Source organism: Carassius gibelio, chromosome B21 (assembly GCF_023724105.1).
Source record: "Carassius gibelio isolate Cgi1373 ecotype wild population from Czech Republic chromosome B21, carGib1.2-hapl.c, whole genome shotgun sequence".
NCBI classification, from domain to species: Eukaryota; Metazoa; Chordata; class Actinopteri; order Cypriniformes; family Cyprinidae; genus Carassius; species Carassius gibelio.
Window position 1 is genome coordinate 23,277,988 of NC_068416.1, and position 53,806 is coordinate 23,331,793.

General features: G+C 36.6%; 4 protein-coding genes and 1 long non-coding RNA gene across 5 annotated transcripts in view; 4 read left to right on the forward strand and 1 right to left on the reverse strand.

The window, feature by feature from the left end:
- Positions 1 to 827: 827 nt before the first annotated feature.
- Positions 828 to 1,655, forward strand: LOC127985616 (C-C chemokine receptor type 8-like). Its single transcript, XM_052587648.1, has one exon. It carries the CDS (start codon positions 828 to 830, stop codon positions 1,653 to 1,655), a length of 828 nt encoding a protein of 275 aa, XP_052443608.1.
- A 5,900-nt stretch (positions 1,656 to 7,555) lies between these two features.
- Positions 7,556 to 10,292, forward strand: LOC127985618 (C-C chemokine receptor type 5-like). The gene is made up of 2 exons (XM_052587649.1): positions 7,556 to 8,236; positions 10,251 to 10,292. Exons 1-2 carry the CDS (start codon positions 7,556 to 7,558, stop codon positions 10,290 to 10,292), a joined length of 723 nt encoding a protein of 240 aa, XP_052443609.1.
- A 7,050-nt stretch (positions 10,293 to 17,342) lies between these two features.
- Positions 17,343 to 22,326, reverse strand: LOC127986125 (uncharacterized). The gene is made up of 3 exons (XR_008160776.1): positions 22,225 to 22,326; positions 21,698 to 21,769; positions 17,343 to 17,544 (listed from the first exon to the last, which is right to left on the reverse strand). It is a non-coding gene; the product is annotated as an uncharacterized LOC127986125 (long non-coding RNA).
- Positions 22,327 to 49,497: 27,171 nt separating this feature from the next.
- LOC127985619 (somatostatin receptor type 3-like) lies at positions 49,498 to 50,337 on the forward strand. Its single transcript, XM_052587650.1, has one exon. The coding sequence runs from the start codon at positions 49,498 to 49,500 to the stop codon at positions 50,335 to 50,337; it is 840 nt and encodes a 279-aa protein (XP_052443610.1).
- A 2,677-nt stretch (positions 50,338 to 53,014) lies between these two features.
- LOC127985620 (G-protein coupled receptor 4-like) overlaps positions 53,015 to 53,806 on the forward strand; it is an 846-nt gene continuing 54 nt past the window's right edge. The window contains exon 1 of the mRNA XM_052587651.1: positions 53,015 to 53,806. This exon is cut by the window's right edge and continues 54 nt beyond it. Within this exon, the coding sequence (XP_052443611.1) occupies positions 53,015 to 53,806 (792 nt within the window).

Sequence of the window (53,806 nt, forward strand, 5' to 3'; positions counted from 1 at the left end):
TGTATTCACAATCTATTTAACGAGGTGTGTACTTAAAAACAAACATTATCCTTTTCAAACGCCTATCATGAAGTTTGAGTTGACAATAATTCTATATTCTATTAAGTTCATAATTTAAATATTTTGTTTTCATGTCTAATTCTAATATAATACTATAGTTAACAAATGTGTTGTTATACCATTGTTTGCCCTCTTACAGATAATATTTAGACTTGTCAGATATACGCTGTATATAGTATTAAGCCTTGTGATCTATACACTGCAGATCTTAGGGACAATTATTTCAATGTTTGGTATAAAATGTGCCTTGGTGTACAATTTTCTAACCCAGCAAGTGATATATTTCAACCTTTAATTGGTTTACCTTAAATATTTGCATATCTGATGTGACGTGTACCTGTAGCAAATGTCTTGCAGATATCTATATAAAAGATTTGAATTCAGTCTACTAAACAGCAGAGAGATAGTCACACCCAGAGAGAAGGGACATTCACTCCTCAGGTGATGAACTCCTCTTTTTGCTTCAATGTTTTGTTTTTACCATTCAAAAGAAGAAATATTAGAACGATGTTGATTTTTTTTCAAGTTTATTGAGTAAATAGAAAGTTGAGCTATTTTTATTTTATTTTAAATGAAGAATAGAAACTGAGAAATTGCTAACATTGCATTACATTTAAATATTACTGGATTTATTTCATTTAAAATTAAATATGCTTTGGTTATTTCAGTTTCATTTAAGTATTTATGAATTACCTTCATATTTCCTATGAATCACAGCTAGATAATGTTATGTGAGCTGCTAAACCAAGAAGATGAACACAGAGGAGATGAATAACTCTACAGGGAACTTCACCACATCTACAAACACCAGAACTCATTCCATTGGGCTTGTGGAATATGTGAACATATGTTCGCACAGCTTTAGTTTCCTTGTTGGTCTTCCTACACACTTATATGTTGCATGGCTGATCATGAGAGGAGCAGGAAGTGGAGTTGCATTAGAGTTCTTCATCCTCAATCTCTCTATTGAAGAGATTGGTTTCAGCATGTATTGTTTGACCTCTGTACTGTCAAAATGGTTTTCATTTATAGTGGATTTGAATCTATTTTTAGTAGGACTAATCATTAGTGGCCGCCCTCTGTTTCAGTGTCTGATCTGTGTTGAGCGTTACCTGGCAGTGGTTCATCCTGTAACCTTTCTGAAGTACAAACCTCTCAGATATAGAGTCATCTGCTGCATTGCAACCTGGATTATTATTCTTGGCTATTGTTTGAGCTGCCTGTTTATTATACCCTCGCACACCATTGTATATTTGTGGTTCTTGTCAGTTCAGTTCTCCCTCTTCTTCTCCGTCCAGTTGTTTTGTCTCGTGGCTGTTCTCAGAGCTCTGAAGCACTCAGGACCAGGAGAGAGAGCGAGAGAGAGAGGGGAGGAAAACCACATGAAGAGAAGAGCATTTTATCTCATTCTCATAACAACCGTGACAATGGTTATCACATATGTCCCATATTGTATTGCAGGATTCTTTACCATTGTCACAAACCAGCTTATTGATGCACAGTGGTTTTCTGGTTGGCTTTTGTACGTGCTTGGTGGTTTTGTTCAGCCTGTTCTTTATCTGCACCGGGCTGGAAAACTCTCCTGTCTCTTGTAAGACCTGTTATTGTTATATATTATGAATGAATGGGAAAACAAATCACTTGTGTGCCCTTGTAGCTGACAACCAAAATTAAGGTTTTGTTGTTTTATGGAATACCCTTTTTTTTTCACGTTAATCTTTGCAATACATTAAAATGCCAAATGCTTGTGCAAATGTACCTTTTAGTGGCATATATGCTATTTCCGCTTTTGTGTGCCTTTATATTGGGACTCATTCATTGTTTATTCAGAGAGATGAAACTGTATTTTTGATTGTTGAAGATATTTACACAGATTTATTTTGAGCATGTTTAACAAAAGAGGAATGCGTGTCTGCTTTTAGTTTGTGGTTTGTTTTTATAGTTTCTTCAATTTCTCCCAATGTCACGTTTTAATGATGGTTGCCTCAGAGATTATAACATCAAATTTGACATCCTCTAACAACACAGACTAATTGTTTTCTGTGTTCTATGTAGACTGATGTTTTTTTTTTTGTTGTTGTTTTTTTTATTTTTACTTTGATGCTGCATTCTTTTTTAGGGGTAAATCTTTTTCAAAAATCAATATTTGAGCGAGTACAGTACATATTCAGCCAGTGTTTAAAACTATTGCCTTTAGCCCAATTCACATCAGTAACCTTATAATAATGTTTTCTAATCTGAGTTGTACTGGTAGGTTTTCACTGGAAATTTAATATAGCCTGATCTGATTAGATAGCCTGGGAATTCACAAGATTTGTATTTTAAAGACAACCAGATTGAAGAGAGCATAATTTGCTTTTTGGGTTAAAATAATTTCTTAATATGAAATTAGGATGGTATGATGGTACAAAACTGGTACAAAAAAAAAAACACTGTATAAAAATGGTACAACCATTATGGAATGCTGCTTTAAATATTTGCGTATCAAAAATTGTGTTTTTATGTGATGATTAGCAGATAAGGCTGTGAGGGAAATACAATAGGAAAATCGATTTCACATAACAGAGTAAATGTACATTTTACTGAATTAATAGAACCATATCTTAAGTGATTTAATAGTGTACTTTTGGGTATTTAGATTGATCTGAGAACTTCATGGAATTTACTTGTGTTCTGTTGATTCAGTCTGAATTACCTGGTTTTTTAAACACTTCTCTCTTTCCATGATTAGTGGCTGTTTATCTGCATCAGGCTGGAAAACTCTCCTGCCTCTGTTTTAAATCAAATCTGCTTGTGATAGGTCATTGAATTCTGTACCTTCGAAACACTAATGCATTTATCAGTTGATTAATTACCTCTTTTAACCTTTTTATATATATAGTTGAAAGTTCTACTTTTTTATTTATTTATTTTTAGAATATTGCTTCTTTAAACTGTTCCTGTATGAGCAATTTATGTGTAACATAAATAAATCTGTGATTGTATCATTTTTGTGGTATTTTTGCAACTTGTAGCTTTTGCAGTGTAACGTGGCTCAGTGCAGGGGCACTGCACAAAATCCTGGGCCCTAGGCAGTGCTAATGGGCCCCCCTCCCCATTAGCACTGAAAGCACATGAAAATATAAGTTTTCTATTTCAATTTATTTTACATATTGTTAAATCTTGTTATAACATGAAAACATTTATGAAAATGTATGTGTATTATTATTATTATTATTATTATTATCATCATCATTGTTTTTTATTTGAAATTTTTTTATGAAGTGTGTTTAACAGATATTGTTCATCAGAATTTTCATAGATATTCATCAATGTGCCACCTCACATAAAATTTGACATCCCATCATAATAAAAGATGTGTAGAGTATTCTTCCCTTTCATTTTGACATGCTTGGTCACAAAATTTCCATATCATGTTTAATGAGTGGCACCTGTGTTGACCAGTTTCAGAATGAGGAATGTTTGGAGAGACTGAGCATTCTCTTTTCCAGTAATAGCTCCTGTTTCAAAGACAATTGACCACTGATTTTTTTTTTACTCTTTAAACTTTACATACAAATTTTTATATACTATAGTGTGTTATGTGACATATGAGAAATTAATTCATGCAAATACTGTATATTTTTGTTACACCTGTGAAGTCAGTCCAAAAACACAGCACAGAGTGTTTATATATACATACAGAGAGACTGGACATTCACTCAGGCAATTAACTACTATTTATTTAGATTTCTTGTTGTAAAGTTCCAAAAAAATGTTACGTTAAAAAGACTGGGCTATTTCTGTTTTATTGAACAGAATGAATCATTTAAATAATTTAGCTGATGGAAAAATATGATATGTAGATTATGCATATGGCAAAAGGAAATTTAACTGATTTATAAAGTCGTATTTTAAAATCATTTAATTATGATGTGCTCTGGCTGGTTGATTGCAAATAGGACATTTTTGTAGAATTACCGAATTGATTGTATAAACTGTATGCAATAAAATTTTATTAATTCGAAATTATTAATGTAAATAACTTAATTGACTTAGTCTGAATTACATGATGTACACTTTTGTAAATCACAGCCGTGGAATACTTGTGTGAGCTGTTGAGCAGAGAAGACAAACACATAGGAGATGAATAACTCTACAGTGAACTTCTTCACACCTGAAACATCAAAATCCACAGTTCAGTCCATTGACCTTGTGGACAGTATGAGACTTTGTGTGTACAGCATCAGTCTGTTATTTGGTCTTCCTGCACACTCCTATGTTATATGGCTCATCTTAACAGGAACAGGAAGTGGAGTTGCATCAGAGGTCTTTAACCTCAATCTTTCTTTGTGTGAGATTGGTATCTCTTTGAATTGTATGTTTTGTATTGTGTCAATTTGCTTACCAAGTATCAGCGTATTACCACTGTTTTTACTAGGACTAGTCTTTGGTCGTCCCCTGTTTCATTGTCTGATCTGTGCTGAACATTACCTGGCAGTGGTTCATCCTTTAAAATTTCTGAAGTGCAAACCTCTCAGATATAGAGTCATCTGCTGTTCTGTGGCCTGGATAATCACTCTTTAGTCCTGTTTATTTTGCTTAAGCATGAGTCAAATGCCATCAATCTTATCGGTGCAGTTCTTACTGGTCCTCTGCATCCAGTTGTTTTGTCTTGTGGCTGTTCTCAGAGCTCTGAAGCAGTCAGGACCAGGAGAGAGAGGGAGAGAGAGAAACGGGGAAAACCACATGAAGAGAAGAGCGTTTCTAATCATTCTAATAAATACTGTGACCGCGACTATTATACATGTCCCATTTGCTATCGCAGGATTAGTTACCATTCTAACACACCAAAAAAATAAATGCAATTTGGATCACTGGTCTGATTTGTTATATTCTTGCTGGTTTTGTTCATCCTGTTCTTTATCTTCAGCGAGCTGGAAAACTACCCTCCCTACCTTGAGCCTAACATCTTAATAAATGAAAATGTAATAAATTATATTACATATTTTGCATTGTTATCCCTGTGTAAATACACACAACAATCTGTATATGCCTTTTAGTACTTAAAGTGTAATGGTGTCTATGTTAGTTATTACTTTCTTTCTAGTTCAATTTATATTACAATTGTTTGTTTTTTGTTTTCGTTATAAGTTGTGTTGATCATGGTTATTGTGATCTCAGTAAAACACAGGCCTACATAAAATGTGTTTCTAGCACAGGCATATTCTCATGTACGAATTGTGTCATCATTTGTTTCATATAAATCATTTAACAAACTATTCCAGTGTTTATTCAATAAAACACTTCATCAATGGCCTGTTGTCACATTGCTTCAAATTTAGATTCTAAAATAACAAATTGGAGTATAGGATTTATTTTCTCATTAATTTTGACATTCTTAGTCATAAAATTTCCATATCTTGTGTTGAATGAGAGGCACCTGTGTGGACCAGTGTCACATTACAGGTATATGTTGTTTTATGTGACATGAAGCAAATTAAGTATTGCACATATTGTATATTCTTGTGGCAGCAGTGAAGTCAGTCTACAAAACAAAGCACAGAGATTTATACAGCAATATGCAACACTGTCACTTTATCTATCTGACCAAGGGTTTTGGGGCAAGTTCAAAACTAACATCAGTGAGCTCATTTTGTTATACTGAACAGAAGTAGCAATTGAAATCAATTTGCTCATGTAAAATGATTTACAATTTGGTTGTGCATATGAATATAGGCTATAAAAGGAATCATTACTGCTTTTTTGAAAACATTTTAATAATGATGTGCTCTGGCTATGTGATTGCATTCTCCTTTGTCCTATGGCTCATCATTAAAGGAACCAGAAGTGGAGTTGCATCAGAGTTCCTCAACCTCAATCTCTCTGTCTGTGAGATTGGTTACTTGCTGAATTGTATGCTTAATATTGTGTCAATTTGTTTGCCAAGTATCACATTATTACCACTATTTTTAGTAGGACTAGTCTTCACTGGTCGTCCTCTGTTTCAGTGTCTGATGTGTGTTGAGTGTTACCAGGCAGTGTTTCATCCTTGTTTGCATGACTATTCCCATAATTTAACATGCATTGTAGCCTTCTAGGCTACAAACATGTACAAATCATTTGAGCATGTTATAAGGAAATATTACACTGATTTACTTGTAAATGATCAGCTATATTAATTAATATATTAATTAAATATGCCACCACATTTTATTTAACTCTGATGATTTCTGTGCTGTATTCAAAGTCTTCGAAATATTGCATCTCTTTAAAATGGTAAATTGGCTGAAAATTGTGTAATCACTTCAGTATTAATAATTAAATGTTTATTTTGTTAGCTGTGTGGCAACTGTGGTTTAACATGGCAAATATTAGGCCTACGCATAAAAATTGCATCTCAAGTGCATGTATATGACTGTATTTATCTATTCATATCTATAATGACAGTTTAATGACTGTGTTGTTAGATGTCATTGGCTTTGGTGTGTTTTGTGACCAAATGCAACATTTTCATACAGTAATAGCTTAAGCAAAACAGCTCCGAATGACTATTAAACCCTTATTATTATCATTAATTTACAAGAAGAATATATATATATATATATATATATATATATATATATATATATATATATATATATATATATATATATATATATATATATATATATATATATATATATTTTTTTTTTTTTTTTTTTTTTTTTTTTTTTCGTTTTTGCATGCCAGGTGTTTAATGAGTGGCACCTGCTCTAGCCTGGAAAGGTTGTTTGATATTCACTGTTCAAGTGATATTCAAGTGATAGAAGAAAAGTGTTTTTGTGTGATTATGATGTTTTTAGCTGCTTTTCATTTCTACTTAAAATATTTGCATTTATGGTGTTTTATGTGACGTTATAGATGTCATGCACTTATATATTTTCTGTGACAGCTGTGAAGTCAGTCTACAAACCATGGCACAGATATGTATATACATCTAGAGAGACTGAACATTTACTCTTCAGGTGACAATTTTTGATAATTCATAATATTTTTCATTTTGTAGCGTTTTTCACTTAATAATTGTCCTAGTGTTTAAACTGAGCTAATTTTGTTTAACTAAAAGGAAGTAGCAGCAGTTTAAATTAAATTGGAACACATACATGCACACACACACACACACACAATTTATATTTGTGGATTATTTGGAAATGGATGTAAACAATCATGCAAAGTAATATATATATATATATATATATATATATATATATATATATATATATATATATATATATATATATATATAGTATGAACATTTAAAGTAATTTAATAATTGTGTGGTTTGGTTATTTGGATTTAATGTTGTAATTGATTTAATTGTACATATTGGACTTGATTTACTTAGTCTGAATGGGATAGTTTATTTTCACTTCTCTTCTTCCATAGATTTGACATTTCATTTTCCATTTCCATTTGACACTTTCCATTTGATATGTTTATGAGCTGCTGAACTGAGAAGACAAACGCAGAGGAGATGAATAACTCTACAGTGAACTTAACCTCACCTGGAACATCTACAAACTACACAAATCAATTAATTGGAATAATGGACCGTGTGGAACTCAGCGTGTACAGCATCGGTTTTCTGTTTGGTTTTCCTACACACTCCTATATTATATGGCTCATCGTAACAGAAGCAGGAGTTGCATCAGAGTTCTTCAACCTCAATCTTTCTGTTTGTGAGATCATTAATTGTCTCAATAGTATGGTCGCTATAATATCAATTTCCTTTTCAAATCCTACAATACTACCAATGGTTTTACAAGGACTTGTCTTCACTGGTTGTTCACTGTTTCAGTGTCTGATCTGTCTTGAGCGTTACCTGGCAGTGGTTCATCCTGTAACCTTTCTGAAGTACAAACCTCTCAGATATAGAGTGATCTGCTCCACTGTGGCCTGGATAATCACTCTTGGCTCCTGTTTGTGTTGCATATTCATTATAGTATCACTAAAAATAAAAGCTTATGTATGGTTCTTGTCCCAGCAATTCCTTCTCTTCTTCTGCATCCAGCTCTTTTGTCTTGTATCTGTTCTCAGAGCTCTGAAGCAGTCAGGACCAGGAGAGAGAGCAAGAGAGAGAGAAGAGGAAAATCACACGAAGAGAAGGGCTTTTTATATCATTCTAATAACTACTGTGAGCATGACTATTATGCATGTCCCATTTACTATCACAGGATTTCTGAGCATTCCAACACAACAGAACTTTCATGCGCTTTGGAACACAGGTTTAACTTTTTATGTACTGGGGGGTTTTGTTCAGCCTGTTCTTTATCTGCACCGGACTGGAAAGCTTTCCTTCCTCTGTTACTCATGAAACCTGCAATTGTGATAATATATTAATTATTTGTATTATTATATTTATGGTTATCTAAATTAAGTAAAATATGTTATTTTTATAAGTTATTTTAGCAAATCTATATCAAAGTATGAACTAACTTGTCAAATAAATATGCCTGCATGAGCCTAAATTCATGAAAATATGTACTGACCCAGTCACCAAAGGCTTTTAGCTCAGTTAACATAAAAGTTTATCATTTCATTATAATATAACATTGTTTCCTCATAGGATGGATCATCAGTTGTTGATGTTTTCAATGCTGATATTTTTAATTTATGGCAAGAAGATTTGCACAAGGAGGAAATTCAAAAACTCCCAATCACACTTAATTCACCTGTGCAAGTGTTAACAAATAACTGAATATGCATATTTTTGTTTGCCATTTTATGTTTATGTGCATCATTTCTCAGGCTTGAGACATGTTAATTTATAGGCCTATGTTTGCAGTGCGTAGTTATGTGTCATACTTCGGGACCCATTATGTTGTGTTTTCCCTCCATGTGTTCTGTGTTTAGTAATTATCTCTAGTATTTAAGTTCCTGTCTTTGCACCTTTCCTCTCTCATGTCTACTTGTTGGATGTTCTGTGTTTCCCATTGTAGATTATCCCTGTGATTTTCCACATTTCTCTCTTGTTCCTCCTGCAGTGGAGTGTGACAATATGTGTGTAGCTATAATAAAAAGTAAATACAAATGACACATTAATCTCTGCATCATTTATATATTTTTTTGGATATAAAAAGGATAGTATCTATCAAAAAAAAAAAAAAAAAAAAAAAAAAAAAACTATTGTTATGACATATTTAATTAATATAAGTTATTACATGTAATAAAATCAGTGTATTAATTCCAGATCAAATCAAATGATTGATAAGCATTTCTATGTAAAATGCATTAGATACATGTTTGTCAATAGCCAGTTCTATCATCCAGTGAAAACACGTGATAAAACTAGAATACGATTTTGATAAAATAAAATATGGCAGAATAATAGAAAACAGAAATGTTGTTTTTTGGATGAGGGGGATATTTAACTATAGTCCACTAGACGTGAAGCTTGCGAAGGACTCTTACTGCAGGTTAACAAGATTTATAGCCAATCTATCTATAGATCTACTGTAAAACAGTAGCCTATTTACAAAGACTATCAAAACATGAATTATATACTCATAAACCAAAATTAGAGTTCAGTCTCTTTTATCTCTATGTCTAAACAATTACACTTGACAGATAAACACATCATCAAGTAAAAACTGAGGTTAAGGAATTTTCTGATAGGAAATAGATCAAGTAAAATGACAGATATTAAAAACGTTTCTTAAAAAAGCTTTATTTTCAATATTAATAGTAATTTCAAAACATTTCTATATTGCATTCAATATTGCCAAATCAATATTGATCACCACTTTTAAAGACTGACATTTCTGAGGTGAAGAAAATGAAAGTGTATTATCTGATAAAATAAGTGGTTTGAGAGTTTGATTCCTAATCCTAAGGTTGTGGGTTCAAATCTCAGGTGGGCAATACCATACAAGACAATTCCATAACCCCCAATGGTGTGTGTGTGTGTGTGCACTTTGAATGGGTAAAATGTAGAGCATGGAGGTCGTATGCTTTGGATAATTTTCAGTTGTCCTTTTTCTCCACACTTTTACTTTCCAACTTAAATAAAGGTTAATCTTTGTCTCATCGGTCCATCAACTCAGTTTCAAAAGTCTACTGGCTCACATTTGTGAAGAATTTTGCCTTTCTATTTTTGGTCTTGATCAGAGGTTTGCATCTTGCTATGTAGTTTAATTCTGTGTCAAATTCTCCTGTGGACTGTACTGTAGATTGAGAGAGCATCACCCCAGCTTCCTGGAGGTTGTTGGTGAATTTACAGACATGTATATTAGGGTTCATTTTCACAGCTTTTAGGATTTGTATGTCATCAACTACTGTTGTTTCTCTCAGCCGATCAGGTCGTCATTGGTTGCTGATATCATCTCCATGCCTTTTGTTTTTCCTGTAGTTCTTATGCTGATCTTCTTAGCTGGCAAAAAAAAAAAAACATATTTGTGTTGAATCACTGTGTTGTTCTGAGTTAGCCTCTAGAGGGAGCTCTCGGTTTGAGTGCAGGTAGAGCGAGCGATAAGAAAAGAAGTGAGATGTAAGTGTGGAAAATAAAGGAGGTTACACACAGTTCGAGATGGAGTGCACTTGCTTTAAATTGAGACACTCAACAATCGCCCAATAATAAAATGTAACATTCTGTAATCTCATATTCGTCTTAATCATATTTACATATTTCTTGACTCCACAGCAAACAGAACAATTTTGTCTTTACTGTTCCAATACTTATGGAGGGCACTGTATATGTTCCACTTACTATCACTGGCTTCTTTAGCATTATGATGAAACAAAATATTTTGCCTCTTTGGATCAGTGGTGTGGGTTGTTATGTACTGGCTGGTTTTGTTCTTTGTCTGAACCAGTCTCGAAAACTAGCATGTCTCCATTGCTCACAAGATGAACAATTGTAGTATTTTACCAAATGCTCTTGTTTTAGCTTCTAGTATTTTTACCCATTTAGAAATAAGATTACATCATAACATTCATGCTGTTGTTACATTGAGGTTCAAAAATGTAAATGTGCCTTTGTAAACAGAGACTTACATTTGTTTGCTTTCAGTATTTGCATACTTGGTGATGTGACATGTAGCAGATGAATTTATGCACATATATTCTTGATGTAAAATCAGTCTACAAAACTCATAACAGACAGACTGGACATCCATCCTTCAGGTGACAAACTGTTATAAATATAATATCTAGATAACTATTATAATTTAGATTATTATTAATAGATTCATATAGCAGATTTGAAAGCATTTATAGTTACAATAGGTGTCCTGGTTATTTGAACAATTCTATTTGTTTCACAAAACACATTATTTTTATTTTTATTTTTTATGAAATATTCTTCTTCACAACAAAACATTGAAACTACATGCATGTTTGGTTGAATGAGTTCAATGAATGTTGAGATTTCTGTGTCCTTTTTCTTTTTTTTTTCTTTTGTATTTTATTATCTCAATAGGATGAGTAGCTCTACAGTGAATTTCACCACATCTGGAGCATCTTCAAACTCCACAACCTGTTACTTTGAGCCAATGGACATTGCGGACATTTTCAATCTGATTTTAGCTCTTCCTACACACTCCTATGTTATGTGGCTTATTGTCAAAGGAACAGGATATGGAGTTGCATCTGAGTTCTTCACTCTTAATCTCTCTGTTTGTGAGATTGTTTACAGTCTGAATGCTGTGATCACTATTCTTATTTGTTGTGGTTATGACATTGACGCATTAAGACAATTTTTACAAGGATTCGTCACCACTGGTCGTCCTCTGTTTCAGTGTCTGATCTGTGTTGAGCGTTATCTGGCAGTGGTTCATCCTGTAACCTTTCTGAAGTACAAACCTTTCAGATATAGAGTAATCTGCTGTACCGTGGCATGGATACTTATCCTTGGCTCCAGTTTAGGCTGCATGTTTACATTAGACTCTTTATATATATATATGTGGTTCTTCTCGGTGCAGTTTCTTCTCTTCCTCTTCATTCAGATGTTTTTCCTTGTGGCTGTTCTCAGAGCTCTGAAGCAGTCAGGACCAGGGGAGCGAAAGAGAGAGGAGGAAAACCACATGAAGAGAAGAGCATTTCATATCATTCTAATAACTACTGTGAGCATGATTATCATATATGTGCCACTTATAATCTCAGGATTGTTTTTCATTTTGTCCCAAAAATTTATTAGTGAACTGTTTGCTGTTGGATCCTTTTGTTTTATTTTTGCTGGTTTAATTCAGCCTGTTCTTTATCTGCACCGTACTGGAAAACTCTGCTGTCTTTGCTGCTTATAGGATGTGCAGTTGTAATATTTCACCAAATGATCTTATTTGATCTTTTAGTACTTTTTTTCTTCTTCTTATGATGTTGTTGTATTTCATGTCATTCTAATAATTTCTGTGAGCTTGACAATCATGTGTGGCATTTGTTATCTCAGGATTGTTTTTCATTCCGATGCAAGAGCAAGGATCTTCTATTTTTAGATTTTGTTTTATTTTGGCTGGTTTTGTTAAGCCTGTTATTAATTTGAAATAATCTAAACATCTCCTTACTTTCATTTCAATAAAGCATTAAGTTATTAAGATTTTAGAACTTAAATTGCTAAATCTTGTTTTCTTTTTGCCCATTTAAATTGAATTGGTTCTTTTTTTTCTGACATTTTTATGATGTCAGAACATGTAAATGTTGTTTTCATCACACATCTTGAATGCAGACAAGATAGGACCATTAATATGATTTATCTGTAAACACACAAATTAATATAACAAAATGAAGTGTGGAGAAGTCAGCAGTCTCAGTGAGTTTAATTATTACATGGCTAATTCTCACTGATTATGATGCAATGAACAGTTCATATTGAAACAGCTTTCATTTATTAATGTGTGTTAGTTTAGACAAATTTCCAGTTATGCACTAGCTGAGTGCAAACTAAACCATCGAAGGAGGTTTTTCAAAAAATGGTGGTTCATGATAATTAAATTGATCACTACAAATAGAACAATGGTTTTTCAATCAAATTTGACTGGATATGAAGCAAAAAGTGACATTTTTAAATGTCACTCCAACATTGTTTCCATAGATCGAGTTGATGACTCTCAATCATTCTGTTTTGAAATGCAATATTCAATCTATGAGCTGCTCTATCAGAGTGCCAGAGTGCCAGAGTGCCTCCTTAGAACAGTATATGAAAATCCATGCTATGGTCAGTGTGCACCTGAAGTCTTGGCACACTTTCTGAAATCCACACTGTGGTAAGTTCGCACGCTAGTATTTTGCATTCTTTCTAAAATCTTATATGGTGAGGGCTTCGCGGGGTTGCTTCGTGCCCTTTCTTGAGTTGGTAAAAGCCCCGTTCATCTTGGGGGCGTCACTCCACCTATGTATCCTCGGATACCTATCTAAACAGGGTTTTGCTACTAGAGAACTGTCGAGACAGCTCTTTCAGCAAGCTTATGCATAAGCTAGCGGTAGCCCCTGTGTGACAGGCAAGACTTAGTAGAAATGCTAGCTCTACCCTGGGCCGAGGCCCTAACAATTAAGTTGGGTATGTAGCTTAGGCCTTTTGGCCGTAAGGGGTACTGGCTCAGACAGCCGTCTAAACGTCCCAGGGGCAACTCCCGTGGAAATGGTAGAGTTGGTACTTAGTGCTCGCCATGATTCTGGCCTGCACTCCCCTCAGCATGGCGGAGTGGGTATACTGTTCCCCAAAGCGGCCCCTAGAGGACGGAGTTCGAAGTTCCCTCGAAAGGGAACTGTCTCAGGTTCTGTTTGTAACCATAGTTCCCTGAGTAGGGAATGAGACACTGCATCCCCTAGTTCCCTGCCATGCTTTGGACGCAAGCTTCAGACCAAGAAGATAATGACATGCTCTCCCGGTGCTTATGTATAGTCGCGCCGGTAGGGACGTCGGAGGCTGTCGCCGGCCAACAAGTTGGTGTTTTTTCAATGTATGCTTCAGACACGGGTCACGACGAGGTGTTCCCCAAAGCGGCCCCTAGAGGACGCAGTGTCTAGTGCCCTACTCAGGGAACTATAGTTACATACGTAACCTGAGACAGTTTTTTCTCACAACACAATGCCACAGATGTCGCACATTTTGAGGGAGCATGCAATTGGCATGCAGACTGCAGGAATGTCCACCAGAGGAGTTGCCCATTCATTTAATGTTCATTCCTCTACCATAAGCCGTCTCCAAAAGCGTTTCAGAGAATTTGGCAATACATCCATTCGGCCTCACAGCTGCAGATCAAGTGTAAACACACCAGCCCATGACCTCCAAATCCAGAATCTTCACCTCCAAGATCTTCTGAGACCAGCCACCCGGACAGCTGCTGCAACCATCAGTTTGCATAACCAAAGAACTTCTGCACAAACTGTCAGAAACTGTCTCAGGGAAGCTCATCTGCATGCTCGTTGTCCTCATCGGGGTCTTTAACTGACTGCAGTTCATAGTTGTAACCGACTTGAGTGGGCAAATTCTCACATTCTATGGCGTCTGGCACTTTGGAGAGTTGTTCTCTTCACGGTTTTCACTGTACAGAGCAGATGGCAGACAGCGTGTATGGCATCGTGTGGATGGCAGGTTAGCTGATGTCAACATTGTGGATTTAGTGGCCCATGGTGGCGGTGGGGTTATGGTATGGGCAGGTGTATGTTATGGAGTTCTTGCATGGACAGCATACTCACCGGACATGTCACCCATTGAGCATGTTTTGGATGCTCTGGATCAGCTTATACGACAGCGTGTTCCAGTTCCTGCCAATATCCAGCAACTTCACACAGTCATTGAAAAGGAGTGGACCAACATTCTACAGACCACAATCAACAACCTGATCAACTCTAGGCGAAGGAAATGGGTTGCAATGCGTGTGGCAAATGGTGGTTACACCAGATAATGACTGTTTTTTTTGTTTTGTTTTTTGCAAGGAGTAGGCATCACTTGTTGTCCTCTGTTTCAGTGTCTGATGTCTTTTGAGTGTTGATAGTGAATTGGTGGGTTTTTGTTAAATGTGAGCCAAAATCCTCACAATTAAAAGAACCAAATATTTAAACTACTTCAGTCAGTGTGCACTGACTTTGTTTAATATACAATTTCACAATTTGAGTTGAATTACTGAAATAAATGAACTTTACCATGACATTCTAATTTACTGAGATGCACCTGTATATGTTCCATTAAGATTACATCATAACATTCATGCTGTTGTCGACACTGAAGATAAGGGTAAAAAATGTAATTGTGCCTTTGTGAACAGAGACTTACATTTGTTTGCTTTCAGTATTTGCATACTTGGTGATGTATGTGACATGTAGCAGATGAATTCATGCACATACATTCTTGATGTAAAATCAGTCTACAAATCTCATCACAGGCAGACTGGACATCCATCCTTCAGGTGACAAACTGTTATAAATATGAGATCTAGATAACTTTTATTAAACGAGTTATATCATATTGTAAAGAATTTAATAGTTACAATAAGTGTCCTGGTTATTTGGTTACTATACTTACCTTGTTACTATATTCGATTTGTTTCACAAAACAATTTTCTTTTTTTTAATATTAAAACAAATAATTGGTTCTTTTTCTGAGAATATAATTTATGTGATGTTTATGTTTTTCTCTCATTAGACCACAGAAAATGTTTATAAAAACGCGATTTTATGTAAGGGATTTGGGTACACAAATTAGGCAATAAGTAAGGAAGCAATTAGTATGTAAATAAAAAGTCCTTCACAACAAAATATTGAAACTATACACATGTTTGGTTGAACGTGTTCAATGAATGGTGAGATTTTTATGAAGGTTTTTTTTTTTTCTATCTCCATAGGATGAGTAGCTCTACAGTGAATTTCACCACATCTGGAGCATCTTCAAACTCCACAACCTGTTACTTTGATCAAATGGACATTCTGGAAATGTTCAATCTGATATTCGCTCTTCCTACACACTCCTATGTTATGTGGCTTATTGTCAAAGGAACAGGATATGGAGTTGCATCTGAGTTCTTCACCCTCAATCTCTCTGTTTGTGAGATTGTTTACAGTCTGAACTCTGTGCTCACTATTCTTATTTGTTGTGGTTGGGATCCAAGACTCAAGACATTAAGAAAATTTTTACAAGGATTCATCATCACTGGCCGTCCTCTGTTTCAGTGTCTGATGTGTGTTGAGCGTTATCTGGCAGTGGTTCATCCTGTAACCTTTCTGAAGTACAAACCTTTCAGATATAGAGTCATCTGCTCTACCGTGGCATGGATACTTATCCTTGGCTCCAGTTTAGGCTGCATGTTTACATTAGACTCTTTATATATATATATGTGGTTCTTCTCGGTGCAGTTTCTTCTCTTCCTCTTCATTCAGATGTTTTTCCTTGTGGCTGTTCTCAGAGCTCTGAAGCAGTCAGGACCAGGGGAGCGAAAGAGAGAGGAGGAAAACCACATGAAGAGAAGAGCATTTCATATCATTCTAATAACTACTGTGAGCATGATTATTACATATGTGCCATTTATTATCGCAGGGTTGTTTTACATTCTGTCACAAAAGTATATTAGTGAATTTTTTAGTGTTGGATTATTTTGTTTTATTTTTGCTGGTTTGATTCAGCCTGTTCTTTATCTGCACCGTACTGGAAAACTCTGCTGTCTTTGTTCCTCATAGGATGTGTAATTGTAATATTTTACCAAATTCTCTTATTTTATCTTCCAGTAATTTTTTTTCTTTCAGAAATAGGTTTATATATAAATATACTGTATCTATATGTTGTTGTTGTATTTCATGTCATTCTAATAACTTCTGTAAACTTGACTATCATGTGTGCCATTTGTTATCTCAGGATTGTTTTTCATTCCGACACAAGAGCATAGTAAGGATCTTTTTATTTTTAGATTACTTTGTTTTATTTTGGCTGGTTTTGTTCATCCTGTTATTTATTTGAAATAATCTAAACCTCTCCTTACATTTCAATAAATCATTAAGTTGTTGAGCTTTTAGATCTTAAATGATTAAATCTTGTTTGCCTTTTTGCTCTTTTTTTCAATTATATTACCTTTTATGATGTCAGAACATGTGAATGTCATTGTCATCACACGTCTTGAATGCAGACAATATAAGACAATCAGTGGTCTGATTTCACTATTACATATGATTTTTCAGTAAACACACAAATGGATATGATAAAATTAAGCGTGTTGTAATATTAAAAACTCCATGATCACAAGAAGGAGGAGGAGGGAACCGGCGGACAATCAAAATAAAACTTTAATTACAAAATAATGACAAAACAGCGCGGCAGCCCCTCACTGATGACTGTCGCGCACTAAAAAAATCATAACACAAAATAAATTCAGGCCTGGTCCTCTCTTGTCCTTCACTGTCTTCACTCCTGTTTTATATCCTTCAATCTCTTCTGTTGGACTCGAGAACGGTGGGTCGAGCAGGTGTCGCTCATTTCCAATCACTCCACCGGCCTCGCTCCGTTCCCACGGCTCTCGACCCCGCCCCACTCGTCACACATGTCTATGCAGGAAAAAGCAAAATCTTTAAATGCACATTGTGATTTACCCATAAACAACAAATATGGCTGAAAATCTGAAGAATTTTTGTGTGATAGAAGATATTTTAAAGAATCTATAGGTGTCCAATTAATATTTAACCCTTTGACATTAATTGTATGTACAAACAAAACAGTCAAACCAAATATATTTTGTCAATCAATCAGTCAATCAAACTTTATTTATAAAGCACTTTAAAATGATCGAAGTAGACCAGAGTGCTGTACAAAATAATATATACAAAATCAAACACAGCAACACAACTTATACAACATAAAATACAATGTGAAATCAATTAAAAACAAAAACTTATGAAACACTGCCAAACCATAAAAACAATCAAATAAACAAAATGTCAACTCCTGGTGTTAAAGGCCAAATAATTTACACTTACACTTACATGTATGGAATGACATGAGAGTGAGTAAATGATGATAGAATTTAAATTATTGTGTAAACAAGGATTATGAAATAAACCATAGAAGTTTGATATTTTCTGTGAGCTTTTGAGCTGAGGGATAGTTAAGATGATGAATAACTCTACAGTGAACAACTTCACATCTGGAGCATCTTCAAACTCCACAGCTCTTTACTTTGGGCCTCTAGATATTCTGGACATTTTTAATCTGTTGTTTGGTCTTCCTATACACTCCTGTGTTCTATGGCTCATAATCACAGGACCAGGAAGTGAAATTGCATCAGAATACTTCATCATCAATATCTCGGTTTGTGAGATCGGTAACTGTCTGAACTCTCTGGTCTCTCTACTTTACAGTTAGGTTTGGAATCCAAGTCTCAAGGCATTAACACATTTTTTTTAATAGGACTTGGCATCACTGGTCATTCCTCCGTTTCAGTGTCTGATGTGTGTTGAGTGTTACCTGGCAGTGGTTCATCCTGTAACATTTCTGAAGTACAAACCTCTCAGATATAGAGTCATTTGTGGCACTGCAGCCTGGATAATCACGCTTGGGTTCTGCTTTTGCCTGTCTTTATTATAGACTTTCATATTACATACATACATACTTACATTCTCAATTTTAATTTTAATGTGTTAAAAATAATAATAATAATAATAATAATAATAATAATAATAATAATAATAATAATAATAATAATAATAGTTAAAACTGTAAAAGCCATTTAAACGTACAATATGGAATTTTTGGCCACCAGGGGTCACTCAATCAAAATAATAACATAAGATGTACTTTGATGACGTCGGGAAAGAGCGTAAGGCTCATGGGAGTTCTCTGTCGCTCCCTATCATTCCTCACTCATTCTAACGTAGTATTTTGACAATCACGTCTTTTCAAATGGAGAGACGGTTTCAACGGCAACAACATAAACAAACGTTACTGCGCATGAGCGCTTTTGTGGACCTAACTTAACTTCCAGTAGACTTCCAAATAGAATCAATAACAACAGCCAAGTCCCTCTAGAGTAGATATTTTTTGATAACAAACAAAATGTTTGCTGCGTGGATCAGGCGGACTTAATGAAAATGCACATTCATTATTTGCCAACAGGAGATGTTTTAAAGCATAGACATAAAGTGCAAGAAATAGAGGTTTCCCCAATAACAGCTGTAAACGAAGCAGAGTTGGTACGCTCATACGCTGCTATCAGGCATATAACATGCAAGTCTTCCTTCAGAAATACAGCGATATAAAAACACCTGTGCCTCGTTTTGATATTTAAACATATAAATGTAAGGAATTATTATTATTAAACGTGCAGTAAGTAACTTTCAGTAAGTATTCAATGACGCCTTTTTGAAAAAAGATCAGTTTTAAAATTGTGGCGAGTCTCCAAAAATAAATAAATGTATGGGAAACACACCCCGCAGCACAACCACCTGAGCCCAACTTCAGTCTACTCATCACCTTGCCTTTAACTGCGTTTGTAGAAGGCACTGCAGCCAGACCGATTTCGTTAATAATTCGAATTACGTTATACTATGATATCGAACAAGTTAGAGAACTGCATTTGAAGCTACTTTATTCAGCTAGATATAGAACAAATGTAGATTTACATGAGAGCTAGTCCGTCTGCGTTTTACACAAGACATCATCGTTTCACAAAATATACGGATAGATACAGTTAGCTGAATGGATGCATACCTGTTTATCAGAATGCAAGCGAGTTTGGCATCTCTCTGTAGTTTCAGCTTGTCACGAAGCTCTCTCTATCTTGGAAATGCAACTCCAATATTTACCCGTGTCTTGTTGCTTCTCTTGTCCCAAAACCATCTCGGGTCATTTATTTCACCCGTGCGGTTGCACTTCACAGAACGTGCAGGCAAAGCATAATCATGATCCATAACTAAGTTATTGATTGAGGTTTAAATACGAATATAAACAATATAAATATAAAATATAATAGTCTTGATCAAGGCTACTACTTTTTCTTCTTCGTCTCGTCTTTGTTACTGTTCACCTTTGTATTTGGCAGTTCCGCAGGAAGTTAGATAAACTAGAGGGGTCAAAGTTTATATGACTCCATAGACGGGCGACAAAACGGAAATAAAGAAAGTGCCGTGTCTTCTAATTAAACTATCATTTTCTCCGGATTTGAAAGTTTGTGGAAACTGTCGGGATGATGTAAGTACACAACTAAAAAATATATATAACATAGATATAGTGATTTCTGCTATTTTTAAAGCAGAAAAATTACATATTGCGCCTTTAAGGAAAATATAACAAAAATATATCAAAAATTTAACAAAACGTTACAAACTCCACAACTCAGTCCTTTGGACCACTGGACATTTGTCTGCTTATAGCATCAGTTTGCTGTTTGGTGTTCCTACACACTCCTATGTAGGATTCTCTGCCATTTTGACTAAAAGGATGAAGGAACTCTATTCATTTTAGGGTTGCCACCCGTCCTTTAAAATACGGAATCGTCCCGTATTTGAGAATAAAATAGCATGTCCCGTTTTGAATCTATACGATATCTATCTGTCCCATATTTTCAGAGTTGTTTTCAATGCAGCATCTTGCACAAATCATCCCACCAACATTTTGTCGAATACTCATCCTATTCTGCCCCTGATTGGGTAATACTCGCTGCCATCTTTGGATTGATTGTTTTTTTTTCAGTTTCATGGCCAATCAGTGTCAGAGGAGGGCGGGTCAATTTGTCGGTGAGTGTTTTCTATTGTGCATGGTGGCAGATGTGCGACAGCATGCCTCGGGAGAACTCAATCATCTCCTGAGGCAGACAGTGTAATGACAGTTTTTTTTATCACCTCAATCATTTTCTGATTGATTACATTAGATTTCATAGGTCATTTTAAATGGTTCGCGTCTCCAATACGCACACAGTTTTTTTTTTTTTTTTACCTAACCGTTGGGTTCCACATATGGGTCAATGAGTTGGGTTGTCGTAAAATTTGTTGGGTCATTTTTTTTTGTCGTTGGGTTATATATGTTTCCTGCTTCACTCCGTTCAAATTGTAACGGTCCAGTCAGATACTCGACTGATGAGGCTGCATGCAATTTGTTGGATGGTTTGTATTTATTTGTGAAATATCTTTTAGGCTAATTTATTTTCTAGTTTTATATTACTCAACATCGTTTTCACTCAAATTGACCTTTGTAGAGGGCTTGGGCGTTGTGACGTCACTACTTGGCGTGGCCGCCATGTTGATGGCCTTCTTTACTGCTACTCAGACTACTGCGCAGTGTTTCGACTAGGGGGGCAGGGTTTCATATTTTTTTTGAAGCAGCCCTGGGCGCCACCATTGGCTAGCGGACCCCCACCTGCTGTTAGCATTCCATTGACTCCCATTCATTTTGGCATCACTTTGACAGCAAGAACTTTACATCTGAGGAGTTGAAAGACTCCGGTAGTCCATTAATTATTTCTAAAGAAACACAAAAAAGGTATAAATGGCTCCATTACCTTGTATCTTACGTTATGGTTCCGTAGAAGCAGTTTTTGTAAAAAATGGGCTAACAATTGCGTCATAACCTGCGACTCTCTGTCATACAGTTCAGAAATTACCATATGGACAGGAGGAGAAGCTTGCAGGCAATCTTTTACTGTCTATGAGGCAATCGGGGGGACGCGGAGGCATAAAGTCAAGCGAGGTGATTAATCAGAATACTTACCAAAATTTGCTCCTGTTCACGTTCGCCTTCTCTGCAAGATTCAGTGGGTGATTCGGATTTCTCTTGGCACAGCTATTAGAAGACTTACAATTGTCAGACATGTTGCTCACGTGACATCTACATCATCAAGCTCAGTTTGAATTTATTAATTAAAAATCTATTTCGACCATAGTAAACCGTTGCTGTATTGTGGTGTGTAATAGCGCAACACATAATTGCCATGAAAAAAAAAAAAGAAAATTCTGTGAAGCTAGGTCTAATGTGACTTTGCTTACAGATTGGCGTGAAATTGTGCTCTCACAACAAACACACTGTTATCTTAAAGAGGCCAACATCATGCTAAGGTTGCTTTCAAGTAAGCAAAATGATGCTTTGAAAACATTTCCAATAAGTGAGAACCACGGAAAAAAATGGGAGGGTTGACAGCTATTAACTAAACTTTTGAAACACATAGTTAAAAGTACATGTGTGAATAGTTGTTAGCAATAACGGTTACTAAATTAGCAGCTAGTTGGAGAGCAGCCTACCTTTGTCCGGATTACTGTATTCCCACTGTTTGCAGGTGTTGTGCCAAATTTCGACCCCCTGCCGAATTATTACCCCCCCTTGTTCAAGTCGCTACATGATTACTTAATCTTAACCCCACCACTAATACGAACCCCTCCCCCACACCTATTCCTAAACCTACTAATACTAAGGGGGTAATAATTCGGCAGGGGGTCGGAATTGGGCACAACAACGGTGTTATGATCTGCAGCTCCTGAACCCATCCATTTGTGAACTGCACATGAGACTCCAATGACTTAGAGCTTCGGAACTGTTCTGAAGTGTAGGCGCTCACAAAACAAACAAGGTAGCCGAAGATATCTGTAATGCAAAAGTGCAGCAGCTAGTCGTCATCGTTCGAGTCGAGTTTTCCTTTGCAAAGCAGATTGAGTTTGTTTTTGCGAGTCGAGTTTTCCTTTGCAAAGCAGATCGAGTTTGTTTGCGAGTCGAGTTTTCCTTTGCAAAGCAGATCGAGTTTGTTTGCAAAATGCTGGTTTTGTTTGTTTAATTATGGCACAAAATTTACTTCATAAAAAAAACAGCTGATGACAGATTGTTTATCAGAACTGTTTGTCAGATTGCTAATGATTGACAGTCAACGACGAGTGCCAACTTGCTTAAAATTTACATCCCAACATAACAAAGAGAAACAGTGTATTAATATTATTATTTTTTTCCTTTTTTCATTTTGATATGCAAGGTTATAACATTTCCATATCTTGTGTTAAATGAGTGGCACCTGTGTTGAGCTGCTGTTGTAATATATAATGGAAGAATGAATGGAAAAAATAAATCACTTCTCTGTCCTCTAAATAAATGTTTTATTTTATTTTATTTTTTACAAAATGACACATCAGAGCCTTCATTAACTTTGCTTTTCTTCTTTTATCTTCAGTACATTATCTCTTAAAATGCCAAACACCTGTCCAAATGTACCTTTTGTGGCATATATGCTACTTCAAATGTGTACTACATGTTTGCACCTTTGCGATTTCAGCACTCTCTGTCATTGACTGTTTATTCAGGGAGATAAATGTGTATTTTTGATGGTTGTAGTCATTTGCATAGATTTATTCTGTTTATTTTGAGTGTGCTTAAACGATTTGTACGAGTGTTTGCTTGTGGTTGCTTTTTCCAATAAAATCAGTGGCCCAGTGTCACTATTTCCATTTCCAAATGAGGGCTACCATATCAATAATACATCAAACTTGACGTCCTATCATAACTATGTTTTGTTTTCCTACTGGCCGTTGTAAGATGTTAAAATACTGAATCTTTACTTATTTTATCACATAAAAAAAACAACAAAAACATGTTTATTGAAGAAATGTATGCAAAGTAATGTTTTATACATTTAAAAGTTAATATATTCTATATAGAACAGGATTTTTTATAAAAATATTAAGTCATTATTTTTTAAACCTTTTGTAAATATATTTGCATAGCAAAATTTATGTTGTACAATGAATAGCATTATTGTGAATGTTTTAAATTCAAAACTTTGTAGATTATGGAATTTTTTTTTTTTATTATTATTTTTTTTATTTTTGTTGTACTTCTGTTGATACAGTCCAGTTAACCTCATGCATTTACGCTTCTTTCTTTCCCGTAATTATTTTCACTTTTATACATGTTTTTGAGCTGCTGAACTGAGAATACAAACACAGAGTTGATGAACAACTCTACAGTTAACTTCACCTCAGCTGAAACATCTACAAAGTACACAGTTTAGTCCATTGGACCATTGGAAACTGTGGAAATCTTTGTGTACAGCATTAGTTTCATTGTTGGTTGTCCTATACACTCCTATATTATATGGCTCATCGTCACAGGAACAGGAAGTGAGTTGCATCAGAATTCTTCATTCACTATCTCTCTGTTTGTGAGATTGGTAACTGTCTGAATTGTTTGTTTTATATTGCAAATTTTTATTTTATTTCAAGTATCACCATATTACCACTATTTTTACTAGGACCAGTCTTTGCTGCCCGTCTTCTGTCTTGGTGTCTGATCTGTGTTATCAGGCAGTGGTTCATCCTGTAATCTTTCTGAAGTACAAACCTCTCAGATATAGAGTCATCTGCTGCACTGGGGTCTGGATGATCACTCTTGGATCCTGTTTGTGCAATATGTTTATCTCTTATGCATATACATGGTCTTTTTCTCTGCAGTTTGTTTTTCTCTTCTTAATCCAGTTGTTTTGTCTTGTGGCTGTTCTCAGAGATCTGAAGCAGTCAGGACCAGGAGAGAGAAGGAAAGAGAGAAAGGAGGAAAACCACATGAAGAGAAGAGCATTTTATCTCATTCTAATAACTTCTGTTAGTATGTTTATCATACATGTTTCATATATAATCACAGGATTCTTAAGTATTCTAAATCACAATATTCAAGCACTTTGGTTCATTTCTTTGTTTTGTTATGTACTGGCTGGTTTTGTTCAGTCTGTTCTTTTTCTGCTTTGGGCTGGAAAATTCTCCTGCCTCTGTTTTCCATAAAACCCTCCTAGTTTACTAAATTCTGGGCCTTCTGTACCTGGACAAACTAATTTGATTATCAGTAGATGACTAAAACTAGTTTTCTATTTCAATTTTTTTTTTACATATTGTTAACTCTTATTATAACATCATAACCTCAGAGCCACAAACACCAGAACAGCAAGGCTCAAGAACAGTTTCTTCCCCCAGGCAATCTACCTCATGAACAGTTAAATGTTCCCTACTTATGCTTATAAACGTGCAATACCCTTATATTTATTTGTTAACCCTCCATCCTAGAACATTCCTGCATTTCACTCAAATCCTATTCCATTATCATTTATAGCACAATTGATTATACACTTATTTATTTGCCAATTTGTAAATCTCTCTTTTTTTTTTTTTTGTCTCTGTGTTGTTGTCTCTGTGTACTGGAAGCCTATGTCACTAAAACAAATTCCTTGTATGCGTAAGCATACTTGGCAATAAAGCTCTTTCTGATTCTGATTCTAACATGAAAAAAATAATGACAATTTATGTGTGTATTATTATTATTATTATTATATCATTGTTTTTTATTTGATTTTTTTTTATGAAGTGTTTTTAACAGATATTGTTCATCAGAATTTTCATAGATATTCATCAATGTGCCACCTCACATAAAATTTGACATCCCATCATAATAAAAGATGTGTAGAGTATTCTTCCCTTTCATTTTGACATGCTTGGTCACAAAATTTCCATATCATGTTTAATGAGTGGCACCTGTGTTGACCAGTTTCAGAATGAGGAATGTTTGGAGAGACTGAGCATTCTCTTTTCCAGTAATAGCTCCTGTTCCAAAGACAATTGGCCACTGATTTTTTAACTCTTTAAACTTTACATACAAATTTGAATATATGGTGTGTTTTGTGACGTGTGGGAAATTATGTCATGCACAAAATGTAGGACTATATTCTTGTATATTCTATTACGTTAAATAGACTGGGCTATTTCTGTTTTATTGAACAGAAGGAACCATTTAAATAATTTTTCTCATGGAAAAATATGATATGTAGATTATGCATATGAATGTAGGCTACAAAAGGAAATATAACTGAATTTATGAAGTTGTATTTTAAAATCGTTTAATAATGTGCTCTGGGTAGTTGATTGCAAATATGAATTTTTTTTAGAATTACCGAATTGATTGTATAAACTGTATGCATAAACATTTTATTAATTCAAAATTATTAATGTAAATAAGTTGATTGAATTAGTCTGAATTATATTTTTTACACTTCTGTAAATCACAGCCGTGGAATACTTGTGTGAGCTGTTGAGCAGAGAAGACAAACACAGAGGAGATTAATAACTCTACAGTGAACTTCATCACACCCGAAACATCTACAAACTCCAAAATTCAGTCCATTGTGAAACAGTCTGTATAAACGTGCCTTTTAGTAAAGTTTAATAATGTCTGTGTTTGTTACGACTTTCTCTCTCATTCACTTTATATTATATTCGTTTCGTTATAAGTTGTGCTGATCATGGTTATTGTGATCTCAGTAAAACTCAGTAAAATTAAAATGACGCTTATTCTCATGGTCAAATTGTGTCATCATTTGTTTCATATAAATCATTTAACTTTTATTTAGTTTGTTTTATGACAAACCGCAACTAAGCATGACAAATATTACAACTGTTCCAGTGTTTATCCAATAAAACACTTCATCAATGGCCTATTGTCACATTGCTTGAAATTTAGATTCCAAAATAACAAAGAGGAGTATAGGATTTTTTCTTTCTCATAAATTTTGACATTCTTGGTCATTACATTTCCATGTCTTGTGTTGAATGAGAGGCACCTGTGTTGACCAGTGTCACAATATATGTTTTTTTTTTTTTTTTTTTGTGGGACACAAAGCAAATTAAGTAATGTACATATTGTATATTTTTATTGTATATACTTGTGGCAGCAGTGAAGTCAGTCTACAAAACAAAGCACATAGATTTTACAGCGACATTCACTCTTCAGGTGATTAACTCCTTTTTAATAAAACTTCTTGTTTTTAACCTCAACAATATGCAACACTGTCACTTTATCTATCTTACCAAGGGTTTTGGGGCAGGTTCAAAACTAACATCAGTGAGCTCATGTTGTTATACTGAACAGAAGTAGCAATTGAAATCAATTTGCTCATGTGAAATGATTTACAATTTGATTGTGCATATGAATATAGGCTATAAAAGGAATCATTACTGAATTTTTGGAATATTTTAATGATATAGGAACTAGGAAATTGGGAAGAGATGAATAACTCTAAAGTGAACTTCAAATTATTTGAAACATCAAACTCCACAACTTGTGGACAGTTTGAACATTTTATGTATTCAGTATTAACCTGTTGTTTGGTCTTCCTGCACTCTCCTATGTACTATGGCTCATCATTAAAGGAACCGGAAGTGGAGTTGCATCAGAGTTCCTCAACCTCAATCTTTCTCTCTGTGAGATTGGTTACTCGCTGAATTGTATGCTTTATATTATGTCAATTTGCTTGCCAATGCAGTTGTATTGTCTTGTGGCTGTTCTCGGAGCTGAAGCAGTCAGGACCAGCAGAGAGAGAGGAGGAAAACCACATGAAGAGAAGAGCTTTTCTTATTATTCTAATAAATACTGTGACCACCACTCTCATATATGTACCACTTGCTAACGCATGATTAGTTACCATTCTAACAAACCAGAATATTTATTATTATTAATTAATTAATTTATTTATGTATTTATTTATTATTATTTTATTTATTTTTGCATAACAGGTGTTTAATGAGTGGCATCTGCTCTCGGTTGTTTATAAAGACTGGATATTCACTGTTCAAGTGATATTCAAGTGATGACAGAAAAGTATTCGTCGAGGGGGTTTGCTTTTCATTTCTACTTTTAATATTTGCATTTATGGTGTTTTATGTTACGTTACAGATGTCATGCACATATAAATTTTCTGTGACAGCTGTGAGACCAGTCTACAAACCAAGGCACAGAAAAACCATGGCACTAGAGAGACTGAACATTCACTCTTCAGGTGACAATTTTTTATAATTAATAATATTTTCTTGTTTTTCACTTTCTGATGTTTTGCCTCAAATTCAGTGTTATTATGTAAAATTAAACTGGGCAATTTATGTTTAACTAAAAGGAAGTAGCAGCAGTTTAAATTAAATAAATTAAATTGGAACACATACATGCACACACACACACACACACACACACACAAATAAATGATATTTGTGGATTGTTTGGAAATGGATGTAAACTATTATGCAAACTATATATATATATATATATAATTGTGTGGTTTGTTTATTTGGATTTAATGCTGCAACTGATTTATTTTAATTGTACACATTGTAGTTGATTTACAATGATAGTTTATTTTCACTTCTCTTCTTCCATAGATTTGACATTTCATTTACCATTTCTATTAGACACTTTCCATTTGATATGTTTATGAGCTGCTGAACTGAGAAGACAAACGCAGAGGAGATGAATAACTCTACAGTGAACTTAACCTCACCTGGAACATCTACAAACTACACAAATCAATTAATCGGAATAATGGACCGTGTGGAAATCATTAGAGATCATTAATTGTCTGAATAGTCTGATTGCTATACTATCAATTTGCTTTTCAAATCCTACAATAATACCAATGGTTTTACAAGGACTTGTCTTCACTGGTTGTTCACTGTTTCAGTGTCTGATCTGTGTTGAGCGTTACCTGGCAGTGGTTCATCCTGTAACCTTTCTGAAGTACAGTGACCCCCCCCCCACCCCCCGGACGCCCACCGGGTCAGTTGTTTGTGCCAGAGACTTTAAGTTCTGAAGTTATCCGATGGGGTCATTATTCCAATGAAGCTTGCCATTCGGGTTTTAATCGTACCATGTTTTTTGTTAAACTGTCGTTTTGGTTGCCAGCCATGGCTCGTGACATTCGGCGTTTTGTTTTGGCTTGCTTTGTCTGTGCTGTTTCGAAGTCTTCCAATCGACCCCCTGCTGGACTCCGTCAGCCGCTGTTAGTTCCTTCGAGACCCTGCTCCCACATTTCGCTAGATTTCATTTCGGGTCTCCCCAGTTTGTTTCTAAATTTTGGAGAGAATTTTGTAAATTACTGGGGGCAACTGTTAGTCTTTATTCTGTATTTCATCCTCAGAGTAATGGTCAGATGGAGAGGGCCAACCAAGATCTAAAATGAGTGTTGCGATGTTTGGTTTCTCAGAACCCCTCCTCTTGGAGCCAGCAGCTCTCATGAGTTGAGTACGCACATAACTGGTTACCAGTTTCAGCTATGGGTCTATCGCCTTTTCAGTGTAGTTTAGGATACCAGCCACCACTTTTTCCAGAATTGGAATCCGAAGTCATGGTTCCCTCTGCCCACGCATTTATCCAGAGTTGCCAACGCACCTTAGAAAAAGGTTGCTACGGAGACCACATCCTACCCATAGGGAGGGGACATGTGGAGATACTGATATGGACTGACCCAGGGGGCAGTACTACATATGGAAGGGGTCTCTGAGGCAGGTCCTACCTTGGAGTAGGGATGGAACGGCTGCCAGAAGAGACTGACAGAACGGGTCTGTCAAGGGAAGACACGGGTTTGCCAAGAGGGAAACCTTACCGTGGAAGTGAAAAGAAAGTGAAGTGACATTCAGCCAAGTATGGTGGTGAACCATACTCAGAATTTGTGCTCTGCATTTAACCCATCCGAAATGCACACACACAGAGCAGTGAACACACACACACACACTGTGAGCACACACCCGGAGTAGTGGGCAGCCATTTTATGCTGCGGCACCCGGGGAGCAGTTGGGGGTTCAGTGCCTTGCTCAAGGGCACCTAAGTAGTGGTATTGAAGGTGGAGAGAGAGCTGTTCATGCACTACCCCCACCCACAATTCCGTCCGGCCCGAGACTAGAACTCACAACCCTTCGATCGGGAGTCCAACCCTCTAACCATTAGGCCACGACTTCCCCAGAATACACATATGGGATTACCCATGGGAAACCAAGCCATATGAACACCTAGCCCAGTACAGGGGCTGACCGGAACTCCGGGCATGCTAACACCAGTACTGGGCCTGGCGACAGACTGCTCTGCCAAGTCTGACTGCCGAGGGTGCTGGAGGATGCTCAACCAGGGTGCGCCAACCGGGGAACTCTGCTGGGAGGAGAAAGGCACTCACCTCCCCGTGTTAGGGGGAATGGCGCAGCAAGCGTGACACCCAGCCAGCCCTTCCTGCAAATTTACCTGTTACCCAACACACGGGAAGAAACTGGCTCTACACGAAGGTTGCAAAACCTTGCGAAGGTGTTAGGTGTCACCCAGCCCGCAGCTCGACAAATGCCTGTCAGAGAGGTGCCGTGTGCCAACACATAGGAGGAGGCCACACTCCATGTGAGGTGGGCCTTCACCCCCAGGGGGCACGGCTCGCCTTGGGAATGGTACGCCAAGACGATGGCATCCACTATCCAGTGGACCAACCTCTGCTTATAGACAGCCTTCCCCTTCTGCTGACCTCCAAAGCAGACCAGGAGCTGCTCAGAGCTTCTGAAGCTCTGGGTGTGGTCCACGTATATGCGAAGCGCTCTTACAGGGACACAGCAATGCCCAGGCTGGATCTGCCTCCTCCAGGGGCAGCGCTTGCAGGTTCTCCACCTGGTCTCCCAGCCGGGGTCTCTGGACAACGTGAGAGTAGGCCGGCCCGAACACAAGGCCCTCTTCACTTACCGAAAATGCTTGGAGGTCCCCGACCCTCTTGATGGAAGTGAGCACGATCAGGATTACTGTCTTGAGAGACAGGAAGCTCGACTGAATCCAGCGGCTCAAAGGGACCCCTCTGAAGTCCGGCCAGGACGATAGAGAGGTCCCAGGAGGGAATCAGGGGTGTCCTAGGAGGATTTAATCTTCTGGCACCCCTCAGGAACCTAACGATCAGGTCATGCCTCCCCAGGGACCGGCCGTCCAATGCATCGTGATGGGCTGCAATGGCAGCCACATACACTTTCAAGTTGGAGGGTGACAGCCCACGCTCCGGCCTTTCTTGCAGGAAAGAAAGCACGACTCTGACCGAGCATCTCCGGGGGTCTTCTCAGTGAGAAGAAGACCAATTCGTGAACAGACTCCACTTCAGAGCATAGGCCTGCCTCATAGAGGGGCTCTAGCCTGAGTGATAGTGTCCACCACCACTGGAGATTCCAAAGAACTGGACACGGGTGCCAAATGGTGCCCAGCCCCTGAGAGAGTAGGTCCCTCCTCAGGGGGATGCGCCAGGGAAGGGCTGTCACGAGGAGCATTAGTTCCGAAAACCAGGTCCGGGTGGGCCAGTAAGGCGCAGCCAACAGGACCTGTTCCTCATCCTCCCTGACCTTGCACGGTGTCTGTGTGAGCAGGCTCACTGGGGGAAATGCATACTTGCGTAAAGCCCGAGGCCAGCTGTGTGCCAGTGGATCTGTGCCCAGGGGGGCCTGGGACAGGGAATAGTACAGCTGGCAGTGGGAGGACTTGTGGGAAGCAAACAGGTCTACCTGGGCGAGACGCGATCGCAGCGTTGCCATGGTCACACACGCAGTGCATGCATGAACCATCCACGAACGCGCCTTCAGTGTCCTGAATGCCCAGACACGGAAGACAACAAACTTGGCCGTTGTCAGAGAACAGGAAACGACCGCATCCAAAAGGACACGAACGAAACGGCGTCTTTAAAAAGACGTGAATCGTCCGCGATTTGATCTTTTAGGAAATCTGCTCTCTTAGTTGAAGCGCCCAGGGGAATCGCTGAAAGGGAGACCGCTGTTTGCGCCGTACCGCCAACCAGAACAACCAGCTTCCCAACACAGCAGATGAATGGCTTTGTGGAGTATAACAGCTTTCATACAACCACTCGGCTCCGAAGCAAAAATCTAATGAGTGTATGCACCTGTCGCCCTATTTATACCCGTTGGCACGGGGAGTGGCTCAGGTATGTTAAATCCACTTGCCAATTTTCATTGGCATTTTCTCTTAAACTCAGAGATGATTGGCCTCCCAAGTGAGACCCCATATGTCATTCGACATAACTCGTAGTGACCGACAGATAGGGAATGGGCTGATGACTTCCTTGTTCTATGAAGTCCCTCCTTCAGAAATACGTAACGAGTTTTGAATGTGCCAGCGGTTCCTGTGTTGTGATTTGACAGCAGCTGAGCACACACGGACCTCCTGGAAACCCGATTGGGCTAGTTTTAAAAAGCAAGTGGGTATGATTTGTTTTGAAAACCGGGCAATCCTGATCTGAACCATAGACAGTAAAAGAAAGCACCTGCTGGAGATGTACTTATAACCACAGGAGTGTTTTTTACTGACGAGATGCGCATGAAAATCGGATTCGATTTTTTTTCACAGCCCTAACATCTAGTTAACAAAGATAAACAGCGTAGCCCTTTGTGTAATAAGTTACAGAAACTATTAAACGCACCAACTTAAATAATAAAATACACATACCAGCTGTGGATTATCATTTTCGGGAACAGAGTTAAACATAAATTGTAACCATTAAACAAAGGTGATTGGACTCCGAGATGAAAATAACAGCGTTTGGACGACATGGCGACAAACACAGACGCAGCTCTTCCGCCTTCTCCATCGGAGTGCAACAAGGCCATGCCCTCTTTGTTGTGTATTGATGTGGGCAGAGGTTAGTCCAAAAACTGTTTTAGTGACGTCATTACTGCAGGAACTAGAGGGATGTAGTCCAAATGGGTCGTTTTTGTAGGCAAATTCTGTTAAATAAAATAACTCGCTTGGCATTGAACTTTGAGCTTTAGCATTTTACGGATATTATTTATACTCTAACAACAACATTAAACACTAACTAAAGTTTAAAACATGGGATCATGAAGAACGGGACCTTTAAATTTGAGCCAAAATCATAACAATTAAAAGAACCAAAGACTTAAACTACTTCAGTCTGTGTCCACTTAATTTAATTAATATACAAGTTTCACAATTTGAGTTGAACTACTAAAATAAATTAACTTTACCATGACATTCTAATTTATTGAGATGCACCTGTCTATGTTCCATCACTGGCTTCTTTAGAATTATGATGAAACAAAATATTTTGCCTCTTTGGATCAGTGGTGTTGTTTGTTATGTACTGGCTGGTTTTGTTCAGCCTGTTCTTTATCTGCACCATGCTAGAAAACTATCCTGTCTCTGTTGCTCATGAGATGTGCAACTGCAGTTTTTTTTTTTGCCAATTCTCTTGTTTTATCTTCTACCATTTTTACCCATTTTAGAATTAGGATTACATCATAACATTCATGCTGTTGTCGACACTGAGGATAAGGTTTTAACAAAATGTAAATAAGTCTTTGTGAACATAGACTTACATTTGTTTGCTTTCAGTATTTGCATAGTTGGTGATGTATTTGACATGTAGCAGATGAATTCATGCACACACATTCTTGATGTCTCACATCTCATCACATACAGACTGGACATCCATCCTTCAGGTGACAATCTGTTATAAATATGAGATCTAGATAACTATTATTATTTAGATTATTATTAATAGAGTCATAGCAGGAGATATAAACACAACAAAGCATTGAAACTAAATGCAAAGTTTGGTTGAATGAGTTCAATGAATGTTGAGATTTTTGTGCCAAAGTTTTTTTGTTTTGTTTTTTATCCATAGGATGAGTAACTCTACAATGAATTTCACCACATATGGAGCATCTTCAAACTTCACAACCTGTTACTTTGAGATAATGGATATTATAGACATTTTCAATCTGATATTCGCTCTTCCTACACACTCCTATGTTATGTGGCTTATTGCCAAAGGAACAGGAAGTGGAGTTGCATCTGAGTTCTTCACCCTCAATCTCTCTGTTTGTGAGATTGTTTACAGTCTGAATGCTGTGTTCAATATTTTTGTTTGTTGTGGTTGGGATCAAAGACTCAAGATATTGAGACGTTTTTTAAAAGGATTCGTCATCACTGGTCGTCCTCTGTTTCAGTGCCTGATCTGTGTTGAGCGATATCTGGCAGTGGTTCATCCTGTAACCTTTCTGAAGTACAAACCTTTCAGATATAGAGTCATCTGCTGCACCGTGGCATGGATACTTATCCTTGGCTCCAGTTTAGGCTGCATGTTTACATCAGACTCTTTATATATATATATATGGTTCTTCTCAGTGCAGTTTCTTCTCTTCCTCTTCATTCAGATGTTTTTCCTTGTGGTTGTTCTCAGAGCTCTGAAGCAGTCAGGACCAGGAGAGCAAAAGAGAGAGGAGGAAAACCACATGAAGAGAAGAGCATTTCATATCATTCTAATAACTACTGTGAGCATGATTATTACATATGTGCCATTTATTATCGCAGGATTGTTTTACATTCTGTCACAAAACTATATTATTGAACTTTTTAGTTTTGGATTATTTTGTTTTACTTTTGCTGGTTTGATTCAGCCGGTTCTTTATCTGCACCGTACAGGAAAACTCTGCTGTCTTTGTTCCTCACAGGATGTGTAATTGTAATATTTTACCAAATTCTCTTATTTTATCTTCTAGTTCTTTCTTCTTCTTTCAGAAATAAGATTATATATATATATATATATATATATATATATATATATATATATATATATATATATATATATATATATATATATATATATATATATATATATATATATATATATATATATATATATAACTACTGTGAACATGGCTGTCATATATGTGCCATTTACTATATCAGGATTGTTTTTCATTATGTCTCGAATATTTTGAAGATCCTGTAACTGTCGAATTATATTTTTATATTTTGGCTGGTTTGATCTAGCCTATTCTTTATCTTTGCCATACTGGAAAACTTTCCTGTCTCTGTTGCTCATAGAATATGCAATTGTAATATTTTTATCTTCTCGTATTTTTACTCTGTTAGAATTAAGACTACATCAAAGGCTAATGATAATTATATAATAATAACAACAATATTTTTTGTATGTTGTTATTGTATTTCATATCATTCTAATAACTGATGTGAGCATGACTCTCATATTTGTGCCACTTATCTCAGGATTGTTTTTCACTATAACACAATAGTTTATTAAGGAACTTTTTATTGATGGTGATTTTGTTTAATGTTGGCTGGTTTTGTTCAGTCTGTTCTTTACCTGAAATAATCTAAGGCTCTCCTGTCTTTACTTTCAATTAAACATTAAGTTGTTTAGCTTTAACCCCTTAACTGCCACTCACGTTTTTGAAGATAGACTTGAATGTGCATGATACAAACCAAATTTTGTATAATACATGACTGAAAACATCTTGTAACATGATTTTGATGTACCATTTACATGGTAATGCAATGTTTGATTTTAAAGGATGAATTTAGAAATTTTAAGTTTTCAGTCTATATATAATTTCTGATGATTTCTAAAATGTGATAGATAAAAAAAAGGCAACGAAGAAGTCTTTTTTTTAAACAAAGGTCAAAACTCTTGTTATAATTTATACTTTTGAGAGTGCACTCTTGTCATAAATTAATCTATTACTTTTCCTACATAATTTTTAAAAAACTTTGGTAAAATGTATATCCGGGAGTCTTAGACCTTTCCAACGATATATAGTTTGTCAAGATTAGATTAGATTTGATTGTAATATAGTGAAGTAAACGTAGGTGTCCCATATATGGGACAGGGTGACAGTTAATTAAGATCTTAAATTACTAAAGTTCGTTTTATTTTTTTTCCATTTCGATTGAACTGTTTATTATTAATATGATGATTATTATTATTATTATTGTTATTATTTATATTACTGTTTATGATGTCAAAACATGTAAGTATATTCATCTGTCATTGATGTCACCCGTCTTGACTGCAGACAAGATAGGACAATGTATGGTGTGATTTTACTGTTATCACATATTTATCTGTAAACACATACATGGTTATAATAAAATGATGCCTCTGTGAATTAGGATTGCAATTTTCTAGTTTTCACTGATTATATAATACAATGAGCAGTTCATATTAAAACAGATTTAATTCATTAATTTATGCGTGTTTACACAAATGGGCAGGTATGCACAACTACAACATCAAGGGAAAGTATTTTTTCAAAAAGCGGTGTTACTGTACGTGATAATTAAATTTGTAATTTAATTGGAAAGTTGACCTTGTCTATGTAGTAAAAAAAGGTGACCTTTTTTGTTGATTTACATATGCAGCCAACATATACAACATATACAACCTTAGTAACAATACACAGCTCGTTGAAAATTGTCAAACTTTTTCTTTGAGTCAGTTAAATGTCTTACTGAACTATGCCCAAATTAGTCAAAACTAGTTGGCTCCAATGTTTACTCAGACAGGACTATGTTTTGTGTTTTTGTTTTAGTTTTTTTTTTTAGCATAAAATATTTGCATATGTTATGTTTTCTATAATGTGTTGATAAAGTCATTTGTAGCTAATGGTTTGTTAATAACGAGAATTGGACCTGAAAATAAAGTATGACCAAATATTACATTCTGAATAGTGTTTAGGTTATATGTTAAGTCGTACTGCATAGTTTACTTGTTCTGACTTTGTATTTGCTCAGACAACTTGTGAAATAAATCAAGCCGCAAAATACTGTAGTTTTGAAAGTGCATGCACAGTTAGCTGTACAATATATATGGTTAGTGGAAGAAATGTATGTGCTTTGATTATTCATTTAACTATTTAATCATTTAATCTGTGTTTACAATTGTTAAGAATATGTTGCTAAATGTATACAGATAATATAATGGAGTTGCATCAGAGTTCTTTATCCTCAATCTCTCTGTTTATGAGATTGGTAACTGTCTGAACTCCTTGCTCTCTACACTTAATAGTTGGATTTGGCTTCCAAGGCTCATACAGTTAATGTATTTTTTAATAGGAATAGGCATCACTTCTTGTCCTCTGTTTCAGTGTCTGATCTGTGTTGAGTGTAATCTGGCAGCGGTTCATCCTGTAACCTTTCTGAAGTACAAACCTCTCAGATAATGGATAATTATTTTTGGCTCCTGTTTGTTCAGCATGCTAATTTTAATATTGTCTAATACTCCTGCACATACATGTTTTTTTTTTTTTTTTTTTTTTTTTTTTGCATTGCAATTTCTCCTCTTCATCTCTATCCAGGTGTTTTGTCTTGTAACTGTTCTCAGAGCTCTGAAGCAGTCAGGACCAGGCGAGAGAGCAAGAGAAAAAACACAAGAGAAGAGCACTTCATCCAATTCTTATAACAACAATGAATATGATTATCCATTAATATTTTGCCATTCAATTCAAAGTGTTTTTGTTTTTTACATTTGGTTTCCTGTTTTTCTTTTGTATGTACTGGCTGACTTTGTGCCACCTGCTCTTTATTTACAATAGATTTGAAACCTCTTCTGCCACTGTAAAACACCATATTGTATATTATCATTAGCAACTTCACTTCATTTAATATTTTTATTTCTAATATTATAGTTTCACTTTTTACAGTTACATTCTTTTGATCAGTCATGATTATAAACAGCTTATTTAATATTTTTAGCCTGAAAATTTTTTTTGATTTAGTTGATTAATTGATATTTTATTTGAGTTCATGAAGGAGCTCAACATGGAGATTTTTAACTTTGTGATGGGATTTGTACATCGCTGTTCAGAATTCAATATGGAGGCGCTCAAAGCAAAAGGATCGAGTGACTGGTAGGATGTTGATTTTTTTCTTTTTTTTCTACAGTTGAGGATTATTTACATTTAATGTTGTTAAGGAGATGGATTGTCTTTCTGCATCTGTGTGGTTTGGACAGCCACAGTTGAACTGTTGTTTTAAATCGGAAAGAGTAGGCTACTGTGAAAGTTGTGGTTTTACATACATTCATTGTCTTTTTTCTCCTTTCCTTTGTGAAAATTGGACCATTTTAAGTTTTAAACATAATTATTGTAAAACTGATTTGGATTTTGAATTGAAATTGAACTGGTTGCTATACAGATTTCCGTGAGACTATATGCCTTTTCCTTTAAGGAAGAATACTGCTATCAATAAATGTAGTTACTTAGACAATAAAGTACAAAGTCATTAAAAGTATGATCATCTCTTTCAAAATAGTTAATATCTTAAAGGGTTGTTCACCCAAAAAATAAAATGATCCATCTTTTACTCACCCTCAAGGCATCCTAGGTGTCCCTTGAAAGATAAGTCCTCTATTTATTTATTTATTTATTTATTTTAACTAATGATGTCTGCCTCACTAGTTGGGTTTCAACAAGTTTTACTTTATTAGAGAGGACATTTTTTATAGTTAGATTTTAGATCTGCACAAGTATAGTTAAACTTGTACACACACACACTACCCCCAGGTCTTCCCCTACCCCTACACATAATCCTCATTTACATTTATGCTGCATGTTTTTTTTAGTAATTTGAATCATGGGAATCATTGGATGCCTTCATGTTATAGGCGGAATGGCCTGAAACCTGAATACTGAATACACTAAGGATGTGCATCTCATAACTGAAAACGATGCTATACACATCTCGATGCATAGCAACAATATGATACATTGCTACATATGAAGCAACTAACAATGTCATTCCAAACGATTTGCCCCTATTACGATGCAGTGCGATTTGATTTCTATTTGATTAGATTTGACACAATGTGATTCGATGCAATGGAAAAAAATATGATCACTTTTATATCCTAGGTTTCAGACAGACAGGAAATCATAAATTACTGTAACTTAAGTGGCTTGTAACTTCGAATGCCTCGAGGTCTGTTTCAAGTTTACCAGGCTTAATTCAGTTAGTCTGACTCATTGTCAAATGATTTAGCTTCATAAAGAAAATTTAACACAGATCAACCACGGTCACTGTGGCAATTTATTCTGGGAAACAAAACCTGGTCTGAGGCAGGCTAACCGTCAGGCTACTAATGAGACTCTCACATACTATGGCCACTCAGACAGCTGGACCTTTTAGCTGAACAGATAGCAGAACATTAATCTATAATTGTTCTTTAAATCATTAAAATCACTGAAAAATGACAATTTAACAACAGCAGTTAAAATTTAGTCACAATAATTAAACGGTAGTAAGTGGTTCAGTGTATTGGATCTCAGGAGTGGATACTATCAGATTCCTATGAGTGAAGCAAGCCAAGAAAAAAGCATCATTCATCTGCCCGGTGGGATTTTATCAGAGGATGCCCGAGCTCCTTCAACTTTTCAAAGAGTTATTGAAAAGTTGGTTGGAGACATGAATATGTTGGAGGTATTAGTCTACCTGGATGACCTCGTCATTTTCGGAAGGACATTAGAGGAGCATGAAGAGAGGATACTCAAGGTTTTGGACCGGCTGCAGTGTGAAGAATTGAAGTTATCTGTGGACAAGTGCACCTTCTTATTGATAGCTTTTCTCTTTTCCTCACTCTGGTAAATGCACCGAAACTTTAGCATTAAATCTGCAGCATCCTCAGTGGTGCTAAAGTCTGACTCCAGTGCACGAAGATAGTCACTGAAAATAGCAGATGGGTTTCCAGTCTTCTCAAACCTCACAATGTCGGCTGCAGGATCTCTGATAAACTCTACTAACCTTTGCTTCTTTACATTATCAGAACAATGCCATTCCTCCAGAATGTGACCCAAGGGTTCCACCCAAAACTAATACCAATCTTCTCCAGGATGAGTTGGGATACACAAGGACGCAGCTTTCTATATCTGACTCTCTCCTCAGATGAGGTCACATGACACGTTTGCACAAGAGAATTTATGGCATCAACAAGTTAAGTGTTGAGATCGAGGCACACTTTAAAACCGAACTGTGAAATTAATCAAATGAAATTAGTTAATTGCACTCAAATAAAAATGAAAGTTCATTGGACTTAATTTAAATATGTTCTGTAAACTCAAAATTTTGTTGTAGTAAGGTGAACTTAAAATTATTGCGTTTTCAAGTTCCCAGCATGCTTTGCATCAGAAAACAAGGAAAATAAATTTTGAGTGAAGTACTCTCTAATTATAAGTTGAGAAACATCAATATTTATAAGATAACTGAGATAATTTAAGGCAACTGTACATGTAATTTATAATTTAATGTAAACTTAAGAGTTCTGTGAACTTATTAGGGTTTACAGTGTATGGTAACAGACACTTAAAAATATATATTTTATTGAACTTAAAAATATTAAGTTAATTTGACTTAAATTTTTCGATATAATCTGTTTCAACTATTTTTTTGAGTTAAGTGAACTTGTCGGGTTTTACAGTGCAGGGAAAGCCAAACTTGGAATATCAGTGTGATTTCAAAGTGAAATCAAAGTGATTTTCCATCTATTTGGAGAAAAGAGATCAACTTAAACTGGAACTCATCTTCCTTACTCTGCTTAGGTGTTTCAACTGCGATGTGAACAACTGTTTTAGAATTGTCTTAAGTTAATATAAACCAAAGTCCATCAACATATAATTTGCACCTGTATGTTTACAAAAAAATCAGAGATCTCATGAAATGTAATATTTAAATTATGTAAATGAATATGTAATGAACAAATACTAATGGTGAAATTCTCTTTTGGCTTTCTTTTAAACACACCTCTAAATTCAGGAATCCAAATATTTGTTCAGGGCTGTACAACAGCATCACATTCCATCTTGCGTAGGAGATCTAAGTGGTGGGGAGAAGTTATCACCCAGTGTAACGATAGATCACAGGAGACGAGAGATCCAAGAGCAGTGTGTTTAATGGGTAATCCAAAAATCAGTACCCAAACAGGCAGGAGGTCATAACCATGAAATCAGTCAAGAAACAAAACAAACAGGAAACTAGAAACTAGAGAACACAAGGGAACGCGAGAAAACCAGGTGAGGTAAAATAAGGGCTCCATGAAAACAGAAAGAGAAAGACTGGTATTAATAGACAGGATAAAGAAGGAAGTGGAGACAAAGCTATGTGGGAAATGTAGTGCCTGTGGTGAAGTGCCTATGGGGAAGTGAGACCACTAGTGGACACCAAGGGAAACACAGACCAGACACCGTGTCTGGTTGAATTCCTCCAGTGCGAAAGCACCCAGGGTCCGTGGTGTCACTGCGCTTGAGTGGAGGACATCTGAGAAGATCACGCCATGGGTCACCGGGCCTGTGCAGAAAAACAAACAAACGAGTAGAGGTGGTGGGACTGTTAGCAGCGAGCTTTCCAGTGCAGCTCTCTGCTCTCTCAGCTGGGCCCGCCTCTCCTCCAGGTCACAAATCTGCTTTTCCATGGCCTCCAGCTCGAGCTGAATTTGGCTCTGAAGCAGTCAGGAAAAAGATATGAGGAAAGAGAGACAGAAAACACTATGAAGAGAAGAGTGTTTTATCTCATACTAATGACAACTGTTAGCATGGCTATCATATATATTCCATATACAGTGACAGGATTCATTGTGATTTTAACAGAACAGCATTTTCCGGTTCTTTAGTTTACTGCTGTGTTTAGTTATGTTTTTATTCTATGTTATATTATGTTCTTTTTCTGGGGTGTTTTAAGAAACTGACACTGTTCTCTATAAAACCTTTTAAAGTCAGCGGCTACAATGTAAACAACATTGAGTAATGAGTTATTTATTTAGTTAGTTAAGTTAGTAAGCTAGTGTGATTCCAGAACATGCATGGGTAGAATGGCCAGCAGTCATTTACATGACTGTTTTATTTATATTCATTATTCAATTATGTATTTTCTATGCTGGTTTATCAAATATACAGTATCTGATGTTTTATCTACATGTATCTACATGTTTTTTGTTACGTGGTTTTGTTTTTGAATAAAGCATGACAAGATACCATTTTACATATTGTCTAAGAGATTCTATCAGATGTGTCTTTGCATTGTTTTGCATTTGTGTTTATACCACAGATATAATACCTTGACATGATTTTGCATTGTGGACCAACTCCAATGAAATCTTTTTTATTTTTATTTTTTACAAATTGTTTATCATAGAAGTCAGAAATTATTATTTATATTTTATTATTTATATTATTTATATAATTATTATTATATTTTATTTAAAATATTATTTTTTTATTAATTTGCATATCCACTTTATGTGAAGTGTTGCATTTATAGCCATTTATTCATTTGACAGGTTTAAAGACTATAAAAACAGCATACTGTAAGTATTATTAACATCTAGAAGTACTGGACATTCAATCTTTAGGTGACAAATAGATAGATTGAATTTTACAGTCAATACTATGCAAATAACAATGTGATCATCAAATAAAGATAATTTGTTTGATATTAATGAATGCAACTACATTTTTAATTTAGGTATTGCACAGCATAATTACTGAATGTGTGATTTATCAAGTTACCTTAACGATCATAACCTGCACACGAAAATATTTTATTATCATATGCTTTGGTTATTTGGATTTTAAATATAAAACTAAAAATATTGACGGTTGGATGTTGGAAACCTGTGCTGACTTTTCTTTTTTTTTTACCATGCGGTCTTAAGCTAAAAAGATATGGAAGAAATGAACTCTACAATGAACTTCACTACAAACTCAACAAATCATTCCATTGAACTAGTGAGCAATGTGACACTGTTTGTGTGCAGCATCAGCTTTCTTCTTGGTTTTCCTTTACACTTTCATGTCATATGGCTCATTGTTACAGAAACCGCAACTGTAACAGACTTTTTCAACCTTAATCTGTATGTTTGTGAAACTGCAAACTGTTTGAAATGTTTAATTGATATACTGTCATTTTGGTTTTCGATTTTCAAAAGATCGGCACAATTTTTTCAAGGTCAAGGACTCACTATCGCTGGTCGTCCTCTGTTTCAGGTTCTGATCTGTGTTGAGTGCTACTTGGCAGTGGTTCATCCTGTAACCTTTCTAAAGTTTGATACATAGAAGAGCTATAAAGTAATCTGCTGCGCTGCTTGTTGGTTCTTGTTTGTTGTGCGTGTTTATCTCATTCAACAGTAGTCCATATACATGGTTGTTCACAGTGCAGTTTCCACTTTTCACTTTTGTTCAGTTGTTTTCCATTGTGGCAATTCTCAGAGCTCTGAAGCAGTCAGTTCCAGGAGAGCAAGAGAAAGGAAAAGAAAAGGAAAAACAAATGAAAAGAAGAGCATTTATTCACATTCTAATAACCACTATGACCCTTGTTTTCATATTAGGCATATCAAATCTCAGCATTCATTTTAACACATAGTAGTATTTTGGCTCTGTGGTTTATAACTTTGCTGGTTATTTGCTGGATGGATTTGTGCAGCCTATTCTTTTTCTGCGTTGAACAGGAAAATTAACCTTTTCCTAATGATACCTGCATCACTAATGCTTTTAGTTTATGTATTTATTTTTAACTGTCTGAAATAATATAAATTCTCTTTTATTCAGAGTTAGTGATCCCAAAACTAGTTAGTGTAGATAAAATGATCATTCTTTCTTTAGAGAGGTCCACCACTTTAAACCAACTTGTGATTTAAATAATTGACTTATTTGCATACACTTTAAGCCTTTTATGTGCGTGTCAGATGTGGTTGTTACACTTATTGGTGGTTTGTTTTATTTTAATAAATACTTCCTGCTTCACACAGTTTCACCATTTTCCAAAGGGCTGGGCACTGATCGCCCTGTTGAGTTTTTTTAAAAATAATTTTTCCTTACTTAACCTTTCATGGTGCATTTGAAATTAATATTTTAAACTAATATTTAAACTTCTCATTAAAAAATAAAAGGTCTTTAAATTTGTGCTTCGGGCAACTATGCTTTGGCACAGTATCTGTCAAACTAACTAAAACCGAAAGCACTTAAAGGCTTAAAGGGGTTTGATGATGTTTCTAAAAAGAACATTATTTGGTGTATTTGGTGTAATGAAATATGTGTATGTGGTTTAAGGTTAAAAAAACACATTATTTTCCACATACAGGCGCATCTCAATAAATTAGAATGTTGTGGAAAAGTTCATTTATTTCAGTAATTCAGCTAAAATTGTGAAACTCATGTACAGTATTAAATAAATTAATTGCACACAGACTGAAGTAGTTTAAGTCTTTGGTTCTTTTAATTGTGATAATTTTCTCTCACATTTAACAAAACCCTCTAATTCTTTAAGATACAAAATTCAATCTCATCAAATTAGAATATGGTGACATGCCAATCAGCTAATCAACTCAAAACACCTGCAAAGGTTTCTTGATCCTTCAGAATGGTCTCTCAGTTTGGTTCAGGCTACACAATCATGGGGAAGACTGCTGATCTGACAGTTGTCCAGAAGACAATCATTGACACCTTTCACAAGGAGGGTAAGCCACAAACATTCATTGCCCAAAGAAGTTGGCTGTTCACAGAGTGCTGTATCCAAGCATGTTAACAGAAAGTTGAGTGGAAGGGAAAAATGTGGAAGAAAAAGATGCACAACCAACCAAGAGAACCGCAGCCTTATGAGGATTGTCAAGAAAATTCGATTCAAGAATTTGAGTGAACTTCACAAGGAATGCACTGAGGCTGGGGGTCAAGGCCTCAAGGGCCACCACACACAGACGTGTCAAAGAATTTGGCAACAATTGTTGTATTCCTCTTGTTAAGCCACTCCTGAACAACAGACAGCAGCAGAGGCGTCTTACCTGGGCTAAGGAGAAGAAGAACTGGACTGTTGCCTGGTGGTCCAAAGTCCACTTCTCAGATGACAGCAAGTTTTGTATTTCATTTGGAAACCAAGGTCCTAGAATCTGGTGGAAGGGAGGAGAAGCTCATAGCCCATGTTTCTTAAAATCCAGTGTTAAGTTTCCACATTCTGTGATGATTTTGGTTGCAATATCATCTGCTGGTGTTGGTCACTGCACCCGTTTACCATGAAATTTAGGAGCACTTCATGCTTCCTTCTGCTGTCCAGCTTTGTGAATATGCTGATTTAATTTCCAGCAGGATTTTGCACCTGCCCACACTGCCAAAAGCACCAAAAGTTGGTTAAACGACCATGGTGTTGGTGTGCTTGACTGGCCAGAAAACTCACCAGACCTGAACCCCAGAGAGAATCTACAGGGTAATGTTAAGAGGAACATGAGAAACAAGAGACTAAAAAATGCAGATGAGCTGAAGGCCACTGTCAAAGAAACCTGGGCTTCCATACCACCTCAGCACTGCCACAAACTGTTCACCTCCATGTCACACTGAATTGAGCCCCTACAAAGTATTGGGTACATGTACAGTAAATGAACATACTTTCCAGAAGGCCAACAATTCACTATTTTATTATTATTATTATTATTTTATTGGTCTTATGGAGTATTCTAATTTGTTGAGATTTTTGTCAAATATGAGCCAAAATCATCACAATTAAAATAACCAAAGACTTAAACTACTTCAGTCTGTGTGCATTTAATTTATTTAATACACAAGTTTCACAATTTGAGTTGAATTACTGAAATAAATTGAGATGCACCTGTATATTTATTTATCCTTTTGCTTGTAATTAATCATTAGAAAATTTACTTCCATTCAACTTAAGAATGTTTTACTTACATTAGTTTTATATTATGCTGTTGATTTGAAATTATTATTGGCATTATTATTGGCAGCTCCTAGCTTCTAAGGGAAAAAAAAGAAACATCTTCGCGGAAATAGTTCCCTTTCGAAAGGGAACTTCGACAATACGTCATCGACGTTATGGGGAACGCCTCAGGCTTGACAGGTGTCTGAAATCAAATATCAACTCACAGCAATCATGCTGACCGGCGACAGCCGTGAATCATCAGCTTGAATGATGAGCGTGCGACCTGGTTATATAAAAAGGGCGCCTTGACAATATCCTTTCCGTCTTCAGGGACTGTTATGTCTGATTTAAACGTCTGCTTACAGCGAAAATGAAACACACATCTAAGGCAAGTCCTAAAAATATTGTGAAATCTGCTGACCAGTGCCCAAGATATTTGTCGCCGGGTGACACTCACGAGATGTGTGTGTATTGTTTGGGTGAAGAGCACGAGCAAATTGTGAGCATTTTCCTATGAGAACGCTCTGCTCTCGTCGGGCTCTCTTCTCGAGGGAAGGGAGTTCAGCATCTGGTGCTGAGTTGGGCCGGACCACAGTTTTGTCTCTCCAGGCCACTAAACAGACTGCTGCCACGATCGGCCAATCGATGGCGGCAATGGTGGCCACGGAGAGGCATCTGTGGTCCAGCGCAACTCAGCGACCGAATCAGGGGACAGCCCTGCCCCCTGGTCGAGATCCTGCAGCAGGTCAGCTTGGCTGATATTGGCCTTTTCTACCAGCCCTCTCCCTCTTCTTGACTCCCCAGGCGTCTACGTTACACCAGCCCTGGGGATGGGCCTTATGATAAGAACTATGTTCTGATGGCTCACCGTAGCAACTGGTTGATCTGAGCGCCTCTTTTAGGCATGTAAAAGTGGTGGACCCCAGATTCCTTGAGAACTCTCTGGCGAGTCTTCACTCCGCAAGGTGAACTTTTTGGTTTTTAAAATTCTGTGTGTATAACTAACACTGATTTGTATTTCTCTACAGACCTTGTTCCCTGTATAGACCTAGGGGGTCATTCTTAGAGGAGCAATTAAAGTATTGGACTTTAGGGCCCTGAAGCCTTCCCCAGCTGGTGGCTAGAACGAATTAGGGAGAAGCTCAAAGAAGATTTGGCTTCCGTGCTGAGTATGTGATGGCCTTCCTGTCGTAACATGTTATATGCGTGGTGGGCAGGGGCGTAGCAAGCTTTTCAAAAGTGTGGGGGATGGATGTGGTTTGTTTATAAACAATAAAAATTATGAACACATTGACAGAGGGGTACAAAATGCAGGGCTTAAAGTTCTCTGGCACTGTGCGGGATTTCCGGCTTGCAGCGTTTGGCTGGGAAAAAAATAATCCTACATTAAAAAAAAAAAAAAATCAGAAAAGGGGGGAAAAAACGCAAAATCAGAAAAGGGGAGAAAAAAAACGCCCACACAAAGCTTTTTCTCTGGTGGTATAAATAATGTAACAATTTACTGTTTTTAAACATTAAAATAATATACACTTTTATTTCATAGTTCTTCAACAGGTATGCAAACAATATCCCAATAATAGCAATTAGCATTAGTCTAAAAAACGAAATATAATACCGAAAACACTCGACATGTCAACAAAACGATTAACAGAACATCTTCCCAAACACATATCAAGCTTATTTAAAAACCTCTAAAGCATAAACACTCATTCAAAGTACCTGGAAAAGGGAGATGTAAATAACCATAAGTTCCCGCCTCCTCAGCACGAGCTGACCGATAACACCCCAAGAGAGGCGGGACTTAAGGCAGAACAGCCAATCATCAGCCGATCACACTCAAAGCCGGTGTCAAGTTTGAGAGGAAGGGGGGAGGAGGCAGCCGCGGCGAGCGCAGACACAGAGCGGTCAGAGAAACGGAGGAACGATTGTAGTAAGGCGTTTGTGCAAAACTGCGGGAAAACTGCAGAAAATGTGCGGGTGTCGAACCCTCTCACCGGGAAAAGTGTGGGTGTTAAAACCCCCACATCCCCCACGGGTGCGACGCCCCTGGTGGTGGGCCACCACTCATTTCTGTTAAGCCTCAGGGCTATTAGCCACCCCGGAGGTAGAGTAGTTGGTCTTCCTAAAAAAAAAAAAAAAAGAGAGCTTTAGGTTTCGACTGATGCTGGCACTTCAGATAGATCTTCAGATAGATGTCCTGCCTATCGGTTTGTGACATTGCTATCCTGAGTACTCGCTCCCTGAGCTCTGTAAGGTTTCAGTAGGTTAATCTATCCGAGCCCTCAGGTAGATCTATGCTTGTAGGTCGGCCTTCACCGGGCCGCCTTTGTAGCTGGCCTAGGCTATACTAGGGATATTAGAGGCGTGTTGCTAAGTATAGCTGCCACATTCATTATGTGTTAGGCTTCCTCTCCTAAATTTCAGTCTCCTCCCTTAAATGGGAGTTGTTGGCCAAGGCCCGCCCCTTTCTCTGCATTCAGGGGTGATAGAGTAATGCAGGGTGTTAGCTGAGGTAGGATCAGTCTGGCATACTCTCCAGGAAATCCCATCTCTGAGATCCGGGCCGAGTGGTTCACTGCCTGCTCCACAGTTCCTCGGGTTGGATGCCTTCCTAAAGGCAAGTGTCCAGAGGCTCTGTCTTCGGAAAAGACAGCTAGTGGCCAGTCTGTAGTGTCTTATGTTGTGTCACCAGGCCTGCCTGGTGGCATTTCAGGTGGCACATTCCCCTGAATAGTGACTGGCTGGGGTTCCCTTGAGTTCCCTAGCCACATTCCCTAGAAGGGACCCCTTCTAAGAAGTTGAAGTTGTGGTCCTAGGCCCTTGAGCAGGCGCAGGTAGACCTTTCACTAAACTATGTTTATGGAGGTTTTCTGTGGTATCATATAGCTTGGGCTATGACCATAGGGAGTGCTGTCACTGACAGCCAGGTGTGACCTGAGGGTGAGTGGTTCTAGCATTCATTGAATTGCTGGTTCTGACAGTTGTCACTGCCATTGGGCATGCACTCCCTTTAACATGGCGGCGTGGGTAATTCGTTCCCCATAACGTCGCTGACGTAGTGTCGAAGTTCCCTTCGAAAGGGAACATCTCAGGTTACAAATGTAACCTTTGTTCCCCTGAGAACAGGGAACGAGACAATATGTCTCCCAGCCATGCCTCGGGGTCTGCCTGCCAAACAGTCCCTTCAGACGAAAGGATATTGTCATGGTTTCAAGGCGCCCTTTTTTTATATCCAGGTTGCACGCTTATCATTCAAGCTGATGATTCATGGCTGTCGCCGGTCAGCATGATTGCTGTGAGTTGATATTTTATTTCAGACAGCTGTCACGCCTGAGGCGTTCCCCATAACGTCGATGACGTATTGTCTCGTTCCCTGTTCTCAGGGAACAAAGGTTACATTTGTGAATTGTCAAAATGGCAAGATGCAAAAGATATTTGCTTTTGTTACATTTAAATTGACATTGCCTTGTTCTAGTTGTAAAGGTTAAAACAAGGTTAAAATACTGACAAGCAGTAGTATTTAATTGGAATCTGACTCTGCCCTTTTGGACTCAGACTGAGTCTGACTCGGGCCAATTTGGACTCACTCGGGCCAATTTGGACTCAGTTGGCTGAAGACTTAGACTTGACCCAGACTCAACTTAGGTGGACTCAAACCCTCACTAGTGCTATATATAATTCCATTTCTCTGGTTAAATTGGTCCACAAAAACAAATGCACACAATTTCTCACTTGTAATCAAATGTTTTAATCCATTTGAATAGAAGCCCATGGATAATTTAGAATTTCATGCATGTTGCATTTGTTTGCATATGTTTTGTTTTATGTGAAATATATGAAGCCATGCCTTGAGACAGCTGTAAAGTGATACTGCAAAAACAGAACAGACTATCATTTACACCTGAGACTGGACACTCACTTTTCAGGTGAAAAACTCTCATTTTTGATTAATTTGCTTGTTATGTTTTTCAATTAAGTAATATGCAAAAAAAAAAAAAGAAAAAAGCCTGTGATTATTAGATGTAATTTGTGTTATTGGTGAATTAGCTAAAATGAGTAAAGTGTCTGAATTGTATTATTTCACCAGGCATTTTGTTAAGAAAGTTGTAGAAAAGAAATTCACAAATTCACATTTGTTTTATATTGATGAATAAAATCATTAGAACTTTTTGTTTAGAACAAATACTCTTCTCTCTTCAATTAGATCACTGTTGCAACTAATTATACATTTTGTAAGATTTTGAGAGCAAAAGGAGGAAATGAACAACTCTACAGTGTACTTCATCACGTCTGAAGCCTCTACAACTCTTTCCTTTGTGCTAGTGGACATTCTTGAAATGTGTGCATGTGGTTTAAGTTTCCTGGTTGGCCTTCCAATACACTCCTTTGTATTATGGCTCATTGTCACAAGAACAGAAAGTGGACTTGCATCAGTGTTCTTCAAACTTAATCTATCTGTTTGTGAAATTGGAATCTGTGTGGAGAGTTTAATTTTTATACTGTCATGTTGGTTTTCAAGTTTCAAAAAGTTAATATGTTTTTTAATAGGACTAGCAGTCACTGGTCGTCCTCTGCTTCAGTGTCTGATCTGTGTTGAGTGTTACCTGGCAGTGGTTCATCCTGTAACCTTTCTGAAGTACAAACCTCTCAGATACAAAGTGATCTGCTCTGCTTCAGCCTGGATAATTATTCTTGGCTCATGTATTTTCTCTGTGTTTATCTTGCCATATACTATATCACATACATGGTTCTTCTCAGTACAGTTCCTCCTCTTCTTCTGCATCCAGTTGTTTTGTCTTGTGGTTGTTCTCAGAGCTCTGAAGCAGTCAGGACCAGGAGAGAGAGCAAGAGAGAAAGAGGAGGAAAACCACATGAAGAGAAGAGCTTTTCATTTCATTCTAATATGTACTGTGAGCACAGTTGTCATATATGTCCCATTTACAGTCTCAGGATTTTTTACCATTTTAACAAAACAGAATATTCGTTCACTTTGGTGCATTTGTGTGTTTTGTTTTTTCCTGGCTGGTTTTGTTCAGCCTGTTCTTTATCTGCACCGCTTTGGAAAACTCTTCTGCCTCTCTTCCGTTCAAGTTATGTAGCTTTGTTCATTAATTGTAATTATTAATAACATTCACATTTTATTTAGAGAGGTCAACCACATTAAATTTACTTTTTTTGCACCATTTTATTTGTTTGCACAAATTGTTTGGTCTGTGGTTATCATATATTTATTTATTTATTTACTTATTTTTAAATAAACGATTAATGCATTATGCAGTATGTCAAATTTCTAGTTTGTGGGTCATGAAAAAAATATTTAAAATTACACAAATATGTCATTATATTTAAAACATAGACAAGTTTATTTTTTCATAGCAATGCATATGAGCTAAGCAGAGTTTACATCATTAAAATGTATACCTTGAATGCGTAGTCACTTGGAATTAAAGTCTCATTCATCATTGACAATATGAAAATTATGTCATTAATGAATCACCCTCATGTCGTTCCAAACCTGTAAGACCTCTGCTCATCTTCAGAACCCAGTTTAAGATATTTTAGATTTAGTCTGAGAGCTTTCTGTCCCTCCATTGAAGCTGTGTGTACAGTCTACTGTCCATGTCCAGAAAGGTAATAAAAACATCATCAAAGTAGTCCATGTGACATCAGAGGGGTCAGTTAGAATTCGGTCAAAAAATAACAAAAACTACGACTTTATTCAGCATTGTCTTCTCTTCTGGGTCTGTTGTAAGCACGTTCACAACACTGCAGTGTAGTGATGTCCCATTCGTGAACGAATCATTCAATTTAACCGGTTCTTCTTGAACCAGTTCACAAATCGAACTGAATCGTTTTAAACGGTTCGCATCTCCAATAAGCATTAATCCACAAATGACTTAAGCTGTTAACTTTTTTTTAATGTGGCTGACACTCCCTCTGAGTTCAAACAAACCAATATCCCGGAGTAATTCATTTACTCAAATAGTACACTGACTGAACTGCTGTAAAGAGAGAAGTGAAGATGAACACAGAGCCAAGCAAGATAACGAACAAATGATTGACTCATTCTCGAGTCAAGAACCAGTTGCATCGGTTTTCGGAAAAGTATTTATTTATTTATACGTTTATTTCTTAAGGATAATGCAGTCCCAAAGAAAAAGGGTCACGATCGTGTGTTGGAACCGCAGGCGGTGAGTAAAACTGCCTCAAATATCTCTGTGTTGCTAACTTAGCTATCGGTGCGTAAGCACATCGAGTAAACCTTGTACACCTTTAAAGAAAAAAAAAAGACGACATAAAGTGGAACTTTTTTTTTTAAAGTGGAACATTTTCCAAAACCACTAAGTGTAACGGATGCTGCTGCTCTTGTTAAATTTCAGCCTCGGGATCTGATTCTGGATCATAAATAAACGGCTGAATCTGACTGTTAGCCATGGTTTGTTTTGGATGATGTTTTTTTTTTTTTCAGGGTAATGTCACAACTTCCAAACGCTCTCAACGCAAAAGCCTACTCGCGCTCATGATTCTTTAGCTCCGCCCACACGTCATGCCTCCAGCGGCTCGTGTTATTCCGAAAAAAATCGGCAAAGACTATTTTTCTCTTATAAATATAATAAAACTAAAGACTTTTTGGAGATATGAAGGATGCAGTACTACTTTATAGGTACTCAAGATTAACAGGAGATTGAGTGAAAATGAGCATTTCACCCCACCCTCCCTTTAATGACATAATTTTCCTTTTTGGGTGAACTAACCCTTTAAAATCAAGTTCTAACATTAATTTATTTTTCATTGTAATGTCCACAGTGGGGGTGGAAATGCTCACCATTTCTCAGTCTATTCAAATGTTTTAATTAATTTGAATGAACATCATTCAAATCACACATTTTCAACCACATGCATTTGCGTATGTTTTGTTTAATGTGACACATCTTTGATAAATGTTTGTGGCAACTCTGAAGTGAGACTACACTAACAGGACCGGGTATTATTTACACCCAGACAGACTGAACATTCACGCTTCAGGTGAAATATTTTAACTTAATTTGTTATTCCATTCAGTGAAATGCAAATATCAGCTTGATTTGTAGACATACTGTAGTTTGATTTATGGGCTATACTTATTTGAATTAGCTGTTGAATAAAACAAAGCAAGGTCTCTTTTTTGTAACACTTTATAATAAGTATACACTAATAAAGTACTTACAAATCATTAGCTAACATGTAATTTATAGTTAATGCATACTTTGTTAACTGTAGATAATACATCAATATACACCATACAAACAGTCAATCCTTCATTCATTGTCTCTGTAATTAACACAATTATTACAATTTAATTATCTTGTTGTAAAGGAACTGTTAATTGGGAAATATCAGTGAATATTTATCACTTTAGATTCAGTCATAGAAAACGAGAAAATGTAATTAAGTGTTATAAACCAACCTTTACTGAACATTAATTGCACTAGTCTACTTAAAATGTTTACATGTACATTAAGGATACACACACACTCTCATATTTGGTGTACAGGGGCTCTTCATAGGTTTCAAGGGTTTAATACTGTACTGACTTCTTATTTTAATATACTGTATTAACTACAGTTAATAAAGTATGAATTAACTATGAATAGTTGTAAGTACTTTATTATTGTATACTTTTGATAAAGCGTAACCTTTTTTATTTAGTAGCTTGTTTATCTAATATACTTACTCTTCTATTTTCCTATAAATAAATTATTATTTATTGTCAGGGGTCTTATACAAGACAAGAAGATGAATAACTCTACAGTGACCTTCAACACACTTGCAGCATCTGCAAATGCCACAACTCAATCCATTGGGCCAATAGAAAGTCTACAGTTGTTTCTGTGCAGCTTTACTTTCCTGTTTGGTATGCCAATACACTCCTATGTTATATGGCTCATCATCACAGGAGCAGGAAGTGGAGTTGCATTAGAGTTCTTCAACCTCAATATGGCTGTTTGTGAGATTGGAATCTGTATATTCTGTTTTGTAGATTCAATGGCAATTTGGTTTTCTTATCTCAAGATAGGTTCAAATTTTTTCCTAGGGCTAGGCATCACTGGTCGTTCTCTGTTTTTGTGTCTGATGTGTCTTGAGCGTTACCTGGCAGTGGTTCATCCTGTAACCTTTCTGAAGTACAAACCTCTCAGATATAGAGTGATCTGCTCCACTGTTGTCTGTATACTCACTCTTGGCTCCTGTTTGTTCAGCATGTTCATTTTAATGGCGCTCAATAATACAGCACACACATGGTTCTTTACAGTGCAGATTTTCCTTTTCTTCTCTATCCAGCTCTTTTGTCTTGTGGCTGTTCTTAGAGCTCTGAAGCAGTCAGGACCAGGAGACAGAGCGAGAGAGAGAGAAGAGGAAAACAACATGAAGAGAAAAGCATTTCATCTCATTCTAATAACTAGTATGAACATGGTTTTCATAAATGTCCCATTTATTATTTTAGCATTGTTTCGTGTTGTGACAAAGCAAAATAGTGTGGAACTGCGAATCGCTGCTTTGATTTGTTATTCACTGGGTGGTTTTGTTCAG

Excerpts from the sequence above, each read along its gene's own strand:
- LOC127985616 (XM_052587648.1), top strand. The coding sequence starts at position 828 with ATGAATAACTCTACAGGGAACTTCACCACATCTACAAACACCAGAACT.
- LOC127985618 (XM_052587649.1), top strand. The coding sequence starts at position 7,556 with ATGAATAACTCTACAGTGAACTTAACCTCACCTGGAACATCTACAAAC. Across the intron at positions 8,237-10,250 it reads TGAGCATGACTATTATGCAT|ATTGAGAGAGCATCACCCCA; the intron begins GTCCCATTTACT and ends ACTGTACTGTAG.
- LOC127985619 (XM_052587650.1), top strand. The coding sequence starts at position 49,498 with ATGAACAACTCTACAGTGTACTTCATCACGTCTGAAGCCTCTACAACT.